The sequence below is a fragment of the Sinohyriopsis cumingii genome, chromosome 17, assembly GCF_028554795.1.
Source record: "Sinohyriopsis cumingii isolate HCF-2022 chromosome 17, ASM2855479v2, whole genome shotgun sequence".
NCBI classification, from domain to species: domain Eukaryota; kingdom Metazoa; phylum Mollusca; class Bivalvia; order Unionida; family Unionidae; genus Sinohyriopsis; species Sinohyriopsis cumingii.
The window spans coordinates 117,210,006-117,282,094 of record NC_142977.1 but is presented as its reverse complement, the minus strand read 5'-3'; the positions used below and the strand labels follow the sequence as shown (position 1 = coordinate 117,282,094).

The 72,089-nt window shown below is 35.5% G+C and overlaps 1 protein-coding gene across 3 annotated transcripts; it reads right to left on the bottom strand.

Annotated features, from left to right (window-relative positions):
- Positions 1-45,102: 45,102 nt before the first annotated feature.
- On the bottom strand, positions 45,103-70,116 carry LOC149779729 (uncharacterized). Of its 3 annotated transcripts, none has more exons than XM_089940589.1 (6): positions 69,521-70,116; positions 64,490-64,677; positions 56,108-56,278; positions 53,790-54,055; positions 52,063-53,039; positions 45,103-48,669 (listed from the first exon to the last, which is right to left on the bottom strand). In XM_089940589.1, the coding sequence occupies exons 3-6, from the start codon at positions 56,259-56,261 to the stop codon at positions 47,736-47,738; spliced, it is 2,331 nt and encodes a 776-aa protein (XP_089796715.1). In that variant the 5' UTR covers positions 56,262-56,278; positions 64,490-64,677; positions 69,521-70,116; the 3' UTR covers positions 45,103-47,735. The 3 variants fall into 3 exon arrangements, with proteins under 3 accessions (XP_089796715.1, XP_089796716.1, XP_089796714.1); XM_089940590.1 differs by having other exon boundaries at positions 64,490-64,654; XM_089940588.1 differs by lacking the exon at positions 64,490-64,677 and having other exon boundaries at positions 69,521-70,115.
- Positions 70,117-72,089: the final 1,973 nt, after the last annotated feature.

Here is a 72,089-nt window from a genome sequence, read left to right as displayed (position 1 = left end):
CAGTGATAAAATGCGGCATTTGTTTGTTATTACATTTATTACTGCTTGCTGTATAGTCACCGGACCTTGAGACCGTTTGAATAGATATACATTTAGTCGTCTTCGTTAACTATCAAATTCAACTTCTTCTGAAGTTGGGCAAAATGTGTCTACCACCATTCGAGTCTATGTCTTTCAATGTACACTAAGAAACGTTTAATTTGTTGGATTTTTCAAAGTAATTAAAATAATGGAGAGATTAATGCTATTCATAACTAAACTAAAATAAGGATAATAGGCAAGAGTTAAAAAACCCATAAATATTCGACAAATCTACATGTTACGCTAATCCATCTGTATTGTAATCTCTGTCAGTCAAGGAAAATAGGTGATGAATACCATTATCTTCTGTCGTGTTCTTAATGTAGTCAGGGAAAATAGGTGATTGACATCATTATCTTCTGTCGTGGTCTTAATGTAGTCAAGGGAAATAGTGATCAATACCATTATCTTATGTCGTATTCTTAATGTAAACAAGGTAAAATTAGTGACGAATATCATTATATTATGCCGTGTTCTTAATGTAGTCAATGAAAATCGGTGATGAATATCATTATCTTCTGTCGTGTTCTTAATGTAGTCAAGGAAAATAGGTGATGAATCTCATTATGATCTGTCGTAGTCTTAATTTAGTCAAGGAAAACAGGTTATGACTATCATTATCGTCTGTCGTAGTTCTTAATGTAGTCAATGAAAATAAGTTATGAATCTCATTAACTTCTGTAGTGCTCTTAATATAGTCAAGGAAGATAGGTGATGAATACCAGCATCTTATGTCGTGTTCTTAATGTAGTCAATAAAAATATGTTATGAATCTCTTTATGGTCTGTCGTATTCTTAATGAGTCAAGGAAAATAGGTGATGAATACCATTATCTTCTGTCGTGTTCTTAATCCAGTCAAGGAAAATAAATGATGTATAACATTGCTTCTGTCATGTTCGTAATATCATGAGGGAGGATTACTCTGTATGCCTCATTTCTAAATTTTTACTAATAACGTTGATGATGAATACAGGTAACACAAACATCATTCAAAATATTCGCAGCTTTTGATTCTATTTCCGAATGTCGCAAACATTTACAGCCCGAGTAAAAAAAAAAAAAGTTTGATCAAGTCTTATCTTGTCTTGTCTTGTATTGTATTATCTTGTCCACTCTTGTCTTGCCATTTGTCTAGTCTTGTCTTGTCTTGTCTTTTATTGACTCTTCCTCAAAAGACTATTAACGTTAAAAGGTTGTTAAAACCTAGAAAAACAATAAATCTCACATTAAAGATTTCACATGAAACGTTCAGAATAATACAAAAATACATGTGTTTGAAAATAATCTTATATATAAACACCACATTTGTCTGTATGTACAGGCAGCATACCATCATTGAAAATTTTTGGTATTATATTTTCAAAGAATATTTTGAACTCGCTCATTACAATTCTTATCGTTAATAACGATTTTAAAAGTCCGTGCTAGGACGGGTATTAGGCATGTTACCGTAATTAAATGCTAATTGAATTTGCTCTGCGTTTTCGGTAAACAAGTCTTTGACAGTGTTATGTATATCAATAATGTTTGCAACTCCTGTTGCATGATTTTATCCAACGTTTCTAAATTGTATTCATAACTGTCAAATGTACACACTATAATTTGTTGGATGCTTACATGCATACGGGCCATTCTAAGATCTTATAGAAAATTTCTGTAGGCTCTATAAATAGATGCTTGCGTTCGTCTCTAGAGTTACTAATTATAGAAATTACTAGCAAACATGTTTACGAGATTAGGTCTTTTTTCCCGCTGGACAGATCAGTCAGGTAATATTCAAGAAGAATTAAATTGATTCTTTTTCGATGAGATAGGTCACATAAATAGGCATTTCAAAATATTTATTAAGCAGTATGATATGTGGTATGTAGTGAAATATAGAAGTGTATATAAGGAGAGAACTGAGCAGTTATATTTCATTCCTATGTTAGAGTAATTCCGATTTTCTGTATTCCCGTTGAAACATCAAGTCTGCAGACGTGTTTTAAGTTGTACATATATATTTTTGAGAATAAAAGCATTTGTTTGGACTGTTCAGTGGAAATAGAAAGTGCTCATTATTTGAACTATAATATTATTTTGGAATTAATGTGAATTCTAGACAACTCCATTCTGACAACATTACGATTGTTTCGGAACAGTACCTTTCCGGTTCTGAAATTTACACTGACTTTTTCATTCGATTTGACTTTAATATAATTCTGTCAGGATTATTTTGGATTCATTTCAAAATACTAAAAGTTCCCATCTCGTTTATAATTATAAGTGTGATACTTAAATTGCTTGTTTAGTTTTACAAAACTTGATGGTTTTACATTAGGTTGCTAAATTTATGACGATAGAGTCGTGACAGCAGGTTAGTCATTTCTAATTTCAGCTTGACGAATGAACGATTGATTTCCTGTATGAGCATTGATGGATACACTTTCAATATTGAACAGGTACATACATATACAATAAGATGATATTAATAAAGCTTCAAGATTAACAATTAAAGAATATGGTGTATACGACATAATGATGTCAAGGCGAATGTCTCTAAAATAAATTAAAAACAGACAAAAACGATTGACACAGATAAGTAAATGATTAAACATGCTATAGAGAAGACAGCAGTACTTCAATTAGTGAGTAGGTCAACTGTACATATTAAAAATATAGAATGTGTGCCGATAGTTGCCTTTCGAACCATCTCGGTTATTTCCAAAACAAGAATTGACCGAGAAATTGTGAATGCATTGAACATAGCTAGTGGGTCAATCCTATGGTCAGTCCATTCAAAAGAAACACGCAACACGCTTGTTTCTTAAGCAGAGAGAGTCCACTACATGGGCACTCTCACAATTGTTTTGCGGGGGTCAGTCAGTCACGGCCGGGAGAGTTAGTTGCGCTGTTTCGTTGCGCACGTTATCCAATCACAGTAAGGTTAGTAGAATCGGTAAGAGGAGGAAGAAATAGTGAGCATCCGTCCTCTACCCGAATCACACTGCATGAACGCAGTATATGCTGTACTAATGAAAGTCTCCTAAAGTAAATAGCACATCCGACTGAAGTCTTGTATATGTGCGAAATGACCCCGTGTGTTCACTCATAAGGCAATTACTCATGAAGAAAAGAAACAAATTCTCGGACTAATCCAGCGAAAGTTATCTGGTCGTACTCGATTAGGCAGTTGTGTCATTGTTTGCGTGTCCGAACAGATCTACATGAGTTCTTTGCTAGGAAATGTCAAGCAAGTATCAAATTTGAAAGTAGAATAGCCCTGTTGACTGACTCCCCGATGTCATAAATTGAAGCTCTGAATATTGATGCGAAACATGTGGAGAACGCTCGAATGTCAAGAGCTGAAATCTTCATAATTCGTACCTGGCCTTGTCGGAAGTCAGATTACACGGATTAAACAACTCCAATTAACCAAGCTACAATACCTTTGGGGATTATAGTTTCAATAAGTGGTAGACAAGGGCTGAAACGTAGTGCAGTGGAGCCATGGGAGAGCCCAGGTTTAACTTTATGAACAGGGCCATAAACTTGTTTTGTTCGAAATAGGATATTAAATCAGAAAGGCATTTTATGTCAACAATATAATGTCTTCCATGTCCGAAGTTATCGGACGTTCTGAACGATATCCCTTAAATTGTTATAGAACCTGACAATCTTTTCTGTGAGATGGGGAGAGACGTTGACCAGTTGGGGAATCGAAACAGACAGATGTATGACGTCATGGAAATGACACCAGTCAGTGAAAATTGGTTGCTCCACTATAATGCTTCTAAGGTGGAATCGACACAATCATTTTCATGATGGTAGCGTGAAAATTCTTTCTGTGCAGTGTCCGCCGGATAAGGTGAAGGTATAGCTTACATTGACATGGATGGAATACTGGTTATCTCGTCGGTTTGAACAGCGTCATGGTCACTACAATCTCTATGGGAACTACTGTCACCAGATCGAGCAGATTGTTCACGCATTTCTTTCCCATCGTAGAGGAGCAATCAGAATCACCTTTCATTCTGCGCCTTTAGTCTTTAATTACTTTCGGAATTATAATTGATGCAGGAAAGGCTTAGGCCCTATGCCCTTCCCCCAGTCGATTGTTAGAGAGTCGACTGCCCAGACTGTCGGGTCCGTAAAATTTGAGACAAAGGTGGGCACGATTGTGTTGCACCTTATCGCGAATAACTCCGCCATCCGCCATCTCCATACTATGCCGACAAAATGTACAATAGAGGAATGGATATATCACTCCATCTGTAACATTTGACCTCTCCCCGATAAATGGAAAAGTCTGCCAGGACAATGATCCTGCCTCGACAGTGTCGGACTTGAATGTTGATCAGCTGACAGGTAGCATCAGGAGGGGTGAGCAGAGAAAATGGCGGACGGAGAGGGTTAAAAATGACCTAACAATACATGGAACCGCTTTAAATAGCAGCGCATGTTAACATAAACTATATGCCATAAATCGTGATGTTTTTATGAGCTATACAATGTGAAAGTATTTGTTACCAAAAAATAAACAACTACTCTGTGTTAAGAAGAAGGGCGTGAACCGACCTAAGGTGCGCCAAACATGGGTGAAAAAAAGACGCAAACAATACGTGGAACCATTGGAATGACCAACAAACAGTAACATAAATTATATTTGACCCATCAAGATGCTTTGTTATGTACTGTAAATTGTGCATGATATTACGATATGAATAGCATGGGGGGGGGGGACAAATGAATAAGGTGGCCAGACCAAAAGAAAAAGCGATTCATTTTATTAGCATTTTTTGCTTTAATGCTTTATTAAGCTTTTTTTTGCATCAATGTTTTTATTAGCATATTTTACATTAATGCGTTTATTAACATGTTTTCTGTCATGCTTTAATTAGTTTAATTGCTTTAATACTTTAACGTTTTATTAGCTTTTTTTTTAAAAAAAGTTCAGGCTCGACAGTTAGGCTCTCTACTGTCAGGAAATTCACACATAATTCATAATTGTTTAATCCTGCCTCCCCCGACGAAATATCCAGGTTACAAAATTATCAATTATCAGTGAGTATCTGGTTAGCCTATGATACACAAAACATTACACCATCTCATCATCACAATGACGTATTATGTCATCGTATCTCTCCGGCCAGGTAAATCACTTTACAAATTTACCGAATCCTCGTAGACCCTAGCTTGTTCAGTGGAAATGTCATGCTGCCACGCTTGAATGGGGTAACTTTGACTGGTTTAGATGACGAGATTAAATAGGCGTTCCATCATACTTGTCACGAGGTCTATGTTTGGGACGCACACATGCGTAATGCGTTGTTTTGTATTTGTTTTCTGGCATATTTCGACTAGTAGCATCGTCGAAACTCTATGTTGGTTGCACTAAACATAGATTATTTATGTAAACAAACATTTGTGAGTAAAATAAAAAATAAAAAATAAGGCAATCGCTAATACTATAAAATAACAATTGACTAGTATTCTAATGGTCCACATCCTGTTGAGTCATGTATGTCAATAAAGTGTAATTTTATCATTTGTAGCATTGGTATTTTTACCGCAAGTTCGTTTACATTTGAGAAATTATCAATCGTAGAAGTGATACAAATTCTTCCTTAAATCAAACTAAGTTATCTGACAGAATTATACCGGCATATGGCTGTCTATAAATTATTAGTTAATTTTCATTGAAATAAATAAAGATAAACACAGAGCAGCCTGGGGCGTATTTTTTGATAATAATTATGGGCAGATATTGAATTTTAACTTTCAATAAATTGACTGTTTGTTTATGTTTAAAACTGCACTGAATGTTACGGGTCAAACAACTCCCAAAATGGATCGAATCTGAATGAGATAGAGAGGGCTCCTAGCTCGTATAGTAATAAGAAATTCATTGTTGGATTCTAAAATTGTAACTTAAGACTCAATTCACAATATAATGGAACCAAAAGGAAGACCAGACAAATTGAAACATAACTTTTAAATGTTATAAAATTTATGCTGGAACTTTTATTGTTAGCCCTTTTGACTGCTTTAATTTAACTGCTCTAACCAAATAGTTGTTAAATATGACGTGAATGAAGACGAATTGGAGTTGGTAAAACCTAAATGGTATTAAAAGGCAAATCTCCATGTGTAGATTATGTCTGTGAAGAATGATGAATAAAATCTTGTAGCGCACAAAATATGTCACAATGCGGCATGATAATAAACATCATACATATATTTATCCACGATGTACGTTCTTAGTTTGTCACTCATTATTTATCAGCGATAATTGACAAAAGCTGAAGAATATTTATTTGAGAACGGGTATGTGTTTAATTCAACAGCATTATTGCAATGCTCGCCTATTTTAAATGCGTTGGTAAAGATTTTTTTAAATATACTTTGAGACCAGAAATGTTGAGAATGTCCAGGTTGTACATTGCTTTTCACTTCAGTTTTAGATCAATTAATGTACTTTATGAGTCTATATAACGGACATAAATGGGATCATGTAGGGACGTTTAATCAGTTACGCTTGGTTGTAGCATATTTACACTTCTGACTGCAGTGTTTACCTACACAAGGAAAGGCTTCCACTTGCAAAAAGTAATACATGAAAATGTCAATAGAGTTCGAACATGATGAATAATATGCAAACGTATTATGGATGCAATGTATAATGCAGAACCATTTTTCAGGATTCCTTGTTTACACCTGAATCTTACAGTTTGCTCTAATCGAGATTTCAATGACGTCAATAGTGTCACAGGATGAAGCCGGGTTGGGACTGGATTAGGGAAGACACCAAAAGCAACTGCGTTTACAAGATGTTTATTTATAAACGCAATTTAAATATTAACAAATCTGACACCATTATAAACAAAAAGATATGGAGAATTATAAAGTTCCTAGCATGGAACTATCAACAACAATTAACTCAACGAGAAAAAACTCACACATGAATTTAACAAATGGAATTTCAAACAAACGTGAATTATCTCCTATCACCGATCAACAAAATAAAAGTATATGATCTACACCCCAATATAAACAAACTTGAATGTATCGTTCATGCAACGATATTGAAATGCATGTAAATTTTAATGTATCGTTCAAATAACGATTTTAAAATGCAGGTAAATTTGAATGTATCGTCCAAATAACGATTTTGAAATGCATGTTATTATGAACCTATCGATCGTAAACCGAAATTGAAATAGGAATAAATGAAATTATGAACCTATCGATCGTTCATAGAACGATATTGCAATAGGAATGAATGAAATTATGAACCTAACGATCGTTCATATAACGATAGGAATGAATGAAATTATGAACCTATCAATCGTTCATATAACGATAGGAATGAATGAAATTATGAACCTATCGCTCGTTCCCATAACGATATTGCAATAGGGATGAATGAAATTATGAACCTCTCGATCGTTCAGATAACGATATTGCAATAGGACTGAATGAAATTATGAACCTATCGATCGTTCACATAACGATATTGCAATAGGAATGAATTTAATTCTGAACCTATCGATCGTTCACATAACGATATTGAAATAGGAATGACTGAAATTATGAACCTATCGATCATTCATATAACGATAGGAATGAATGAAATTATGAACCTATTGATCGTTCACATAACGATATTGCAATATGAATGAATGAAATTATGAACCTATCGATCGTTCACATAACGATATTGCAATAGGAATGAATGAAATTATGAATCTATCGATCGTTCATATAACGATATTGCAATAGGAATGAATGAAATTATGAACCTATCGATCGTTCATATAACGATATTACAATAGGAATGAAAATTTGCTGAGATAGCAATAGTGGAAATAACATGGAACCCTATATATATAACTATCGTGGCGCCCATTTGACGTCCAAGATGTAACTCAGGTTCCACTCGCTCTGGTCAATGGCCAGAGAAGCACCCACGCATGGTCCGCTCCTCTCAGTCTGTTGAAGGATCTCTCGAGAGCCCTCACATCACAGACCCGATGGTCGCGAAGCCCTGGTCCCTCGCATCGAGAAAACCAGTCCACTCTTCCGGTCCAACGTCACCATAACACAGCGTATACGTCACACGAAACCACACAGTTCTGTGACTCCACATCATACGATGTATAACGCATGGCAGGCATGTATAAAGCAGCTCTACAGCTGGTGACTCCACAGCAAACCATATAAAAGGCATGGCATAAGGCAGCTAAAATTATAACAACTAAACCGTGTAGTACATATGACACGGATAAGTACTTCTGCATTGATATATGTTGCGCATGCGCGCACATGAATTCGTTACCCATCACATTAATGGTTCAATGCATGCAGCGTATAATTAAATATCAATTTGTCTGTTCAGTTACAACAAATAGCTAACTCGAACCAGACTAAAGTATTTTTAATATGGCGTTGTATAACCTAGGTATTGACTCTGTAGAATTTAGAACAAATTATAAAGCATCTAAAGTATGAAACAATTCTGTCATAGCGAATAGTAATAAAGAATACTTAAATTTTCATTACCTCTACAACTGGAGATTTGCTCCCGTAAAGGTGTTAACACCTCTTAGTCCCATCCCTACACATATGGTTGGTTAGGACATAGAAGTGGCACCCTGTTTTTTTTCCAAATAGTGTTGTATGCTATGGGTTCTCCTTGTCCACCCACGAATGTATTATAAATGTTTGTGTTATAAAATTAATAAAATAGTATAAATAATTTAGCAGGGTTACTCTGTTTTGTTCGTCAAATGTTATTGGTTTGATTATCCCTTTGAGGTTTGGAGAGAATGTACTATCTTCCCTTTGCCTAGGCTGGCAGTGGACCTGATGTTCATTTACTCACAAGAACTTAGGAGAGTACTAGCTCCCTCTAAAGGTATATAAACTTTGAGGTAGTTTTCTTCCCCTTATTTTGCTTATATGTTTGCTATATTAGTGACTCTGCCAGAGTCAGTAGAGTCCAGTGTGTGTTGTTCTTGGTGTTGATGTTGTATATTGTCCCCATATTTGGGTATGGACGGCATTATCTAAATCAAATTGATCTCAGTTTTTGTTCCTTATTTAAGGCTTAACATTTTTTAAAAGAGGCATTATCTAAATCAAATTTATCTCAGTTTTTGTTCCTTATTTAAGGCTTAACATTTTTGAAAAGATGCTTTGCCTTTAGATCCAAATGATAAAAATAATAAAGTGTCTATGCTGCATTGTTTTACTGTTTGTTAGTGGGTGCTGCTTGTGTCTATTTTATGCCCTAGCATAAGTTACATGTTTATTGTGTGTATTAAAATGTTTGGTATATTTTGTGCCATAACACTTGTTGTTTGGTCTAATCTGGATTTTCCATTAGGGATGAGTATTTTATATTTGCATTTGCTTGTGTATTTAGTATTTGTTTTATTTGTTTCATGTGTTGGTTATACGAGTAGGTACCTTGACACCCTATGTACAAAAAGGGAATGAAAGTCTCCATCACGTCGACGTGATGGAAAACATCCCCTTTTCTATTTAGATTTTCACTTTGAAGCATCTTGACGCTTCATTGGTTGGTTTGTTCGTTGGATTATAGTAGTTTTCGTTCTTTTGAACATGTACCAATTGTTTATTCACGCACTGCGTGATTTTTAATTATCCAGGGGGAAGGAAAAGGAGCCTCATCCCCCAAGCTTTTATGTACTCACAGAGTACTTTTTAATTTAGCCACTCAGGTGTAGGACTAACTAGTCCTTAACAACATGACTAGAAGGCTAATAAACATGAGTGGGAATAGTCACACCACACACTCATGTTTCTTAGTTGGATTGAAATGCCCCAGGTGTCAACCCAAGCAGTATGTGACGCCCGCTACGATTGGTCGGCAGCGATGACGTCACATTAGGACACCTGGTCTTGTGGCAGGTGGAAATCGTTCCACATACTGCCACGTGTACGTTGTCCGAGCGTGGTAAAGGAGGAAAGGTACTCGGAAAGCCAGCCATGGATTTCATGTACTCCCCAAAACGCCAGCCCATACTTATTCCAAATCATGTCCAGTTTTACTAATGGACAAAATATACCAATAATGTGTTAGCCAGCTCTGCAATTAATCAAATCATAAGAGTTATACATTTTGAATAAATTTTCCGAACAAGTTTGAATTTAGTGTACATAGTGTACATACTTATTGAAATTAAAAACCAATCGGTCAAGTCTAAACGACTTATAGCAATTGAGTAACGCATGGTAAAAGAGTAAGTGCGAGAATTTAAACGGCGGTACCAAAACAGATCAATTCAGATGTAAGATTAGTTGGTCTAGGAGGGATGCCAAGCCAAAATGGATCCCTATTAGATATTTACAGGCAATTTTAGTAACTCTGCTTCCCTGCATAGCTGGGCTGTTTGCTTTCTTCGTTAGTTTCCCCTGGAAAGGCATAACCATGAAGTTTAGCGATGTATTTAGCTCGGTCAGCTGGCGTAAGGAGAACTCTGAGTAAGCTTCATAACAGAATTGGCTCAAAATTCTGACTCCATAATGCCATTGTGCCGGTTGTAGTTTCTGTGTACCAAGAGAGCGCCAATTATGTATTGGATTGCATTGACGAAGTGGCCCGCGTTTTTGATATCATCAATTGCCTTTCCCAGTCCCATATTCCGGTAGATAGAGCCTTCCTTTTTCCCACTCTGTTTAGGTGGTGCAGGTTCCTCAGCTTCATCGCCGCTGGATGATGATACTTCCAGGGCCGCTGCCAGCGTGGAAGTTTCAAATTCTTCAGGGTCGTCTGCCAACATTGCCTGGATTTGGCTGAGTATGTTAGTAGAAATAGCTGGGGAAGTTTGATTTAAAATTTCAAACAGTTGTTATTTAGTTACTAACGGATCTTGGTCCGTATTGGTATGGACAGTCTTATTCTCAATCCCGGCCCTTTGTGTTGTAGTTGTGTGAGAGGTAGACCGTTGTAGTTTGTTCTCTTGTTTAGTCGCAATACTGAAGTCACGTGGTAACTGGGTCTGCTTTCGCTCCGTGAGTGAATTCGTAGAGGTGTTAATTTTCATGCCAGATGATGTTTAAGAGACAAGGAGACGGAGATCAGGAAGGGAGTAAAGATAAAAAATAAAAAAAATATTTTTAAAAAATTTTTTTTTTGTTTTTTTTTTTTAAAACTTTTTTTAATATTTATTTTGATTCCTTATCTTATTGGTTTGGAGTGAAAACTTGTTTTATGGTTGTTTGTATGTTATTATGTAGTCCTGTTTTAATTCATTCCTATTTTCCTATTTTAATTTTTTGTGGCCTTAATTGGTTTTTATTATTCGGGCTATGAACGGTTGTGTCAGTCTGTGAACCCACGAGACCTAGCAGGCCGTCATAATTTCCAAACAGTGATTTTGTAATATTCGTCCTTAACTGGTTTTTATTATTCGGGCTATGAACGGCTGTGTCAGTCTGTGAACCCACGAGACCGAGCCGGCCGTCCTAATTCCCGAACAGTGATTTGTAATATTTTTGACTGGTCTTTGATTTACTTTCTTATATGTTTTTATTATATTGGATTCGTGTATAAAACTTATGATATTTTCGAATGTTAGATTAATATTGGTGTTTGTGTTAATCAAGAATTCTGGGTATGTTGCAGGGGATCCAAGATTATGCTGTTTAACTTTAAACTTAGCCCTTTATTTTCAAGTGTGTGGCAGTTGTTAAAAATATGCTCTAGGTCTTCTGGGACCCTGCAGTGGTAGCAGTTAGGGTTATGTGGTTGTGGGCCTATGTACTGTCCGAAGCTGTTAACCAGCTTGGTTTTGCCCGTGAGTATTCTATTTATGAATTTTTGTTCATTGCCTTTTGTTTTGGGTGGTTTCCTATTTCTACAGACTTCTTTAATGATGGTTTTTAGTTTCCTGCCTTGAGTGCTTGTGTTCCATAATTCCTGCCATTTATTATCAATGACGGTTTTAGATATGCTATTGAGTTTGCATATGCTATAATCTAGGTTGATGTGAGTGGTTTCGTTTAGTTTTTATTTAGCTGTTATATCTGCCATATCGTTACCTGGTATGTTAATATAGGATGGTATCCACATAAATTCTACTTGTAAATTATTATTGTTCAGTATTTTTAACAATAAATTGGTTTGCCTAAGATAGTTTTCTCTTGATTTGGTGTTGTTATTAAGTATTTAGTTTATGACGCTTAGCGAGTCACTTATTACCGCTTGGGGTATTTTGTTTTCTTTGATCCATTTGAGTGCTTCAAGTATGGCCCAGAATTCGGCTGTGTATATGGAGCAGAGGTTAGGTAGTCTTTGTCCTACTTTAATGTTAAGTTCGGGGATTACGTAAGCTGCTGCTGTTCTGGGTGGTTCTGTTATTTTGGATCCATCAGTGTAAATCTTAATGTAGTTGAAATATTTTGAGTTGATTTCTTCAGTACAGATTGTGTTTAGTTTGAGTTCCTGTTCGTTTTTATTGCCATATTTTGTAATGAGGGTGTTAACTGAGGGGTTGATATTTATCCATGGTTCTTTGTCATAGTGATTTTCAATTTCTGCTTGGAGGTTGTCTATAGGAAGTTGTTCAACTAATTGATGGACTAATTTCCTTGCTGGCATGTTTTGTGTTAATTTAGTTCTAAAAGGTAAGTTGAATTTATTTATAGCTAGCCGAATGGGGTCTTTGTCATAGTGATTTGCAATTTCTGCTTGGAGGTTGTCTATAGGAAGTTGTTCAACCAATTGATGGACTAATTTCCCTGCTGGTATGTTTTGTGTTAATTTAGTTCTAAAAGGTATGTTGCATTTATTTACAGCTAGCCGGTTGGGGTGTGTGTCGGGGTGTGTTTTTAGCCTGGCTGCATATCTGAGGGCGAGTTCTTGTCTTCTAAGGTGGAGCGGCAGTTCTCCAGTTAAGATCTGAAGCTCCACTAGTGATGTGGATGGTAGTGCTCCAGTGCAAATAATTAGGGCCTTTCTTTGTATGCTATCTAGTTTCTTGAGGTTATTTTGTGGTGCCGAGTTGTAAATTTGGCATCCGTAACCTAGTTTAGATCTAATTAACGATTTATATAATGCTAGTAAGGTTTCTTGATTGGATCCCCAGGTGGTTCCTTTAAGGTTTGTAAAGAGGTTAAGGTCTTTATTGTACCTTTTGACTAGTTCGTTTATGTGGTGTCCCTACTTTAGCTTGGAGTCATAATGCATTCCTAAAATCGTGCTACTTTTACGAATTTAATTTCTTGATTTTGGATGTTGAGTTTTGGAAACTGATTGTGTAATTTACGTTTGGTGGTGAATAATACTGCTATGGTTTTTTCATGGGATAATTCGAAACCCCATTTATCAGCCCATTTCCCTATTTTGTTTAAACTTGTTTGAATATCGCTGATTACTTTGTGGTTGGAGGGGTTTCATGCTCTCCATAATCCACTATCATCAGAAAATTGTGAGAGTTCAATTAGTTTTGATGTTAAGTTGGTGTCCAAGTCATTAATCATGATGTTGAAAAGGGTTGGGCTGAGTACGCTCCCTTGTGGTGTACGGTTTTCAAGTGTGTGTGGTTCAGAGTAGGTGTCGCCGTCTCTGGTTGATATTTTACGGTCAGCGAGGAAGTTTTCAATGAATTCAAATATTCGACCTGTGATGGCGTAGTGGTTTGAGTTTGGCTAATAAGCCTTTGGTCCATACTAGGTCGAATGCCTTTTCGAGGTCAATAAATACTGCAATTAAATTCCTATCAGCTTTGCGTTTGGAGTTGAACGCTAATTTGATTGCGGTTTCCAATCGTATTAGTGATCCGTGGTGGATCTTTTGCTTCTAAATCCGCATTGATTATCGGAGATTAAGTTATTGCTCTCTAGGTGGAGATTGAGTCGGTTGGTGACTATGGTTTCCATGATCTTACAAATGTTGTTTGTTAGGGAAATGGGTCTGTAGGAGCTAATATCGTTAGGGTCTTTTCCTTGCTTGGGTATTGGAATTACTATTGCGTGCTTCCATTTATCGGATAGTTTGCCTGAGGTCCATATTTGGTTTAGTAATTTAATAATTGTTTGTTTAATGTTATTTGGGATATTTTTGTATATTGTGTATCCTATTTAATCTTCCCCTGGGCTAGTTTCGTTTTTGGTTTTCAATGCTAGGTCCCATTTGTAAGTTGTAATGTCTTTGTTTAGGTTTGAGACTTTGGAACCGAGGTCTTTAAAGAGAATACTATGGGTTCTTTCTGGTCTACTCGTTTGTGATCATTTATTTGTTTGTAAGTAATCAAGTTGGCTGTGCCTGATGTTCCCCCTGGGTCATAAATGTTGAAGATTTGTATTTGACCCTTGCCTGTATGAATTATGAGGGACTGAATTTCGAATGCTTCGTTGCTACCTGGGGTTGGTGTTTTGGTTATTGTTGTTACATTCGGGATGTTATCTGCTATATAGATGGCTAAACCCCCACCTCCTTGTCCCGTGGTCCGATTTTTGAAGTGACCTGGGGCGTATCCTGGGAGTTTAGGCATTTGTTTGGTTCTGCTTGTTATTCTTGTTTCTTGAATGCATATAATATCTGGCTTGTGTTCTAAGTTTTGTAATTTGGCGTTGAGTTCACTGATATTACTTATTAGCCCTCTAGCATTCCGTTGCCATATTATAATGTTGCGGTTTGTTGTATAATCCATTATTGGGGTGGTCCTTTATTGATTGTTTTGTGTTGAGGGTTATGATGTTAACTTTAAATTTGATTCGATTTTGCTTATTATCTGTGTTATTTTATCCACGATGGAGTAGTGGTTGTTGATAAGTTCGGCTTTGATCTCTATGAGTAACTCTTCTATCTGATTCTTCGGGGTGGAGTTGTGAGTCTTTGTGGGATTTGATTAAGAATGTATCTTGTTTATTTAATCTTGTTTGATCTTAGTTGACCTTGTTTGACCTTGGTTGGTTGGGTGTTTGGGCTGTGGTTGCTTCAGTTGCTGGTTTGTTTGGGGTCATGATATAGTGGTGATTTTTAATACTGGTGGTTAGCTTTTTCGCCGCATGATACGGGATTTGCTTGTTTTTCATATCAATGGTTTAATATTCATTGATAGTGTTGGGGCATTCGTGGGATTTAGGTAGGTGGGGGCCCCTGCAGTTGGTACATTTGGGTGCGGTTCTACGACATACACCTTTGTGGTTTCCCCCGCATTTGTAGCATAGTTGGGTATATCTACATCTGTTAGAGAAATGTCCTCAGTTGACGCTTCATTTTTGAAAAGGGATTGAAATGCTCAATCACGCGGACGTGATTGAAAACATGTGTGTTAGTTTGGGCGCAAGATTGTTTTAGATTAGATTATTAGTTATGTTGTAACATGATCACGAGAATGCAATTGCTTAATTTTGGACATAGTTTAGTTGCTAGGCTTGGGATTATGTGTACCAAATAATATAGATAAATAATATATGTAGTAATATAAACATACAGTTCGATGGACGGTCTGGGGCTACCGTGAATACTTTTTGTATGTGATATTGTGCCAAAATTGAGAATGAGTTCCAGATTGTCTAAGAAATATACCTTAATTGCTTGTTAGTTTTTTTTTTTTTGTGTACAGTACCTTGGTGCTTGTACATTTTATTAGTGTTTTTGTATGGTAGTGTTTTGTCATATTTTTTGTTATATTTGATACGGGGGGGGGGGATCTGGGATTTCCTCTTTTGAGTGCCTAAAAGGCATAAAATCCAGTCCTTCCTGTATTTTTGTTATTTTTCCATATCTATATTAGTTCATAACCGTGTTTTTTTTTGCGAGAGGGCAGTCAAAGTGTATATTTTGCTGTAAATATAAGACATTTCCCTTGGTTCCCTTCAGGATAGCTAGTTTTATAACTCTTCCAAGGTGTTTGCTTTTTAGCTAGCATGTAAGATGCTATTCAGGAAAGGGATTGAAATCTTCAATCACGCGGACGGGTTTTTTTTAGTTATCATTTATCCATATATTTTGTTTCCTTAGATCAACTGCATCTAAGATCAAGTTTATTTTTTTATTATAAAGATTTTTTCTGCAGTCATATCTGTATATAGTAAGTTTTCTTTTTAAACAGTACTATCTTTTTGGAGATTTCGTTGGTTACTTCTCTTTTTATTTCTAATTTTTCACAGGAAATGATTATGTGTTTTTTATTATCATACATTTTTTTACATAAAGGATATTTAGGTATTTTCCTTATTATTTTTTCTCAAAGGCTTTTTCTTCTGTCCACCAAGCGTCGTGGAGGTAGGTGTAAAGAATTGATGTTTTATTTAAATCCTTGATTTTTGACTATTTGCTCCAAATTTGATCCCAGTTCAAAAGGGATGTTGTAATTCAACTTTGTTTTTTGGCAGTCTCAAATCTCGAATTATTTCATATATTTTTTTTATTGGTGGGGTTCCATAATTCATTGTTGTTTCTGTATGTTTTTAGTATTTCAGTTATATATAAACAGTTGCTGGTGGTTTGATTATTTTGATTAATTTGTTGTTATTGTAAATATCCTTTGTGTATGGAATTCAGAAACCAAACCAGTAAATGTATAGGCCTTGCCAATAGTATTCTGGTTGGGTCATTAGACTGTTTATTCTCTCTATATGGTTGGTTCTTTGTTTACTTATTGAATTAGGGAGATCAAACCTCCCTGTTCTTTTTCTTTTTTTTAAGGTGAAATTTGAAACTTTACTTATACCTTGGTTCCACATGAAGTTTTTCAGTATTAAGGACTCAATTTTTATGTAGTATAATTCAAAATCTCAAATATTAAATTCATGCCATATTGAATTGAATAGATAGGTTTTCGCAATCTGTGCTTTTTCCATTAGTTTTAAATATCTCTCATTTCAGATTTGTATATGTTTTAATAAATTTTTCTTAATTTGTTTGAAGTTAAGCATTTTATTGTTTAAACCTAAGTAAACACCTAATACATTTACATGTTTTTTTAATTTTTTTCTGGTGGTAGAGCTGGATTGTTTGCTGCCAATTTTCCGATAAAGAGTATTTCTGTTTGGTCTTGGTTAATTCTGGAGCCTGAGGCAGTGCCAAAGGCTTTGTATTGATTAATTAGGTGTTGATAGGACTGTTGCGTGGTGATGAAATTAGAGCAGTCATCGGCGTGTTGAAATGTTTTGCACTCGGTTCTAACGTTGGGGATTTTTATTCCTGTTATTTTATTATCATGTTGGATAGCTAGGTTTAGTGTCTCTATGCTTAATACATACAGTAGCATTGAGATCGGACAGCCTTGCCGCACTGATCTTTCAATTGGAAATTGTTCGGTTTTAGCTCCGTTCACTTGTACTTTTGATTTTGATGTCCTTATATAATATTTCTATCAATTTAGAAAATACTGGGCCAAACCCAAATTTGTTAACAATATTTAAAATGAAATTAAGTTCAATTCTATCAAAAGCCTTTTCCTGGTCAAACTGGATTAAGGCGCCAATTATATTATTTGTTTCCATATATTCTATAATGGTTTTTATTGAAGTATATTATTTTGGATGTTTCTTCCTTTCTCTCCACAAGTTTGATTTTTATTGACTATATTTTCTAGGGTTAATTTTAGTCTATTTGCTAGTACAGTACTTAAAATTTTGTAGTCTAAATTTAATAAGGAGATGGGTCTCCAATTTTTTTAGATCCGTTTGATCTCCATTGTTTTTATATAATAATGTTATTAGTCCTATTTTCATACTACTTGTCATTTGTTTTTAATTGAAGCCGTTGTTATAAAGTTCTTTTAAAAGGGGAGTTAATTCTTTAGAGAATTTTTGGTAGAATTCAGCCGTTATTCCATCCAGGCAAGGTGATTTATCCTTAGCTAGATTTTTAATAGCTTCTTCTAATTTTTTCTTTTTCGCATATTTCTCTTTCAGTTTCATTTATTTTGGGGAAATTTGTATTTCTTTAGTGTATTTATCTATTATGTTGTTTATTTTTTTGAGATTTATATAGGTCGGTGTAAAAGTTTTTTATTTGGTCTAAAATTTTCTTTTTATTTTCTGTTTCTCCTTCATTTGTTTTTAATTTTTTGATCATTTTTTCTGTACCTTTTCTAATTCTTCTCTTTTATAAATCTTTCTTCCGCTATTGAAAATGTCCTGGTGTAAACCAGCTCTTATTTTCTGGCCCTTATCTCTGGAGTCATATATTTTATTTAATGTTGTTTGAGCTTTTTCTTTTAAAGTTGGCTCGGAGTTTTGGTTTTAACTTTTTACATTCCTTTTCAATTAATGTTTAATTTTCAGCTTTGATTCTGGCATATTTTTTACTAATTTGTGCAATTTCCAGTTTTATATCATCCCATAAATAGAAAGTATTATAATCTGATAAGGAATATATAAAATCTTTCATTTCTTCTTGGTAATTGACTAGCTCTAGTATTACATTATTCATTTTCCAATTTGTTTTACCCCATTTGTTTTGGGGGGTTTCTTTTGAATTTCTAGTGTTGTTAAATTGTGATCTCCGCTTTTATTCTTGTAGGATCTGACTGTTAATGATGTCTTTAAGCCTGGAGTTTGTGTAAATTTGGTCAATTCTTGTAGCCGAATTGTGTCTGATGCAAGTGTATTCCCTTTGAGTTGGGTGAAGACATCTAAATGTATCAATCAGATTGTTGTTGACAATTAAACCCTTAAGTATTTGTGATGTAAGCATTTCCCATTGTTCGATTCCTCTTAGTTTATCTATATCTTCTGATACTGTGTTGAAGTCACCTGTGATTATCATGTCTTCAACGTTGTATGTGTGTATATAATCTAATAGTCTATAAAGGAAAGGATGTTTTGACTTCTTCTGGCCGTGATGTACGCGTTTATTATATGCATTTTGTTTGTATAAATATGAATTAGTCTTCCTCTGAAAATTTCGGGAGTTTGAATATTTTTCCAGTCAGATAGCAATTGCGAGTTTTTGATAATAACTCCAACTCCTGAACTAGGGTTTGTATAGTCTTTTTGTACTGTATATAATGCTTCTAATTTATCTTCAAATTTATCTTCATATGTAACCAATTGTTTTTTTTATATTGTGAACTTCTTGTAGATATATAACGTCATAGTTCCTTGCCAAGTTTATTAATTTGTTAGTTTTGTTTGGATTTAGACCGTTAACATTGCATGACAGTATTTTTATTCCTTTTTTATCCATTGTATGATATAATTTGTTTGTTTTCTATTGTTTATGTCGGTTTTAGTTTATAGGAGTATGATTAAATGGCACATTCTTATATTACGTTTTTCTGTTGGTGGTGGTGGTGTTTTTTCTGTATTTTGTTTGTTTTGTTTTGGTTGGTCTTTTTTTGGTCCCTCAGGTACTTTTTGTTTCCTGGGGCTTGTTCTGGGATTTTTGTAGTTTGGTGCTGTGTAGTTGTGATTGTTTGGTGGTGACGCTTGTGTTTATGCTTGTGGTGTTGTTTCGGGTGCTGTTTGTTGTTCATAGATTGGGAGGATAAGTGCTGTTGGTTGTGTCATTTCCTTTAACAATGTTATTATTTTCTTTGTTCCTTGTATCATTTGTGTCTCTATTGCTTCTGTTGGTGTAAGTATTGTCTGAGGTGTCGTTTTTCTGCTTCGTTTGTGGATTTCTTTTTGTGTTCTTGTTAAGGTGATTTTGCTCTTCGTTTGTTTGTTCTGCATCTTGAGGTTGATGGTGTTGTTGGTGTAGTTGGTGTTGTGTTATTCTCCATATCACTGTTTTCTGGTGTTTGATTTTGTGGTGTTATAGTTGGTGTTTCGTCATTTTCTGCCTCAACCAACATTTCGTCTTCTTGTTCTGTATCTGATTGTTGTTCTTGTTGTTGTGTTGCTTTTGGTGTGTTCTGTCTGGTTGTTGGTGGGTTTGCACTTGCCACCTGTGCATAAGTTGTGTTCTGTTGTGTTACAGAGTTGTCATCAGATTCATTTTCTAGGTCAATTTCTAGCTCATACTGGTTCTGTTGTTTTTTTGGTTTTTTTTGTAAGTGCATCGCCATTTATAATTACCCTTTTTCCCACAGTTGCCACAAAGGCGTACCATGTGGCAATTGTAGAACCAGGTTTGGACCGGTAGTCCATAGATTTTGAAAAATTCTGGTATGTGTGCAGCATGCTGACAGTTTACTCTTACAATAATTTTCCCGGTGCAGAGCCCTGGGATTGCCTCATATGTATCGTATTTTGTATTGTAGACAAGTATTCCAGTTCTTTTTTCAAATCCTTCGCGGAATACTTCCAGAGGGATTTCTTTTGGAAATCTTGACACATAGATGTCGGCAAACTTTCTTTGTATTAATTTTGTGATTGGTGGTGGTGGTGGGTCACTTTGACCAACCTCTCACACAGGATTATATTGCCTTTGGGCAATTGAAGCTCTTTCTTCTTGGGATATAGACTGAAAATTCCCCTCCCAATGTTAGACAGTGTATCCATGTTTTCAGAGTTAATCCCTCTAGCACATAGGGCTGCTATGACCTCCATTGTGGTAGGTCTTTCAGTGCTGTTTACCTGGGAGAAATCGAACGGTATTATTACGTTGTTTTACTGTGCCAAACATATAATAGATGACAGAGAAATCAAAGCATGGATCGATAACGTTGATGTTGTTACGACAATCATCAGTCTTGATACATACAACGACTACTATTCACCGTCCGCAGGTCCATCAATGATGTTTACGAAAGACAGTACTGACTATCCTGACGATAGGCAACATGTCATGGTACAATTAGAGCTAGTCACAACTAACTGGAATGATACCTCTACCAGACGATGCTTTTGCGACACAACAGAGTGTTAATCCAGAATTCAACTTTTGATTTGCAGCACGGGGATCTCAGGTTAACGCAGATTGTGGATTTTCATGTGCGATACCACTGTCAAATATCTTCGGAATTTGTAGACATGTTACAAATTATCTTCGGAGCGAAACGTACTGTTGCACTTGTTCGAAGACCCAGAGATAACGATGCTATCTGGCGTCCTGTACTGGATGCTTACGATGATTATGTCATTGACTGAGTATCATAGTTTGATGATATTTATTGGACGTGATCAGAATGTCGACTGCGGCCTGCAGATATCTCAGCGGGATTTCTCAACGCTGTATCCAATCTAAATTTTTTCGCTGGAGTATCCGGGACTATTCAGACAGTCATTCGTTGACGTACACGTGTAAGTTACTGTCGGTCCTGCACCAGCGTGTGGTTAGAGAGCAATCTCTGTTAAACTGTCAGACAAAATAATGTCGCGTGAAGTTTTTATGCGGACGACTGTGATTCATTGATGCTTCCGTGAAAAACACGTAATTAGATCATTCATGATGTTATAATATCAGATCATCCCATCAATTTTAATCTGACACCTGTTCAGATTAAAAAACTTCAATCGGCATCGGAAACAATTCCGCGGCAAAAATAACTCCGAAAACAGCTGTGTTGCAGTCCCAAAAAAGTATCGTTGACTGAAAGTCAACACAAACACTACAATGATTCCAAGAAATCAAGAAATGGTGTGAGATTTAATGTTTCGGTGAATGAGATCAGCGATACATCAAAAATCGGAGGCATATTTCCGTTTCTAGCGGCGTTACCAGCGCTAATTATAGCAGCTGCTCCGTCTTTTGAAAAAGCATCCGCACTTAGTGCCGTTGGAACATCTGCCGGAATGGCACGGAGAAAAGCAACAGGACACGGCATAAACACCTCCAAAACAGGACGCGGTCTAAGATTACCAGGAACGTGGTATGGTCAAGGTCCTGACTACAGTGGAATTTTCGCTGATATACCCCATGTCTAATTTTTATTTACTTGATGCTGCTCGGCGATTACACATAGAAAAACTTCAGAGGTGTTTTCATGCGTGATCAATGACTGGAAACATCAAACCGTGTTGAAACCAGTATCATTAATATCGATGGAAGTTTCAGCCGTGTTACTCATTGGGTTGCATACGTTGTTGATCCACATGGAGTTGTTTATTTTGATTTGTATGGAGTGGCGCCACCAAAAGAATATTTACGCTATAGTGGCTTAGTCAGTGACATTCCAATATAGGATTCCACACTACCAACACAGACAATAACAGATCCACCAATAAGCGGTCCAGAAGTGCTTGCTGAACTTAATGCTGTATCAAGGTCATCAGCATCACCTCATAAAGTTGGCATGATTATATCACATGCCATCTTAAACAGGTTAATGGTTTATGATGGCAGATATTTACAAAAATATCTTCTAAGGGCAAGCCCCAGGGTGACATTGATTTATCGAAATACTCAACACGAGATTAACTTGCTGTTATTTTGCCCCTCGCCGATGTTGACCGAAGATCAGCAAGGATCCGTTAATGGCGGGCAACATTCCATTGACAGATATTATTCTGAGAGTTCCAGGCGCATCCGAAAATAACTTAGTGGTATTTACTAAAACAAGTATAAATTAAGAATCGAATGAATCACTCCTAACAATCATGAAAGAGATTGCTGTACGTATTAGGAGAATTTGAGACATAATGTATAGCAGTCTCAACATGACCAGAAATACAATTATTAATGAGAGAGAACCAAAATCAGACAATCACCTGGCAACAAAAAATACGTGAACAACAACAGATCCACGATCAGAACTGAGATCAGTAAATATGTTGCTAAACCCAACGATGTAATGACTGGCAATCTCCATATGAGAGGAAATATCATTGCTTATTTCAGAGAACCAGAATCAAACGATGAAGCGGCAACGAAGAAATACGTGGACAACATCAACATCCCGATGTTGATATTTATTATCTATATCACAGGAACGCCAACACACGGTTGCCAACCCTACATTTAGAATCCACCGTATAGATACTAATGCACGTAATTATGACCACACGACTGGAAAAAATCATCACTAAGACAATACCGCCAAGTACCAAAATGATATCAGTAACATCAAAACAGCCATAATTCGATACTGGTTTTCCAACTCCGATAAGAGCTCTCAGTAGTCGGACACTTGAAATCGCACTGATACATTTACGACTTTATTAAAGTGGGCCAAATATTGAGAAAATCATTTGGTAGAAGAGACGATAACAACTCACTGGTAGTCTCGCATAAAACCCTAGCTGATTCAGCCGATGGACAATCCTGAGTCTGGGAGGTCGTTAGCATCCTAACAGTATCGTATATAATCGAACATATCTTTAACGTAGAATCAAATCAATAACAGAAAAAGAATCAAAGATCGCTATCAATGTTATCGAGCCAACGCTGATGGCCGCCATCGAGACATCAACGCCGGATTACGCCGTTGACTTATACAAATCGTCGATCAGAACTGTGCTGGGATGGCTTTTGGAAGCGCTGAAATATGCTAGATCACAAGGACCATAGCGATGTGACGTTTATTTAACGAAAGACCGTCCTCATATCTGGTTAGTTACTGTGTATGAAGATTTTTTTGATCGTTTTAGGATCACTGCAAAAGACAACATTGATACGTTTAAGCTTGATTCTAATAAAATTAAACAGATTATTAATGATATAGCTGACGAATATCTTCCGAAGACTATTGTGGTATGGAAGAAAATTAAAGACTCTTCAGATAATCTCCGACATAATAACGATCCAACGGGTGGTCGTCTTCATGTGTCGCCGGGTATTGTCAATATCACGTCGACGATTTCTGTAAATCTAGTCTGTGACTCAGTCGACAGTAGCTATACTTCGTCTGAGCAAGTATTACAAGGGCAGACCCAACAAAGATATATTCCTTACAGTTTATCTCCGGATGTCACACTGGGTCATTTGCTTGTGTCAGTGACAGTTAATCCTATTTACTTACAATGTCATATTCCATAGCTGTCAGGAATACGTTTTCGTCTAACCGATCAAGACGGTAATTTATAGGACACGCGTGGTGCAGAATTGACTTTTAGTTTGTATGCCAGTGAAAGACCATGAAGGCACGCTATTATGAAAAAAATAAAATAAAAAATAAAACATAACACTTGTTTGTCGTTAATTGTTTTTGTGGCTAGTTTTGTTTAGTAACTAATATTTTTGTCTTTAAGTTTCGCTGTTGTTTGGGCTATTCTTCTCATTCTTCATGGAATCTTAACAGACTCCAACACAAGTCGCTTTAGTTGTCTCGCACGTGCACTGAAAGTCGCTCGAGTTTCATAATGTTGAGACAAATCTGATGATATTTTCTCAATGGCGCTTGCAAATGGACCATATTTAGCTATGTCATGTTGTTCGTGTAAATCCGCCAATGAAATATCCATTTTGAGCTGAAGTTATTAGATAAATATATACTTTACCGCTTGTGTGTATCAGTCCTCGTCTCAAAATCATCGTTGATTTTGTCAACATCGAGTTGAATCGCGAGACCATCTTGCTGCAATTGTTCGATCGTAGGGATAATCTCGTTGATGTTTTTCTGATTCATTATGCAACAAATGTATTTCTTTAATAACACATATTATCTAGACCAATTCGATAACGCGTCATTGGATCGTGTAAACTTATCGTGATGAATCCGGGTTTTCTGAGCATGTGAGGAGAAATCTTTAAACTTACCTATGTCCATGTTGCTATGACACCATATCGCATGAATATTGCGACGCGTATACGTGTCAACCCGTTGAAAATAACACAAACTACAGTTATGATTAATTACCTTTGGAATCTGAAAATATTTGGGCTGGATTTGCTTGTTTGACAAGTATGACGTCTATGTAAACCTCTAGATTATTGATATCCCCATTAAGATACTCGACGGACGGCGCTTCATCGATGTCTGTGATAAATTCGAGAACATCATCATCGGCTGCAGATGATTCATTAAATTCCTTAAGTACATTATAGCATCGTTGGTCATCTACGGATGACGCTACTAAATAAAGTTTGTCCCATTTGATCCACCTCATTATCAGGCTGAGGAATAACTGGGATTTACCCTACACAGATGGTCCAACTATAATAGCTCGAATGGAATTTGGTAACACTGGATGACGCATGACTGGTACTTATTCACTTGTCGCTGGAACGTCAATCACGTTCATATTGTACAGATATAATGTTAATTATAATCGTGCTTTTATATTGTGTTAGAATCAAAACAGTCACTGGTACAAAATCTCTGAGGGCAACCACGTTGAAAAATAACACGCCGACACTTACATCTAAATGTGTAAAATGAGGCACACTAAAATATAAGTTTGTATTTATTCCCAAGGCAAAAAGGTGACGATACTGCTAATGCACTCGGGAAAAAACCTAAAACTCCACGGGTTAAGTATATTGGGGAAAAATATCTTCCTGGATATAAATAATGTGGTCCTGGAACTCGTCTCAATATTAGACTTTCGAAAAGATCCATCGAAATCTGTCGCATTTCCGGTAAATGCAATTGATCAAGAGTTCCATATTCATGATGTCGCCTATAAAATCCCAGATCTACTCCAGCAACATATCGCAGATGTCAAGTTAATTAACACGCTGAATTCGAAAAATAATTATAAAACAATTCGAGAATCACTCGCGAATTGATTGAAAAGATCGGCGATGAAAGGTAAAATAGTGTTAGTAGCTGGCAATTAAACACCAACAATTACATAATGGAGTTGATTTATTATAGTCCAATCGGATACTGGAGATGTACTGCGGCAATTAAAAAACTCGCCGATGCAACAAGTGTCACAGGAGCTGTAGCCGCAGATTGGTTGTCACTACAGGCCATATGGCAAATTTATCATCCAAGCCTCGAAACAATTCAACATAGACGGTTTGATGGGAGCACGCCCAACGAAGCTCATCAGGCAGATATCTTGCTTCTACCACATGACGTACATAAACGGTGCACATACAAATACGCCATCACTGTCGTAGATGTTGCAGATATAAATAGGTTGAACCGTTATCGACTAAAATAGCAATTGAGGTTGCAACAGCGCTTAAATGAATTTACGCACGAGGACCATTGCGCTAGCCAAAATTGCTACAGTTTGTTCTTGGCAAAGAATTTATCGGTTCAGTAACGAGCCTGATGCAGATCGCGATAAGGAAATCATCGAATGATTTAATCGAACACTTTCACAGCGACTCTTTCGACATCAATATGCTCACAAATTACTGCATGTTCAGGACAGATCTCGTGAATCGGTTGCGAGACTACCTCATGTAGTGGCCGCGTTAAACAGCGAGGTCACGAGTGCATTTAACATGCAACCTGTCGATGCAACAGCGAAAATTCACATACCATGACAAAAATCACCAGATCAGCAACAACTAGTGTTGGGCATTAGAGTATCGGTAAGGTAATTATATAAATCTGGTTAACTTGAGGGTGGAGCAGCAAGAGCAACTGATCCTGTGAGGAGTGTAACAACACATACAATTTCCAGCGTGGTAAAATCTACTACGCAGCCGGCAATATACATACTTGATACAACAGCTCCTCAACAAAGATGTATTTGTACGTGAAGACTTACAAGTTATTCCTGAAAACACCCAATTACCACCAAATTGGATACAGCTTCTCAGACGTTAGAGGGACTGCACACTCGCGTTAATAAATTCACATTCGTTGAAGAGCGAAGCTCCTCTACGTCTGTTACATTCAAGACATGTCATAGAAACATTTCTGCCCATGTGGCAGAGACAACTATGGCTTCTGTCCACTGTAAATTGTTGTACGTCATTAGGAAAATATTGCCACAAGATTATTGTGTTACAGCAGGCGCAGTGATAATGTTGTCGTTGTTGCATCATCATGACACATTCCACATTGAGAGCAAACTTGAGTAATTTATTTCGTCATATCGAGCATAACTTGTCAATTCTTTCTTCAGTACGTTGATAATTCCTGGTGATGTTGTTGTTTGTGACGCTGTTTGCAGCTACAACAGGTAGACAACCCCGTGTAACTGACATTTTTTTGTATTACTCTAGACACAGCCATATACACTAAATATTTCTATTCTATGCGATCACAGACAATGCAGATGTTGGTATCTGATATTGTTAATCACTGAGACGAAAAGATTGTTATTGCATATCACAGAGTCCAGCACGGTAGGCTTGACGATAACGCTTGTTGTAAAGCCTCTACTAGAACATCGACAATATCATTAAGAACGAGCTTTTGTTGGGAATGTCACACAGTATATTTTGTAGGCGTATATCTGTTGGTCGATATCAAAGAGGGACTTGCTGAGTTGAAAATGTTTCCTTGTGAAGTTCAAATGATTTACGGTTAAGTGAATCACGGACGTTTGTCCTAGATACAACCATTAGATCATCAGGGTGCTATAAGTTCCAGAAATATGACATGGGAGACTCTGAAATTACGGTACACAGCATTTCACACTGTATTACACTAGCTTTAATTTGATTAACGATTTCTGATTTCGTAGTTGCTCATCCTCCGATCGACGGTCGTACAAAACTCCCTCATATTGGTTAACATGGTTGATCAACCTTTTGCGTGTTGATTCCACTGTGAAAGGAAGAGGATGTCCATGATCGCCACACATGATAATTGCAGTAGATTTTGTCGATACCCAATCACTAAACGTTTGTAAAACATCTTTGTAAACTGTAAACATCTCATCACTGATAATTATTCTCTGGATATATTTCTCACCCATTCCTTCGTGGGTCCATGCATCAAGTCACCATCTAAAGAAACCACGTTGTCTCATCTCTCTAGCGACAGGGCAGAGTTTTAAAATAATTATATCGCACGTGTCGTTTTAACAGAACCACCTGGACCATTCAGATAGATCGTGCTATATCTCGTGATTTGATCGTTTCCTGACAGTGATGATGATGATTCTGATAAAATATCGTTGCAATAATAAACATCTGGTATTTTAAAGTCAGCCGATTCTAAATACTTACGTATTTGCATACGTTTTATTTGCCATGAACCCCATGTTGACACCGCTGGTATGTTCTTTGATAAATAGTTTCATTTTACAACGACTAAAATAAAACGAATCTGTGGCGACTCTATCAGTGTCAATGGGACATCTATCGATCATGGACAATAGGTTTATTGATGAGTATGCCAACATAGATGATGTCAAATAAGTACATTGAGGGAAGTCGCCCTAGCAGTAGATAACTATTGTACTCACGTATACAAACGTTGGTACAATAGTTACCTACTACGATGGTAATTCCATCTTGCATGATTGCATTTATCCATGACACCAACACACCGAGCGCCGCTGTCTCCTTGAGAACGAAATCTTATTCGGCTGGATCCATGAACAATCTTGTGTAACGGCATGAATTATCAGCTGACGAACCTTGAATAAACGCACGTATAATTGTACTGCTGATATCTTTATCGTCTTTTGGTAACCAGACAGATTGTTTGTGATTTGTATGCAGTAGTCTTAGAGGTTACAGTCAACCATGTGAGAATCTTATCATCGAGCATGTATCGTAATAACACTATTTAGCCCACCCACGCTGATGGTTTGCGCATCAGTAGTTGCGACTGACACTGGTATCCGGTAAATTTAAGTGTCTACTAGACCAAATTGGTATCACATGATGAATACGAGCTAAAACCTCAAATGATTCAATTTCGCCAAATCCAGTAAGATCGATATTTGGTAGTCGTCCCTGTATTGCAACTCGTGTCATTTCGTGTGTTGGGTGCTTGAATCGTTTAAACTAACGATGATACTCGCCGAGTCCAAGAAAAGCCGCTGGATAAGCAGCGATATTATCAACAGAAATCATGTTAGAGGAATTTTATGTTGTGTTCCAAAGACCGCCATAGCCAATCTGAACACAGATTGTGATACATCATCGAGAAATTCTTTTGGAGTTGGACGCCATTTTATGTTGTTGAGCTATATGAGACACAACGGACGACGCTAACACAAGTAACGAGTTAAGCATCGTTGTCAGTCATGTGTTACCGCAATCAGTTTTATCGCACGTTGGAGTGATTCCCTCCGATGTATAAAGAACGCCAGGTAGCAGAAGAAACTGATCAAATGTCGATTCATCCGACTCAAAGTCATCTCCGCGAAACAGCCAGACCGATACAGGTTCAGGCTTACCTATATTGTAGATTTCCTCGTAGATATTGCGTGATAAAATCGTATTATTCTCTCCCTTGGAAATTGTGTTACTGCTTCTGTCCACGCATGATAATTATGGTCTATAATGGTTTTTGGAGCACCTCGTGTTCTATATTTGTTCGAGTTATATAAAACGTCATTTTATATTCTTTTTACAATTATCGGGAACATTAATATTTTGTTATGTCTCAGATATGTCATCTATGCGAGCTCCAATTGTATTGATATATTTTCCCAATTATTTCTTTCTTAACTTTTTCATTCTGTTAATTTGTTGCCGAATTTTGAGTTTACAAAATGCTCAGTGATACGTTGAGCAAAGCAATTTAGGAAGCTTGTTCTCATCGGAGCAAGAGCAGCTATGTCTGGTTCATTCAAACGATAAAGCGCCTAAACAAGTGAGAAAACTGGATATGCGTTTTTGTAGTATGGTTTGTCAATGCCGGTAAGAATACCTGCTTTATAATTTGTATCTATTTTGACGACATTATGTCGCTGTGATTCCATAACAGGGTCTAGTTTATCGTGTATAATCCAAGTCGGATTAAGTTCATTAATATGTTCAGCAAAAAAGTCAAAATAAATGACACTCCGGTGGCCTAGTGGTTACAGCGTCCGCTTCGGATGCGGGAGGTCGTAGGTTTGATCCCCGGCCGAGTAATACCAAAGACTTATAAAAATGGTACTAACAGTTGCTTCGCTTGGCGCTCCGTTTCTAGCGGCTAATGTTAGGACTGGTCGTCCTGGTGTCAGGATAATGTGACTGGGTGGGGCATCATGTCACATGTCAACGGCATTATGCCCCAGTGCTAGACATCACTATAAACTAGAAAATTGCAGACATCGTAGCGATATGGCTGAAAAATTGTTAAAGCTTCGTGAAAACTCCAAATCAAATCAAATCACATGTTCAGAATTATTTTTTGTATTCTAAATATGTTATAGCTGTCATAAACTAGATTATTAACGATAGCAGATGCTCGTGTGTCATCCATCCTTTGTGGAATCAATAACTATTCCATCGCCATCAATCTTCAATATTGGAAAACAACATGAGACGCTCCATCGTTGATAAATACAATATTTCCTCGTTTGATAAAATCGAAGTTGTAACTCAAACGGTATTTTATTTCTGTCTCAATTGCGGTTAACCTTGTAAACTCATCTTGTTTTGCTTTTAGTGATCTAGTTTAGTTTTTGATGAGATTCAAATCTGTTTTTTATTTTGATAATGTGATTTGTTACTGGTGAGATCTTGATATTTTTGCTGCAGTAATCTAGCTTCGTCCCATCAACCTATGTTATACACACACTTTTCTTCAATATATATTATACATTATGTCTAATTGAATTTTCATCTAATTGGAATTTTGCTAATAGTATAAGGTTAAATCAGACATATAATAGTTGTAAGTGGCTGATGATGGTGTCAGCTATCCAACGTGGAAAAAATGTCGCAATGATTATTGTGCGCTTCATTTACAGACTGTTATACGTGGAAGCACCGGCCGAAAACGATATCTAAATTGTGGAGTTGGCGTTAAGAGAAAAACACAAATATGTGTAGTTTGTGGTGGAAGAAAGTTTCGTGGGTTGAAAGATAATACGAAATAACAAATGCGTCTAATGAGGTAACAAAAAAATGCCGAGGATTGCATTGACAGATAAATAACCCCCAGAAATTGATCGAATTAGCGAAAAACTGTTGAACAAGTTAGTGAAGACTCGTCAATGCCCCTTATGTTGATTCCTATCCCCACGTTGCTCATATCGTAAATTATTATATTCACATTTTATAGCACATAAAACGATATCATGATGTGTCACATATAGTTAATGCCACTGTTCTTTGGTTCTTCCAACAGTTCCCTGTATTTTTTTACTTCATTGTTTTCACCCCCATTCGACATTCTCTCTGCTTAAACCCTCGTTCTGCTTGGGTGGTCCATCAAGGGTATCATTTTATCAGAATGCAAAGACACGGTGACGTCGGTACAACAAAACAGTCAAGTTGTCTGATATATTCAAGACAGTCTTTTAACGAATGCGACCTCCTGGAGAATACAATTAATTTCCAGCAGGTTAATGCGAGTAGCCTTCGCCTAATTTTACCACTTGGCACTGACCGTAACGAGTCTTGGAGCAATTGTGCCCCTCAACCTGACAAATCGGTGTCTGAGCAGATTTTGAACTATGAATGTGGACCCCGTATCGGGACTCCTCCTACTAGATATTCTCTGTTTTGCCATTGAGACAGGAATAGTTTAATGTCCTTTGATAATGCATTGAAGTAATTCCACATGAAATATATTGGGCACCACCAAGAGAGGAGTGTAATCTGTAGGTTGCGTAGGTAAAGGTGGCCACATTATACAAGACCTACCACTAATGCAGCTTAAAATTCAGGAACATATTTAGTCTCTGTTAAATTCTGGGACAATTTCGTAACTTTAGTGTCGCTTCTAGTCACATTCATGTTTGGTTTGGTCTTTTTCTCGATTATAGCTATTCATAGGATCATTACAATTATGCAAATTTTTAACATTGCCAACATAAGTTCAGGTCTAGGTAATGCTTTATATGCAAATCTCGGTATTTTGTTTGTATATGTCTGTATTTGTCTCTGTTGTGTTTGGCCCTCTACCATCCTTGTCCCTAGACAGGCTCTATAAAGTGTCCCCATTGTCCCTAGACAGGTCCATCCATATTAAAGGTCCCCTTGTTCCTAGATAGTCCCATCTTCAATTCCCACTGTCCCTAGACAGTCCCACCCATGTTAAGTTACCCATTATTCGTATAGTAGCCCACCCATGTTAAATTTCTACTTGCCCGAATAGTATGTTTGTGTGATAGATTTATGCTGATAAATCTATGTAAGGCTATGTCTCTATTTGTGTCTCTAACCCGGTCTCTATGTCTATGACTCTGTTCCTTCTCCTTAGAGTAGCGCATATTTAAGTCTGCCATTTGCAACACTATTCCTAACTACTCCGCTCGATTGAGGTCAGCCATTTGCAACATTGTTGCCATTGTGTCCCGTTGTCCACTACCATGACGTCACCCCTCACCAGTTCCGCTTGTCCCTATACAGACCCAATACATTGTAATTATACATTCCTTATGTTAAATTCCAATATTGCCTCCAAGTGGCCCACAATGTTAAAATCCATAATGCTTGTCCCTACACAGTCCCAGTACATTCCCTATGTCAAATTCCCACATTACTCCCAACGTTTAAATCCCTAACGCTTGTCCCATTACAGACCCAATATATTCCTTATATTAAATTCCCATATTGCCCTACACAGGCCCACAATCTTAAAATCCCATTTTGCCCTTTAGGGCTTGGGCACTTTGTTCCCTATATAAACTCATATTGCCCTATACTACTTCTGCTGGCGATTCCGAAACATTTGAAGAAATTCAAACGGAATCTGCACGCATCATTACAGATGGACCGATGTGTTGTTCTAAAGAGTCTCTGCATGCATAAATTGCTTGGGAAACTCTTGCACAAAGCAGAAAAAAGAAGTGATTATACATACTGTATTAAACAATAAATAATCAAGTACCTAAAATATTAAAGCGACCTTCTTCCACAAATGAGACATGAGCGATCTAATTATTGTTTACGTAAACATCATTTACTCTCTAACATGTTTCATAATTTTCACACTTTTGTTTACCCATGAACGATTTATCTTTGGAACTCACTTCCTGATGAAACAGAAAAAATCATAACCTTTCCATCCTTAAAAAACGTTTTTCTAACTGAGATAACGTGCCAACACCATATTTGATACTGGCTGACTTCATCCTAATATCCAACAAACCAAACTTACACACACATGCAGTCCCCTCAAACTGGACTTTAACAGAGTGAATGTAGTAAACTCTCAAATCTGTGTATGTGGTTATGATAATGAAGACGCTGACCACTAGCTTGTTTATATTGCCTATTATTTAATATGCAAAGGTCACAGCTCTTGTTCAATATTTCACCACACTCATTATGTAACTTGACATTATTATTGAAAAGTAAATTCGAATTCCTAAAAGTTCCGAAATATATCCACGAAGGTGGATGCTTTTAATATTTACAATTATATTATATTCTTTGAGACATATTTATAAAATGAACGAATCGAAGAGAAGTGACTGTAACTCTTACATTATCTTTTCCTCTCTCTCTCTCTCTCTCTCTCTCTCTCTCTCTCTCTCGGTCTCTCTTTATATATATATATATATATATATATATATATATATATATATATATATATATATATATATATATATATATATATATATATATATATATAACCAATCTTTGGAAGTTAGGGTCAATTGCATTTCGTTTCTATAACTTTTTCCAGTAGCTATTATTAAATGTTAGAATCATATGACGAGCAAATGATCTCACTAGAACTGACACGACTTTGCTTGTGTCAGGTCGAAATGTGAAATAAGAAGAGCAAGAAATGACATTACAGTAGACAAGTGTAATGTTAAAGACAGGTATAGCCTGGTTTAAACAGACTCAACAATTTGTTTAAATCAAATTTACAAAAACGATCATAACAAGCTTCTTATAACTGCCATAACCAGCGCTGATACTCAGCATACATAAAAATCGACCACTCTTGGCTAACAAAGATGTGTTGATGTATTATGTCACAGTGAAGAGGCTAATGAAAGAAACCTAATAATGAATGACTGGACTTTATTTATCTTAGTGAGTAATTAGGTAAAACAAACAAAGGAGAAAGAAACATATAATACGAAACTACTACTAATATCACTTTTTTACTACTACTACATCTAATACTACTCCTACTACTTGTTATGGGGATGTTGGCAATGCAAAATAGTTTAATCAATAATAATAATAATAATAAAAGTTATTATTATTATTATTATTATTATTCTCATTATTATTATCATACTATAAATACTACTACTATTGCTACTACTATTACTACTACTGCTACTATTACTCCTACTACTACCACTAATACTACTACTACTATTAAAATAATAATAATAATGATAATAATACTAGTGATAATAATAATAAAAACTAAACATATTTTTGCACTAATGAATTGTCTAACTTCCGATTATATCGTTGATATACGAATAGATAATTAATTCATACGCAAAACTCTAATTTAATCTGAAACTTTATAATTCATTTTCTTGCAGAATTGTAGATTCCCTTCGTCAATAGTTTTGGGTGATATCAACAAGGGCTATCACACACACATACGAAATAGCTTATGCTTTCCTAGATTATCTACCATGCTTTTTTCGACACCTGGTGATTGTTCGTCTTTTGGCGTCAGACCAACATTAATTATCACGTATGTTATCTTCATGCATTTCTAAAAGTTGAACACAAAACAACATTTCAATCACACGAGGATAACTCAGAGTGATACTAAAATTAGAGCCCATTACACACACCAGGACTTGTCAGTTAATTTCCAGCCTACTTTAGTTATGACTCTATTTCCTGATCACTCAAAACAGTTTTCGAACATATTTATCTGTTTACATGTGTTATTCCTCCACACTGCTTGTAAAACCACAATATTAGGCATCTTAAAATAGTGACTAGATCCTTCCCAGTTATAATATATTAAACATCTGTCCCTGTCGTGAATAGTTCACAATTAAAAGCACAATCAAATAATTCTAAATTAAAAATTATTAGGAACCATATTAAACCCAGAAGCATTTTATCCCTGTCTGACTTCATTTAAGAAATAGTTCGTGGTAACCTTTCCTTCCATTTTAGATAAAGGCTCTCTTCTAATACCACCTAGCACCTCAAAGACGGAAGTAGGATTAAGCAATATGTGACGTTCAACATTTTATTACTGGTGTTATTTTTCTTCTAAATCTATATTTTAACAGAACTGACATAAAACCAGCATTGCATGGACGTAGAACATTGGTCAACTGAACTACGTTATGTTGTGACTATTAACGTTAAAATACTACACAATGAACAAAACATTCAAATTAGCAGAAACCTCTAGAGTATTACAGTACACATTGAAACGCAACTTTCATAAAGTTCATGTGAATCATTAAGATTTACACTATGAGTGAGAATGGGATTATAATGTATTTACCATATAAATAAGCATAGAAGGCTCATTCTTTATGTAGAACTTCACATCAAAACCTTACAAATGTTAGCAATATGGCATGTTTAGAATACATCACACAGTTGCCTGGCCCAACCAAACAAAGCCAGTCATCCGTTATTATTATACAACCTATCTCCTTCAAAGGTAATTTTTCTCCTCGAAACGAGCAAGAAAATGAAGTTTTCAGGGCTGAATATGTCTCGAGCACGTTTCGAACAAGAATGTTCACTAGGGCTTGGGAAAGTAAACATCATGATAGCTATATGGTTCGGGTAGAATATCTGGTTCGAAACTGGCACCTGAATGGTGTTTGCACGGCTGTCATATGCAGCCCTCTTCGGAGGGAAATGATTTTGTATTCGCGTCATGTTTATCACTTAGTGTTGAGTGACTGAGCGAAGAGTGATCGACAATGATGTCTAGGTGGTCATTTAAGGCCACTAGATACAAACCAAAGGCAGTACGAGTATTGCGGATGTGCTTTGGAAAGACTTGAACAAAGGAGACTATAGCTGTTTGTTGTGTACGATTGCGAGGGGCGGGTGTAGGCGTTTCAGACTCCGGAGAAGCAAGAGCATAGAAGAAGTCACCTACATCGCCCTTCAATGTAATTGATTGATACAGTCCAAAACGCATTTTAGCTGGTAACAATGGCGTGTCAAGGAGGAGAGGTTCCTACGGCGCCTTCAAACCAATATCTTAATACTGAGCCAGCTGCAAATACTACAAAATCCCGACCCCGCAGGTCTTACTTCTTTCCAATAGCATAACTGTGAAGGCTCACAAAAGACCACACGCAACATATTCCTCGGCAGCGGCTGGACCTGCTATGTTTGCAAGTGATTTCTTGTTGCATCCATACCAACCAACCGCGCATGTCCAAAGAGCCGCCGAATGGGTGGACGCGTTAGACCGCTTGAACTTCTGCCAGGAAGCGAAGAAAGACTACCGTAACAAGAATGAGGACCTTAGAACCTTAAAAAGAAAATACACATTATGTTTGGCCAGGTCTGGTGTCAGAAGATTTACCGCACACTCTCCGACTCCCGTAGATGCCGCTAAATTGACGAGTGGTAGATTCATACTTATATACTCGCTATCTTTTGCACGAATGTATGGTGGGGTATTGCTCATTAACACTTATTTACGAACAATGCAATACACTTTCATGAAATGTTGGTACTTCTCAGAGGACGACAGCCGGCGCCACAAATGCATGTCTCAAACCAACAGCGCAGGCTTGCGTGAAACAATATTGTCCAGGTAACCACTGGAGCCTCTGAAGTTGCCATGAAATCTCTGACTGGCGCTTTGACATTGCGTATGTGTCCCATGTTCAGTTTATGTCTTAACTAGAGGGTGTCTCTGTGGCACCGGATAAGAAGTCAAAGGTTCAACTTGCACACTCAAATCGATAAATCCGCCAGCTAGTCCAAACAAAGTTTGTGACATAAGCAACTGGGCAAAGCCGGTGGTGACATTGTTACCCTGGCAAAGGTGATGATGGTCGATGGCGTGCTCAATCTCAATCAGCAGCAAAATAATCGCATTGCTGCTTAAATCATCGAAATGTTATAGGTCTACGAGAAAAATCACACAACAATTCAGTGTGGACCCCCTGAACAGTGCCAAAGGGGCACTTGAAGAGGATGTCAGGGTTGATTTTTCTGGAGATCAACCGTGTAAGTGGGGCTGGGCCACAGTGTTATATTGAGTACGATAACTGTGAAACATTCGCATTGCGCACAACAATGGCTGATTACTTCGGTATGTCAAGAATACCTTAGGCAGCGTCACAAATATTTTTCAGCAGAATGCTAAACTTGTATTTCGATAATTCTGATATTAATTGTTCCAATTCTATTGTTGGCACGTAATCCAAGGCATAGCAGATGACCTTCTATCTTTTCCTTTCTTGCGGTGTCCACCACATCATTCATGTTGCTGCAGACCTCAATGTATACTGCATACAGCTTGTCATATGTTTCAAAATATTCTGAAGCATTTAATCTCCGCCTCGTGTACATTGACCGAGAATCTGTTATGTTGGTAAATTTGGGTTACGAGGTACAACCTGCAGCTCTTCAGTTAGTATAGTACCGGCGAGCTGGCCTTAAAAATTCCACCTTTTAGCCTATATAAATATATGGACCATAAAGGGTCTATGCCGCTCTGTCACCTGCCATTCCCCTACAGGGGCATATAGGCTGCATAGCCAGTATGTGATGACAGGCGTTTCCCTTCCTGATCGATAAGCCTTGTCACAGCCGTACGTAGCCTGCATTTTAACGATTGACATCGATAGGCATATCGCCTTTGAGTCTTGTTACATTTCTTTGCAGAGCCCCAGGGTGGCCGAAGTGTCTATAGCGCTAGACTATATTTCACTGACCATTGTCCGTGTGAGTTCGAGTCTCTGGTTCAGCCAACATAAACATGTGAGAAAGCATGCCAATGACTTCCCCTTAGTACGTGGTTCTTCACAAATATACTGGCCGCTACATGTAGTCTAACATGTGTTGAAAATGGCGATAATCCCGTAAAACAACAGCAGCAATATTCACATAGAGTCATCACAACAGCAAGCAACTGTGTGGACACGCTATTCGTTCTTGGTCTGGGAAAATAACATCTCCTGGGCATACTCAGCTTAAATAATGTTAAATCTTAACACAATGTCATGCGCATGGCGGACGCTGATCTTGCCTCTCCGCACATGCACGCATTGCCTGGCAAATATCCGCAGTACGGCAGGCATAAACTCTGACCCACAGCAAGGTTGTCCACTTTCTTGGCTAGGGCTTTAGATACGTGCCAACTGTTGGCGACTTTGAATGCCTTCTATATAACCAAAGGTTTGGACACGTTGGAATGACTGACAATTTCAACCACATTCAGCATATACTTATACATGTATATTCCAACCTTGCCGTGTGTCAGAAATAAGAAATCGGCCTGCTGCGCCTCGTTAATGGTTGGAACATACAACAGGTACCCGGTTGTAGGGAACGTGGTAGGAGAATTTTGCGCAGTAACAGTAAGTGAAACTGCCACATGACCTGCTTCAGGAGAAATTCACAGGCCACATTTTGTAAGACTTTGACGGCTTCTACCTGATTTTTATTGTTTCCACTCTTTTCGAATGACCTAAGGGGCCTAATATATAGCCACGGACTTAGTATTCTTAGGGTTTTTCACCGTCTTTCCGTCAGTAATCGATCAATAACTCAAATTGTCAACGAAATAGATGCCTGTACTTGAAAGCTTTAAAATATTTATAAACTACGAAATATAATACAACGACGACCCTGACAATACACATTAAGTTGTAATATTTCTGCTGAAGATAGAGCTTGTTAAAATCAAAGATATTGTCCTGACGACGCGCGGTGGACAGGCGAAACTTGCATTTGGCTTCGCTGATGTCTTGGTAAGCTTTTTCAGTAAGCTGTTGGCCTACCAGCTGTTTGTTGAGGAAATTGTAGCCCGTGCTGTACTTGCGCTAGTACCCAGCCTGCGCAAATGGGAGCTGTTCTACTGCCTTTTCGTGGCAGAAGTTTTTTTCGTCGGCAACTTTGGATCTTTGCATGGAGAAAAGGTAGTTTGGGTCAATGAAAGTGACTGCATTAAAGCAGACACATCGCTGATAACATCGGCCAACATCGGTCATTAGGCAGCTGGGATGATATAAGCAGGAATGGTGCATTATTTAATTAGTACTTCGCATGTCCAAAGGCTTAGCGCACAGAAACTCATTTCCTTTGAACCATCTTAAAATTCCAAGCGGCCAAAGTGTGTCGGTATCATAAGCATTCGTTGAGTACTGGACTTCACGTCCAATGGGGATGCTGCATGGTAATGGAGTTTTCTATGACCTATCGTGTACGGTGGTGTATAAATCATATTTCAAATAATACTTTTTCATATGTTTCTTTTCGACGAGTCTACTATTTTTTACACTTGCAGCGGGGAGAGTGCAATTAAACTTACATGGGGCCGGCCACAAAAGTTTCCTAACACCTTGTTTAATTTAGGTTTGTCAGCCTCTGGAGTCTTTGCAACGGGTATATGATAGATGTTTTGTAATGTTGATTTTACATTTCCTGTATCAACCTTACAGGCAAACAAGTTAGCATGCCATATATAATCTGGAGTTTTATATTACACATACTAATGCTTAATTGACAACGATTTCAGTTTATTTTTTCATCCGTCATCAAGCATTAAGACCTTTAAATATCTCCAATAAATGAGCAGGCATGAATTGCTATAACGTTTTGGTTTGTTTATGTTCTTCTTTTCCATTCGTAAATTTACGATTCACACTGGAATTGCATTATGCACTGGGTCTACTAAAGCACTGGCTACAAAACGATTACTATCTCCTAACAGCCTTAAGGCGGTTTTATTATTCTTAATTTCAGGTTATAAATGTTATCAATACACTTTCCTGGTACCATTGATTCCTTTCTAAGAGGCATCTGATCTTGATCGTTTAAAACAATAATTCAGAAGTCAGGAGGAAATTGATTCTCATGAGTTGGCACTGTCTCTTTCCTGCCTTTTAAAGTGATGAAACCCTTACTCAACAAACATATAATACCTTTGTGCTTCAAGAAAATATATACCCATTATTCCATCATTGTTTTTATCGTGAAACCAAACATAATGAAAATATGAAATTATCTTAGCGTACTTCTTCACCAGTTGGCACCAGGCAATTAACACAATAAGAAGTATACATGGTACCTTTGGCTAACGTTTCTTTCTACCCAATATATTAATTAGAATTTTTGCGGACCGTCTTGAGTTGATCGAGTCCTCTCATCTGACCGACTTTTGTTTCCCGGTAATTTCTGCTTCTTACATTCATATCTCCCATTTCCCTGTTTGAAGTTTTTCTTCTCTTGTCACCCGATTATTCGTCTTTATTCCAAAATTATTTACTCCATGTTTTACTCATACCGTTCAAATTGATTTTTTTATCTTCATTAAATTCTCTACTATTCTGGTTAAACATATCCTGGCGAGCCTTATTGTAATTAAAACCCCTCTGTGAAGAATAACTTTAATTTATATATTTTCTTGGTGTACAATCAGTTTACTTTTTGTAATTTAATTAGACGATTCAGTTACTATTCTTTAAAGGTCTGTTTAAATTTTGTTTTCTAAGTTAACTGGGTCAGTAACATTACTTTCCACAACTCTAACTGCTCTACCTCTCTGCATATCGGAAATTATGTTTTCTGCCTCACGTACAAATTCACGGCCATTCAAAGCTAACGCAAGATAAGTAGGTAATAGCACCAACTAAATATAATATTGACTTCGTTTCTGAATCGCTGCATGCGCATGGATAAACTTTAAGAGGTGTCGTTTTTATATAGACTGTACTAACTCAATTTAGCTTTCTCTGTTCCATTATACATGGAATATAACAAAAGGATACAAGTCAGCACAATGACGGTGCCATATCTATTGCCCAAAACCTCTACCAAACTATTGGGACAGCACCTCATAATGTCGTTTAATTCCTACAATGTGGCACGCAAATCGGATACAAGTTAAAGTGATGCTGCAACTCATCCATTAATATATGTTGTCATATCAAACTGAAAAAGGTAAGGAACTGTCGATAGGTACATGAGAGAGTTGTCTCCCTTGATTAGCGTTTAAGGCCACACGAGGTACTTGATGCTCCTCTCTAAGGTCATGCAATTATTTGACAAATTTATGTGAAAGTACCACAGGATATGGGTGCTAAAAGTGGGTTTAATTTATTATATGTTTAAGTGTGAAATATAGACACTTTTTAAAAACATTTCATTCATATATCTTCACATATGAAAAAAGATTTTCCATTATGTCATGTGACGCTTGATTTTGTGTGCCTACATAGGTTGTACCTGCAACAATAAAAACGTATCTGTGAGCTAGAACAAATAAACAGAAACTGCCTTGCATTTCGGACATGGAAATTAATGCTTGATAAATTAATCTGACCAGACGCCGATCCGTCCCTCTGAAGTTATTTTCCCTTACTTCTTTGACAAAAATGACAAACCCACTAAGATGAATTGCCGAAATGGCCAGCGACAGATGGTCAACTCAATCCTACAAATTTCTTGAGTCACGTATATATATAAATATTATATATATATATATATATATATATATATATATATATATATATATATATATATATATATACAGGAATTTACGAAAAAACGGGTGGGGCTGAGCTTGCGTGCTGTACAGAAGGATGAGTATAATCTTCTAAACTTCAGTTCTGGAGGATGTTTGGTAAATAATTAAAAGAAAAGATGTTTTCCTTATACTGGATACATTTCATCTTGTAGTACCAAACACTATATGTTTTAAAATGTGGCTATGCCACTCACTAAAATATCATGATTGTGGTACCACACGACAAAACACCGGTATTAACATAGGAAAAGAAAATAAATTCTGTGTTCTAAACTTAGAGCCTGAAATGAAGATTTTTTTATAATAAAAGTTCTTGTTATCTTAAAATCCTTCGCAAATATCGGATATACTTTATCTTGCAGTAACACAAATATAGCAAATATTTTTTAAATATTTACTTTTATTTATTCTATTATTATTATCCATATTTTCAATCGTTTCTTACCCAGTTGTTGATTTATCACTTGTTTTGTATTGTACGATGAAATGTATCATGTGTTAACGTAGGATTCAATATATTCTATGCATCTGAACTGCTTTTCTCAAAACTAAGGTGAATAAAAAGAGTTTGAAGGGAAATCGAATTCGAATTATTTTACAGCAATGTATAATATAGTATTACATGATATATCTACAATGACGTCATGTTGCATGACAGCGGGGTCCCCGCTGGGCCGAGTGGCCTAAAGCGCTAACAGTTACGGATCACTGCCATCTCACTTCTGTCTGCGTGCGTTCGAATCTCATATTCGGCCGATGTGTTTATGTGAGAAAGCTTGCCAGTAGCTTCTCGTTGGTCGATGGTTCTTTCTGAGGTTTTTATGGGTTCTTTTTCCGCCAGCTATACTTACATGTACTTACCAGCACCTCATATATGCTTGAAAAATCTCCATTAGGTAAAACATTCACTGTATCGTCTCATGTAATGCATTTGCACGGTAAGTCACGAACTCAATATGTAATGAATAAAATTGTCATGTTGGCATACTGGCTTAATAAGACCGTGATAAATTGATTTAAAGAACCTCGGGTTCAAGAAAGGAAACTGTTTATGTTTTGTGAATAAGTGTAAAAATACCGTGAAACATCGAAATACTCCCACTCATAAACAAGCAAACATACCAGCGGATACGTTCTGAGTGAAAGTTACAGTGGCGTGCCAATCGTCCAAGCAACCAAACATAATGGGTGTATAGGTGTGTTTGTGTGTGAGGGGTAGTAGGGGAGCCCAATTCTATCTTTCCCAATTAATCTAATGCTGTAATTGCTACGTGTGTGTTGCGTGTGAAATCTGATGACAAAGTGTTACTTATATTTTATTTAACTATATCTGATTTCATATATATTTATTTCAATTTAATTGCTTGTCAGTCTTATTTTTTTTTTAAATTTTACATTACATGATATTATAGTGCACATGTATTCGCTAGAGAAGATACTTTTTTTAGAAAATAGTTTAACCTTGACTTTAGTTTATAAACACCAGGTGTTGATCGAAATCCTGACATTTTTTCAGAATTTGTAGAACTTTAGTAAACAAGTTCTTTTTTATTTTAAAATGATTGGTTGTTTCTAAGGTCACGATGGGAATTTGTCTTTGAGATATAAAGATTTTTTAATTTTATTTTTTATTTGTTAGAGTACAAATGATTGGTTTTCGCCAGGATCACACTGGATAAACGTGATCTGTAACAAGTACTTGCTTCTATAAACTTCCAGAACATGATCACGTGACCCTTGTTTACGTTTTTGAAAGCCCATATGACCCATGTTTTGGAGAATTAATCTCACTAGAAGCTTTGCTGTTAAACTGTTAGTTATATGTTAGGCCCTTGGAGCTATTTCAAATTACTTGGTCTGGAGTTATTTCAAATTACTTGGAATAAAAACGATAATTCTGGGGGTTTTTTTTCTCTCTCTACGTGTGCTCATATAATATTGTGGAACAAAGACAGTTTATAAAAATAATTTTTCAGCTATCAGACACTGGAGTGATAATTCTTTTTTCTACAAGGAACTGTAGACTTCAACACTACAGATTGTAGCATACGCCATCGTCTTCCATCTTGGATTCTTCGTCGCGATTCGAATGTGAAATCAGTAGAACATTTTGTTATTAGGACTACTAAAATATTATTCTTGGATTATTCTTGGATTATGTTTTGGGTCTAATTATACAAATTGATAGGTTTATATATTCTCATTTTTACAAATTTTTTCCAGGGAAATAAATTATTGTATATTTTTCGAAACTTGCTGTTTTCTCTCTTTCTTGTGTTACTGTTTATTCGAGCCTAAACAAGTGACATAAGACAATACGTTAACATGGCGGGGAATATATATATATCCACCATAAATGTGTTTTAATATGCGGCATATATATTACAGTCACATGTTTCCTAGCATGCATTTTGCCGCATTTAAACACGATAATATGGCGTCTTTTTATATTATAAGTTATTCAGCATGATTTTCAATGACTGCTCAGTTGCTTATTAAATTATTGAGTCGTTTGTATAAAATACAAATATAAAAATAAATTATCTATACAAATAACACAAATATCCCTATTATCAATATAACCTTTTTTATGAATGGATGCTCCATACATCTACGTAAGATCATGTCAAGAAAAGAACGAAAAAGCTATTAAAAATAATAAAAAATAACAGAGTTAATAATCATTTCGGAGATTATTTATCGAGCTCTGTTGATTTATTTATTTTTCATGACTATAACTGACTTTAATATTTCATCTTGTGAAATCGAAATCGTATTTGATCTATTATAGTTTGGTATACGTTTTACAAATTTATTTTAGAAAGTTTTTGGGAAAATACATGTACACTAAATTCTTGCTTTCTGATAATTTCATCAAACCAAAAATACTTTTCCGTTTATTACAATGTGATGATGTAGATGCTTCCTTTCCAGACAATGACCGTGAACATTCCAAAATAGAAACCGTCAACAATATCATATAGTTCGTCAAGGTTTTCTGCACTGCCCATACGTGAAGTTCGATCACGCACCAATTCGTATATGTCAGACAAACACGATACAAATGAGTCATATATATCATCAAACTATGAGTTTTCCACTAAATTTATTTTCTGTTAGTCGGAAGTTCCAACACTTTAGCATTACCATCTCTTTTTTTGACCGATATTATTTTGAAATTCAGTTGTGAGTGATCAGAATATACACAGAAGGGAAGTACACACATTGGATGACAAAAAGCAAAGTTTCCTGTTCAAGTAGAATTCACCCGTACGAAATCAGAACGTTAACAATAGCTTAAGAATAATGATGAACTAATAGTTAACGCAAGTTTATTAGACCAAATGGATTTAGCCTTCAAAATCTCACATGTCGTCGGTATACATTGAATGATATAAATGTTTGGCATATGCTTCGTTGGATATTGCTCATTCAAGTACAATGCTAATTCAAACGGTGAGACTATTACTCATAAAAGATTCGGAATACAAGACAAACAAATATGCAAATCAATATTATAGATATATATCATTTTTACCATCGTTTGTTATCGCACCACATAATAATAAATCAATAAAATCCCAATAGAGACGTCAATTTTGATTTAATACAAATATAATGAAACATACATTACATTTAAATGGTATATAATTGTACAAAGGAAATTAATTATTTAAAAATGGGTCTCTATTTAGCTTATCAACGAGGAAAGCATACAATTCTATGATAACCAAACAATGATTTGAAATAATCAAAGATTGCAGATGAACGATTGTTACACACACACACACACACACACACACGCACGCACGCACGCACACACACGCACACACAATCAGAGCCCCTTCCCAATTTCATCCCATATAGGAGGATTATGAATTTCTTGATAAAATGGTAATGCAGTATGATACAAGTCAAGTGTAAATGAAATCTTCATCCTCTAGTCGACTCTCTTCTGATACCGAAATTATTCTTATATTTATGTCCTGAAGGTTTAATCTGACCACGATGACCTAACTTTCCTTCACTTCTCCGAAGCTAACATCATTTTAACGGATGATTCAAACTATTTAAAATCTTGATTTAAGAACTTGAGTCTATCTTGTTGAAAGCAATTTCTAATCTAATAATATCTTCATCATGAAAACCCATCTGAAATCTAATATTGCATTAATGTTCAGTCTAACAAAATTAACTCCGTAACACAATTTTTTATTCTCAGTTTACGTTCTTGCAAAGATCAATCAAAATTTACTCTAACATGAAAAGATGAATGTAAATTATCAGATATGTCTGCATTATTGAATAGAGTATGTGATGCCCCTACCTGAATAAGCATGGCTCGATTTATTAAATAAATGACATGGAATTACATCAAATTATATTAAAAATATATTCAACTATGAAATACTGATTCACAGTGCATGTTACGTTTTAGACCCACAATATAAACTGTTGACCAGTTTGAACAGAGTTTGAAACGACCTTTCTGTTAAACTGCATTAATTTGCATTGAGCAAGATAACGTAAATCCGATGATAAGGAAATGTATGCTGTTACAAACGAGTGGTTACTTTTCTGTGCAATGCATACTCAGCAGATGGCGACCATATATGCCATCAATACCTGATTGTTTATATTGATCTTAGTACATACATACATACATACATACATACATACATAGTACAGTTAAGGTTAAATATTGTTAGCAATATCCCCATTCTATACATCCAGAAGATTACCTTTGATATGCAAATTTCCAAGCAGTCTACTCGCCATTAGAAATTGTCATACAAAATATGAATGAAGTCTCTTAAAGACTTCAATGAAGTTAGGTAACAAAAAGGTCCACTACCCACCTCCAAAAATATAATTCACGAACACCCCATATACAGTCGGATGTACTGCACGCCAGCAAGACTGTAATAGGCTGACATATTCTAACGATAGTGAAGTCTTCAAGACACATACCACACATATGGGAACTACATGTTATGAAAAGGAATTAAAACTTAAAAAAGTTACTTTAAACAGAGCAAAGCAAATACATCACTTTACATTTTAAAAAACTACCATAAACTAGAAAAGTGATGGATTGATATCGAACAGGATTATGCAAGTTTTCTTTTGTTGTTCCTATGCAATATGTCAAGGTAATCATAACAGCAGCAATAACTGTATCTTCGAGAAAGGTTTAAAACTAACAAAACCATCTTCCTTTTCATTAAAGGTTAATGTGGTTTCTGCTATTGCAAGTGAACATGTTTAAAACTGATCGTACGGTAGATATTGTTCATTATTATAAACAAGATGTTCTTAAAAGAACTTGTCCTGTTCAAGAAATGTATGATGTTATTTCTGGAACAAAACTAAAAGGCGATTGTATGCAAGTTGTATGCAATCAATGTCATGTTCGATGTTAGAACGTATTTATGTTTCATTTTTTATAAATTTATATCGAGCATTTAATGTTGTAAAAGATAGTTCTATTTATTCGCAACTTGGTATTTGTTATTTTCCACACAGTCTTGCAAATATTATGGTGGTTCGAAACAAACAATAATATGTCCAAACAAGACAACAAATAAACAAAAGATAACTCCGACTCCTTTGCCTTTCGGTGAACAGAAATAACAAAGTTGTATAAATCTTCCACATATAATGCTTCTCTCTGCAATAAGAAAAAATTGTTACTGAATTCAAAAACTTATATTACTGGTCCCTTATATCATTTTTTGCTTATTTAATTGTTGAGTTTTTACCAACGATCAAACAAAACACTGAAGCCCGTTGTTTTTGACTAATCCTATGATTACCCCCATTAGTAATAAGTTTAGCAAAATAAAAACAAATAGACGTAACGGCAGTTATGCGTAAAAACATAAACACTTGAGACTGATTTCAGGTCTGTTAGTCAACCTTATTGATTAGAAAATATACTGTTCTGAGTTCTACGTAACTGCTTTCCTTTGTCAATGTTTGTTTAGATTTGTCTTACTCATAAAAGAATTGTTCTGACGCAGATGCTTTATCGAACATTTTCTTAAAGTAAGTGCTATGCTGTAATTGGTTATCTTCTTTGTTTTCTTGACGGGATGACAATATCAATTTAGTCTTAAAACAAGATATGGAGGCACTCTGGATTTCCGGACAAGATCTCATTGTGATTACTCATATAAGGCCAGATGTTTAAGCAATATCATTTAGGATGACATTTACTATTGGTTTGCTTCTGGGTCTGGTAAATTTAATTTACAGCCAAACATTTCATCAATTCTATTCAATCCTTCCCGGAGACAGCTAGTCAAAATTAAAGGACCAAATTTGTTCTTCAAGTCAGCAAAGGTTTTTTTGAAATTATCAAATGTAGCATTGTTTTCAGTTTCTTTTAAGTTTATTTCTCCCATGAGTATGGCTATATACTGGATTTCATCATTTACTGTTTGAGTGTACACTACAGCTCCGCTATCGCCCGGTACAGCAAACGTGTCTTCATCGGATCCAACTGGCACACCTATAACAAAATTGTGTTTTTCGAGTTCAAGGTATTCAAAATCCGAACAAATGATGCATCCTCTAGTGAGACCACTTTCTGAACCTCGTTTATACACGTGTTCGCCTTCGCCAATCTGGATGATGCTATCCATATCCATTATATGGCATTTCCGAGTTATATTGTTATCTTGGAAAATGGGATTGCATTGGCTACTCATATCTCGATGGATCTTAATGGCACTGATATCTAACAATTTGTTTTCGGGCGTTAGAGAGTGTGCGCACTTACCAAGTGCGATTCGAGTGGGGCCAGAGGTCGTAACATCACCAGACATTAAAACAATGTGACTGCTTGTAACAAAATGAAGATCCGTATTTCCATTCTCACTTTTATTAAGAAATAGACCTATGGTGCCACGACGACCATCTCCACTAAAAAATGCATCACCCATAGTTATTTTTCTGGAACTTCCAATTCCGTTTCCTCCTGCATAAAGAGAATCCGAGAAAACTTCTACAAGAATTTCACCCGGATAATCTACTAAACATTTTCTGACGTTGGACTGAACTTCGACTGCACGTTCACCTGTTTCTGCCTCTTTCACGAATACACAGAGCTTCCCAAACATGTGTCCGACTGCTTTGACCTCTTTTATTCTGGAAATAAAGAACGAATTTTGTTTATCTGAACCGTATAACTACCATATATTGTGACATCATTAGAAAATTATTTCTTTATAATCTCCCAAAAATTATACCATTCTTTACCCTTTCACTTGTAATTTACTGAAGAAGAAGAAGAAGAAGATGATGATGATGATGAAGACAAAGACAAAGACGAATAAGTAGAAGAAGGAGAAGACGAATGATGATGATAATGAATGGACATCTCAGGCGTCATTCCATATCTGCCAGAAGGCAGAATAATGAACATGGTTTACATGTGGCGCAAACCAAGACCAAGACATATTTAAAGAAGATAACCGCAGAAATACCTATAATCATCAAAGATATAGACTCGTTTAGCCAGTCAGTACAGCGCTAGAAAGCGAGGCATAGAAGCAAAAACAAAACACTCCCTCAAAAGATTAATATGACGCAAACAGTTCTCGGATAGAAAAAAAAAGATTCGAATAGAAAGTATATGAGAGAATAGAAACATAAGTAAGCTAAAGATACCGGAAACTAATGAGAAACAATCGTTACAACAACCGCAAGCCTGAGCAAAAGTACAATCTGCATTGTTAGAGACTGATGGAAGATCTTATTGAATTCAAATAATAAACTGGTAAAGCGTCTATAGCGCTAATGCTTTTATTCAATGGGGAATAAGTTATTCTAACTTCATGACGCCATATATGGTGCAGTTTAAATATGCAAAGCGATCCAAGCCGAAACGGTTGGGCTGACAATGTAAAAAAGACATATAGACTACATTATAAAACATAAAATTCGCAAAAACATTACTTAGGAAGATACTTACAAGGAAGCATCAGAGTTAAATTAATAGTTTCCTTGCTGCGTACTATATTACAGCTCCTTTTTTTCTTCATAAATTTGGTCAAATAGTTCTCACGACATTTCAATGACACAAACAAATCCATGTACAAATAGACGCCCGTCCAACATAGCTTTCGGATTAATAAATGTTATATTAACAGAAAACAAGAAGTATAAAAATAGGGAACACGGTACAACAATGAAACTAATTTAATATTAAAAATGTCAAATATATGGAAATCTCAACAGGGGGACATGTAAGATTACAACGCTATGCCCGATAAGCAGTAAAAAACGATATGTAAGGCACGCCAACGATGCGCACAGATCATATGGAATGGCTGACATGGCGGTGTCAGACATTTTGACCGAGAAAATATACTATAATAAAAGATTTTTTTTTTGTTATGAGGAAATAACAAATTAGTGTATCCTAAACTCAATTACTCTGATTGGCGTTACTAGACAGATATGAAGAATCATGGCTAAGGTTTGGATATCACTGAACCATTCAGTAAAATATTGTTGCGTCTTTATGGTATGAAAATACGTACCAGAAAAAAGCGAAGACGCACAATTTTGTAAAATTCAGCAAATAATTTATTCCTAGAATCCAAGGTGTAAATTTAAAAATAGCTTACCGTAGAATGATTTTAATCCCAGAAAGTCATAGAAGTTCTTTAACAAGCCAAGAAGAATAGTGTATTCAGAACGAATTCCAATCTTGTCCCGAATTAATTCCGATATTAAATGTTCTGATATGCCAGAAGTCTAGGATATTGTTGATGTGCTAACATTTTTGAAATATCACGAATACCTATATATTTAGCTATCTCTCTCTCTCTCTCTCTCTCTCTCTCTCTCTCTCTCTCTCTCTATATATATATATATATATATATATATATATATATATATATATATATATATATATATATATATACAGATCTATATATATATATATATATATATATATATATATATATATATATATATATATATATATATATATATATATATATATATATATATACAGATCTTGAATGAATTCATATTAATTTTCAAAGTAATAATTTAGTCATAGAATCAAAGAACACTTTGTAATTCCTAGGAATAATTTAAATAAATAAATTAAAACTTCTCAACCCAGCACACTCTTATTCCGCCAATACTAATTTAAAAAAACGAAGACACAATAACAGAACAAGGATAAGGTCGAAAGTCCACTTAACCATCAAATTCATAAACAAGATTATTTCTAGATCCTTAGATTCTAAGACAAAATAGTCAATGAACCAAACATCTGTAAACAGGTAATAATAATCTTAAAATATAATCTAAAACCATAGACAAGTGTTAGCTATGTAATGTGTCGTTTAAAAAGATGTGAGTATTCATGTAGCCTATACCCTCAATGACCGACTAAGGTCAACCACTGATTATGCAAATATAAATGTGTTCATCAAACGGTCTTACTTTAGAGCACTACTGTTTGTGAGTACACTCTTTTGACACACGAGTTTTGGTACAGGACAACAATCCAGTAAGAATTCCACACAAACCAGAAACCTGACAGCCTAATGTTATATAGACGAAACGACTCTTAACCATTTTTTTTTCTTCCAGGGACTGTTACAGCTGCTTTGGAAAATGAAATTTAATTAATTGGTAGGTTATAAACATGACTTTTGTCGAGCCCCAAAAAATAGAAGTCATACAACTCCAATAGAAATACAATATGGAAGGAAGGAAAATGGTTCATGTCTAGACTTTTTTTCTGCAGACAGAATAACTGAGATGAAGTGAAAAGTCAGAAGGAATTCGTTCGTACGCCAAATAAATGACCAAGTTCAAAGTTCGAGAGAGAGGAAACGTAACTGCATCCATGGCTACATGATTAGTCAAGTATGTGAATGACACAAAGAGATCCATATGAAAAAAGAAAAAGGCTGGAAAATTAAAATACACCATGGAGGATATCAGAATACACTGCACATTTTAATAACCTAAATGAAGAGGCTCATAAGCATTAAAAACATCTGAAGATGAACAAAGCATAGAAATGTGTGTACATAAAAGAGAGAATAAACATTTTAATACATTACCCGCAATGAAAGTGCAAAGAGAAAAAATACAGAGGTTGTTAAAGCCAATTTATGGTATTGCAAAGGAAAAAATACAACTGCAAAATCACATACAGATTAATCGCGAGTAGAGAACAAATAAAAAAAGGTTTTTAATGGCGATTCAGGACTTGGCACGGCAAGTCAGCAAGATGAAAACGAGCGTTCAGAATCAAATCGCCTGATCATTTAGAATAACGGGCAAAACGAGGAGAAAGTCAATCATCTGATTAATAATCTTTTCAGTGTGAGTATAAGTATCGACACAGCAAACTACCGGAAGTTGTAGACTTTGAACCAATAGCTATAGGTTTAAGTGATTAAGAACGGATGCATTGGAAAGATTGTTTTCATTGATATTATGAAACTTTTAGTTATGAGTAATGAAGTCGCATCCTTAAATTTACATAATTAAATACGATGTACTAACCTTCGTAAGAGATCTTTCCAGTTTTGTAGTTCTGGCATAACTTCAACAGATTTCTTTTCATCGATTGTCTTTTCCATAATTCTCAAAAGTTCCTGCCTCAGATATGCCAAAAGGTCTATCTTAACCCGAATTTTCTTTATTTCGCTACAAATATCGAGGAGGTAGCTTAGTAAGACCTTCGAAACGTCCTCCGCAATGGTTTTTGAAAATGCTTCGAATTGTTTTTGCGATCTATTTTTGGCTGCTCTTTCTTTTCGCTTTCCATAACTGGTGTGTAATCTTTCCACCACTCGACTCGCAGAAAGTAATTGCGCGACGGTGTTACTTTTACTGTGCTTTTCAGCAAAATTCTGTAAATATGTGATTAGATGAAATTTAGTCAGCTGAGATTCAGGTAGAGATTTTTCGACAAGATTGCTTTCCTCCAAAAGTTTAATGCATTCTTCATCGTACTTTATTTCGTCTAAGTACTCGGTGACCACAAAACCTTTCAGTTCGTATATGCTCACTATCTCTCTGATAAGCACAGTCTTTGTGACACTAACAATTGCAATTTCGATCGCCTTTGCCATTCCAATCACCTTTTCAACAGATTTGGGCTGCATGGTTATAAGTAAGTCTAATATTGTTAATGGAGTCCTGAAAAATGCCATTATTTCCGTTGCGAGCCGCTTCTGTGCGTCTTCGTATCCAAAGATACATCCACATGAATGTCTTGTTTTCCATGTGGCCTCTAGTAAATAATGGTTTAACAAGTGAAATGCGTTAATAAACTTATATTCTATATGGTTGCTGATGGCAGTTGACAGCTCGTTTTTACTTTGATACACAACATTCATTTTCTGTTCCAGAAGATCACGTAAGATTTCCAAATTATTGATTACTGTGTCCTGTTTCGATCCAGACGTGGCATCTGCAAAGAACAACATGCTTTCCACACCGATGTTTTTTTTCAGTCTAAGCAACGTCTCCTTTCCCTAGAAACAAAATTTGTAGTTTTGTAGTCAGCAATGAAACTTGAGATATCTTGTGTTAGCTAATCAGGTCATGAGCTCGGGATAGATATTTCACAATAAACCACAGACCAAAACAAATTTGTAGTCAAATGTCAAGATTGAAGACATACTTCACTTTTAAATCAACGACGTCTTAAAGTTTTATATTAGTTTCAAAACATAATGCTTTGTGAGATTTAATGAATGAATGATTTTAGTTTTGCGAAACTTTACAATAAGCATGTTTGTGCATGTTGTTGGAGTTACTTATGTAACCGTAGGAAAGTCTACTAAAGATGAAAACTAGCAAATCATGCCTAAAAGATTAATAATACTTTGGAGCCTGATGAATAATCTAAACAGGTTCAGTCTGTGACTACTGTCATAGACCAAGGTACTGTAACATTTAACGGAAGACATTTAGCGATCAATTCTGTGTTTCATCATGTTTATGCGACCTATTAAAATATGGCTAGAACATGAAAGTATGTTTACCGTAGCTTGTTCATTTTAATTCAGAATGCGGAGGACCTTGCAAATACACATGATAGTTCAATTACAGATGTGACTGTTTTTATCAAAATGACTTCGGTCGAACATGTACCAGCCCAACCGTCTGGTTTAAAACATTTGTCTTTCAGCTCTATCAATAATGCTCGTGAACATTTATAATTTGATATTACAACATCACATAGTAAATTAATGACATCGCTTCCAAAACATAAACAATACCTTTGGCGTCTCTATCATCCTGATAGTACAAATAGCCACAAACAGTTTGTGTTTCTTTTCTTTGTCATCCAGCGAAGGTATTTCGTCCAGTAGGTGAGTCTCGACCTTTGTAGGTCTGAGTTCCTTGACCAAATCCGCCTTCGGGATTTTGGAATGAGTCGTGCCGAACAGGTACATCATAGCGCTGGAATTGATCAATTGATTCACGGCATCGCTGAGATATCCCGATGTACTAGGTGGCGGTTTTAGACTCTCCGGAATTGGGTCTTTAGGAAAAAAGGATTAAACAGACTGCATATAGCGGAGAAGCAATATTCTTTCACCCTTATTGAAAATTAAATCGATTGGGGATGCTCAATGCACTTAAAAATAGTTAGAAATAGGCATGTATATAATTGACAGACAGATATGGATACTCATTCAGTCAGATATATATATATATATATATATATATATATATATATATATATATATATATATATATATATATATATAGGAAGTGGTTATTAGTGTAATAATGTTTTTCTTTCTGTCTTTTGGGCACTTTAAGGCAAGATATCGGTTAAAATAAATTGAGGTAAACGACATTTTTTTACAAGTTAATACCTTACAAACATATCATAATATGTACTTTTTCCTTGAATTCTCTACAATGTATGCGTATAAAGTCTTTGAATTGAAATAAGTCTGATTTCAGTGTATGTGTCAATATAATGTACAGGTGTTCCAGTGAGAACATGCATGTGCAATGTTTTTCAACAGCAACTAATTATCAAATCAAACGACATAACATGTTGGCATTACTGATGCAGCATGATTGATTGTTTTGAAAATTCCTTCAAATTAAAAGATATCAACATTATTAAATTTATACATTTTCAAAAAGCAGACACGTCTTATTCTCTTCTATAATAGCCGTGCATTTTTATCGCTTAGTTTTTATTTTATGACCTCCATAAGACACTAAAAAACAACTTGTCAATTTGAGTATGTAACCAAACCAAAATAGTATACCTCCATCTAATTTACAGCTGTATGGTCAAATATGATTATTGAAACATCTATTCACTATAGTGGCTATGGCAAAGCATCTGTTCAGTGCATTTATTTTGAAAGAACATCTCTAGAATGGATACATTTGATGAGAAAACATGGTAAGTGCATCAATTCTAATAGGACATCTGTTTAATGCATTAACTCTGATAGACCACTTAATAAGTTTATCAAAGCATATGATCAGTGCATTAGTACAAATAACACATTTATTCTATCCATTCTTGATAATCCACATCACAAAGTATGAAATTATAAAACTTGGGCTGAGTATGTGCTGAATGGTAATAAGCTTTTTGCATTTGGACCAATAACACCTACTTTATATTAAGTTAGTAACTCTAGGAGCTTAATGTTTGAGTACTTTGAACAGTACGTATTAAATGGCCAATTTAGCTGTGCACATTTCAAGTTCGAGTTTCTACGGTCGGATCTGTCAAATGATTTTTGAGAATACTTTCTAATACGTACTCTATTTAAAATGGTCACCTCGAGCCTTGACGGGGTGTTGATATTAACGTCAATGTATATAGCGTATCATTTGTCATCATTATTACTGATGATTGATTATTTCATTAATTGTATACCTCCATTTTGCAAATACAATCACCGCTATCCAATCCTAACAGCCCATCACTAAAGAACAAATTGTATAAGTGTTTGAAAATTATAGATAAATGAAAATGGAAAAATGGAGCAACGGATGTTTTCCACCTAGAGTTATGTTCCTCATCTCATCCACTGACATACAAAAAGCAAGCGTATGCAGACCGCAGCCAATATAATATAAATATTTTGGCACTAAACCAATCGGCCATATGCTAACATATAAGAAGTATTTCAATATATTCAGAAATCATAGTAGTAAATACTTCATCTCGACAGTCATATAGTAAAACTTTAACAAGTTTTTTTTAAAACAAGATCAAATTTCATGCATCTATAGGGGATAGGAGAATAGGAGTAGGACAAAATGTGGTATACTAGACAACTTGATGAATCCATCATGTCATGAATAGAATTATTTAGTTACAACATCTTAAACTGATTCTGTCTGTCTGTCTGTCTGTCTGTCTGTCTCTCTCTCTCTCTCTCTCTCTCTCTCTTTATATATATATATATATATATATATATATATATATATATATATATATATATATATATATATATATATATATATATATATATAATTATCTTGTGTTAATAAATGTATAATCTATACATATCACAACACAACCGGCTAATGTGATAATGTATACTCTTACTGTAGATTTTTTGTAATCTATAGAATATGTCCTTCAATTTAGATTGGAAGAATTTGATTCGAGGAAAGGATTCAAGTGGAGCTTCAACCGTAGTGTAAAATATGTCATCCTGAAGTCCCATTTCTGTGGATGAAGCTCCTTCTTGTACGTCCATGAGATTTGGCCAGTGTTCTGAAAAAACATAATTAAAACTTTTACTTTAATTTAAACCATGATCCATATAAACTCCTTAAATATAAAAATAACTTATTTTATGACCTAGATAGTGTCTATCCTCACATAATCCTCTCAACCATGCACACATCACTAAAATAATGATGCTTTAGAGTTTTTGTTACAAGAATTCGTGCAGAAACAGCAGATATCCAAGCATAATTCATTCTCATCTACGTACACTATCTTACCAGATTCCTGCAACATAAATGAAGGTAGATAGAGGTTGTTGTTGCGAATACTCTCTCTCTCTCTCTCTCTCTCTCTCTCTATATATATATATATATATATATATATATATATATATATATATATATATATATATATATATATATATATATATATTGTTTAGATAAATGTAACATATAGATTTACATCAATTCCATTTGTGCAGAGAACACTGCATAGTTTTATTTGCTTGTTACATGTTCATTTGATTTCCTAATGTCGGTCAGTGCATCAAGATATGTCAGTAATTTCCCATAGTTTTGTTTAATTTGTGGCGGAAAATTATTGCTTGCTATCACTATCAATCGTTTCAAAATTAAACTAGATGCGGGCTGCTTGCATTGTAGGTTCGAGTGCCGTTCGTGTTTTTCATGCATATTGTTTTTTTAAATATATTTTATAATGAGATACTGAAATCTATCAATACAATAAAAATTAAACCGCCTTAGAGGTAGTACCACATTAATCACCACTGTGGCGATGTCAATTTCAACTACTTCCGTTTTCTATTTTAGGAGGCATATATATCATTATGTGTATGATTCAGACCCATATTTCCATATTTAGCCCCATTTCACTTTTTCTTCTTCTTTCATTCTCTCTCCTTCCCTCTCTTCCTCTCCTCCTTTCTTCCTCTATGTGTACATAGAATGAAAAGCAGTTAAAATGTGTCAAAACTGTTTTACGTTCAGTATACACGTATGCAGTCTATCATAAGACACCTGTAAGAATGCATTGAAGTGAACCCCAAACAGCAATATAAATGCTACATTGTTAAATTTGTACTATTAGCTATCCACGTGAATCATGCAAATTTTCAGTGACTGACCTTGCGTGACCTGTTGCTATTTGACATTTTGTGTCACCCATACTGAATCGTGTACGTGTTGCACCCAATGACAAACGTTACATTATTTTAAGAAGAACAAAAAACGTCGCTTTATAATAAATATGGTAATACAATTTTTAGCAATGTTTACTCTCATCACATCTATACTCATATCCAAAAGCGATGAAGTCGGGTATTGATGAATGTTGACTGCAACTTAATAGCCACTATCAGTTAAATTAAGAGATATTTAAGCGAAACGAATATAGTTTATTTTAATGTACTATATATAATAACTGTCAGATAAAATATTGGTTGGTCAACATATCCTTCATTTTATTTACGTATTTAAAGGTTACTGCATTTGTATGCGGAAATATCAACGAGTATGTGTTGAGCAATACAAGACTTCGTTAGGAATGCATTATTACTCAGAAAGAAGTTCGTATTTTAAAATAATAATATAAATGTGTAATTTATAAATTTTAATCATTCTCTCATCTCTGTTGGTTTAATAGTCGTTGTCGCAGTTTCTAGCTCTAATGTAAAGCACGTGATATTCTATAAATGGGGCTAGTATATTTGGTGGAGCAATAACCCTGGAAAACTCCAAAAATGAACCACATAAGCACGGGAAGCCACTGGCAAGATTTCTCACATACACAAATTGGCAGAGTCTGAGTCACAGACCCATGTATCTAGAGGTGAGATGACAGTGATCGGTAAAGTCTGGCGATATTGACAACTCAGCCACCCGAGGACCTGGTTTAATAGTATAAAATACTTAAATGCACAGAGGATATCTACGTTGTTTGAGTGTATATATATATATATATATATATATATATATATATATATATATATATATATATATATATATATATATAGTTAACGAGTGAATTGGTAGTACTGTATTGTCCTGAGTGGCAAAGCCATATGACGATGCAAACTGCTTCCACCTCAACAGTGACATGCTTCCTTGTATGTACTCGAAAAACGTCGATTTTCTCTTCGTTATATATTTTAAAAGCACATTTGTTAGGATTCGTTTATTTATAATGTGTCAATGTGATCAAGAGCTGCATTACTATATCGATACAAAGAAGTTCCCAAATAATACAAGAAATTTAGGACAGCGACTTTTACATATTTAGATTGTACATATGTTGCTATAAAATGTGTATTCCGTCACAGTAATGACCGATTTCTTTCATCATGTTCGTTTACTTATTTCTTTCTTCCAGTTAACACTGCTTAGGGGATAGATACTATAATAGCAACATGTGAAGCGAAACAATAAAACAGGCCTAAATAAGAGGAAAAACAGGTCTAAAGAAAAGATCCATGACGGAAGATATACCTCCTAAAAGGAAACAGAAAGTGTGGTGATATCACTTGTCTCCCACTTATTTATTTCAATGCTCATTATGAAATATATAACAAATACAATCCACAATTCGTAAAACTAGTCCAAATGATTCAACCTTATATAATTTCTGCATTTTAAGGAATCAACCATCTGTATCGGACAAAATAAAATTTAAATCTTATTAAACAATTTCACGTAATAATTATTTTCTACATAATCCCACTCGTTTAAAAACAACAACGCTAAACTATTTTTTCACCGAACACAAAATAATACAATGATATTTTACACACACAATTAAGAGTGGTAAAAAGCTACGTCGTACAGAGAAATCAGTAAATGAAAATTAACGAAGTAGCGTCTGTGATTATGATTAATTCCTTGCCAATGTTTTCACACCATTTTTCCATAGGTGTATCAGAAGGCACAGTCTGGTTTACATTGTGCAAGTAACAGTTATGTCAGCGCAATTGACGATTCTTTTTGGTATGATCTACCTGATGAAATATTTGTACAGCCATGGCATCTAACAGATTATAGAACACGTCTTATAGGTGCAGTCAATTGTTAGTTGTTTTAAAGGTTTTAAAGGGATTGCACAGCGACATTTGTGAATACAGCACCATGGAAGGTCATCAGATGTCTGTCATTTACATGCCGTTCTATTTTCTGATTATTGTGGATATTTTTCACAAACGGGCAGATAACCCACAGTGTATCTTTATTAATAACCTTTATTTGCTTATTTTAACAATGCCATTCATGATTAACTAGTAGCATAGTCGATTTGCCTCTATGCTCGTTAGTATAAATAGACATATATAGGTATTTCAGTATTTTACCGTTAATGAAAGAAAAGTTGGTAATTTCTATGAGTATTTCATAAATAGCTGCTATTAAATATTATACACTATAGTCTGAATATACCTTCCGGTTCGTTTGTATCCCCTACCGATTTAAAAGACGAAAAATACAAATAAGATAAAACATGCTCAGAACTTAGCAAATTCATTCACTGATTTATAATTTAAAAATTTTAAACCTGATTATTACATGGGGGGGGGGGGGGGTTAACACCGTTATCGGTTGCGCGTTTCATACCAAACGAAAGTCTTCAGTGTAAAAGACAATTCCAGTTTCTGGACAAGTTAATTTTCTGCAACTATACATGTACGTTCATAGCAGCAAAATACTACGTCGTCTGCTTCCGACATTGACAATGTCGAATCAAGCAAAGGCAAAAGATGAGAACCACAAATTTACCTTTCACATGGATTTAACAAGTGGTGTCATTTCTATTCGCATGTGTGCAAAGGGATATAACTCTTAACTAGGTACATTGATGAATTATCCGGCAGTTGTATAATCGGGTGATTTTTTTATATTGTTTTTGTAGGGTTCAACGCCATTTTTCAGCATGGCGGCCAGTATAAATCGTGGAGGAAGAACCCGGAATAACCCCCCCCAAAAAAATAAACCACCGACCCACAAGAAGCTAATGACAAGCTTTCTCACATATCCACATTGGCCGAACCGGAGACTCGAACCCACGCAGACAGAGGTGAGATGGCAGTGATCTGTAACGATGAACACCTTAGACCACTCGGCCACTCGGGACCACCTGAATCGGACAAATACGTCACTTTGTTATCTGAGGAAAAAAGACTCGCCAATTTTGTACGCAATTAGGCACCGTGCTAGTATGGACACTCCGTTAGGTCTGCCAATGTTAGGGCCACTCTGGTCACAGTCAGGTTAGAAATTATAAAACAATGTATCAAATGACTACGTTATGTGCATTTTATCACATTAAGGTTTTTCTTTAATGAAATCGGGGTGGGGGTGGGTGCTTATACAAACCAACGGGGGATTTAAGCGAAAAGTATAAATATGACTGTATATCCTAACCAGAAAGGATATTCCTTCATTGACGGAACCTAACAGCAAAGGAAAAATTAAAATTCACCTTATTATATGTTTGCAGCAGATAGCCAGCCCCCTATTTTATATGACAAATACTGCTGGAAAATTAGATAGTGCGATTCTTACAAAAAGTCTAAGATTATATACTATCTTAACGAAACTTCCTAAGAGATTTATCGCTTTAACAACGAAAGAGTAATGTGAAATTATCACGATGTTTTCAAGAGTAGTTATTCTCTTAAACCTCAATATTTTAACGGACACTTTACCTGAAAGAACACCTGCTTGTAATGGACGCTTTTTGTGAACACACAAACACATAAACACGTCTGTTTATTGTGAACACCTGCCCATAAGACCCGTCTGCTCGGAGAAAGAAATATGCCTATATGGGACACGTGGATTATAAATATGAATAACAAATTACTTTGTACAGTTTGCTTGTATTGCTACATTCTACTGGTCACGACATTCCATCACACATGCAAACTATTTAAATGGTACTGAAATATGCCTTCTCAAATAAATTAAATTAATGCTATAATAAACGATTTATTAATACCAAAATCAAGCAACAGTACACACACACACACACACACACACACACACACACATGCATCTCCAAACTAAGAAATAATTAATGCGTGTCATTATAATACTTTAATGAGAATATTCATTGAATCGCTTACCTATTCATTAAATATAACTGTAAGTAGGCATATATTTTATGGTGGCTACAATCCAGATTGCATCTTCCGAACACTGAGCCTTATTTTATGACGCTTACTGGTTAGGTTCTGATAGAGATAATTTCGACCTAACGATTAGATTTATGAGAAACCTCTCTAGAAGCGAGATATAGTTGAATATAAATTTTTATCACGTAGCAAAGCCAATAAATATAACAATTATATTGGAAAGTGACAATGCATTTGAACCGTTATTCAAAATCTTACAAACCAAGTTGGACAGAAAATAAGTGAAATCCAAAGCGGATGTTTTCTGCGTGTTTAGCTAAAATAAAATGTTAAAGTCCTTTGAACAAACAATTTTACCTTTTAAACCTCTGAATAAAATGCACGCAAAACCTATACACCAACATGTCCAGTAATGGATCGTTACGCAGTAGCCGACGCTTCATAATCTTTCTTTAATACGTCCAGTTTTGGCTTACAAAAACTCCTGTTAAAGTTTTCCATGTGGGCTTCTCCGATTGAATTGGATTTTGAAATGTCATCTCCTTTACGCTCTTTCTATATTCTCATCTTCTTGACATTTTGACTTTGTTATCTTTCGTTATATTTTCAATGACTTATCAAAGGTAGGTCAATATACAACTAATTTACAAGCCATGATTCAATGCAAAATATGCAGAAAGACTCTAAAAACAAATTGTGAATGGAAAACATTGAGCGAAAATGGAGATAAATACAAATAATCTATAAATGATCCTCGAAAAAAATACATACATATCTTATCGATCTATTTTTTGTTTGTCTTTTCTTGTTCTTTTTATGTTAAATATTTGCCGGTTATCCCTTTGTATGTTTAATTTGTAATATCTATGTTCATTTCCTTTTTTGTACCCTTCATCATTTAGAAACAGAGTTATTGTTAGTGTCGGGCTCAATAAATCCTAATTGTTTATTATGCTGTGCCTTGTTCGATGTTTCGCATTTTAAATAACAGTAGTCGAGGAAGTTGTTTTTTATTTTGACTATATATTCGGAACTCCTTTGCATGAAAATGATGATGACACAGATTCCCACGAATACAAATTGTTGATTCTGTAAGTCTTGCTATATGACGTTCAGACAAATTGTTTGTTGACGTTTCTCCAAGCTAAGGTGCCTGAATTTCACGAAAAGTTCTCGACTTGAACAAAAAGGTTACAAAGAAAAATGTTATAATGGCTGATTTACAATACGCATTGGAAATCAGATAACTTCATAAATAAAAACAAAACACTATGTTATGAAAAGATGATTGTAAATCAGTTAATATATCGAGGAAGGGCGATATCAGCCCAGTGCTAGGACACGTCACATCAACATTCAAGTCTTAATGGGAGAAACTGTACACATGAGAATGACCAAACATGTCGCTAAATGAGAGGTGCCTATTCAGGAGACAAGACGTATTTTATTTTGTAGAATGTAATGCTTTTCAAAGGTTACTGCAATGAATATGAGAGGAAATACATATGTGCTCAATAGACCGCCATGAAGCCTTTGATCAGCAGGTCAATGAAGTTAAAATTACAGCAGACGAATACCGTGTCATACTGTAATTCTACGAACAGAGCTGATACATGAAGATGAACATTATTCTCTGTACAAATAGAAAAGAATTTGATAGTTATTTAAATGAAGAAAAAAAAAACAGATTGAAGAGTTCCGAAAACAAATTCAGCAAGACAGAAGACCCCCAAAAGTAGTTACATAGGAAGAACAGTTCGATAAGCATACTAGGTAGATTTGAAGAAAGCATTAGTAAAACCAAATTAAAAATTAAAGAATAATTGCTACTATGTACTGATCTGAAAGAAACAAAGTGTGTAACAATTGCTGTTGTATTAGATTTAATAATCAAGGCTATATCAACTGTTCCTATACCTGTTTAACAAATGGTGGATGAAGAACAAGTGACCGCAGAGTTCCATCAGGAAATAAAGATCATTCGTTCGTGAATAAATAAAAATCAGATATTACTATGTGTTCATATCAAGTACTGACCTTGATTTTTTTTATTTCTCAAAGTTCGTTGTTTTGTTGTTAACAAAGTGATGATCATCCTCTGGGACAACACAAATATTTGATGCATTACGATTTCATTAATTACATCATACTATACTTTAACTTGCAAATACTATAACCAGAAACAACCTCCTTTTGGTTTACCAGTAAAATGGTTTTTTATTGTTTCTTTTTTAGAATATGTCATCACAATTGACATTTGCATGCTCTCCCTTTGCTTCTTAACTTTCCTGATGTAAGTCACCTTTCCAGCACTGAGTGTACATTTTCAACTTTACTCACTTATGAAACAAAAGTGTCCTTTGAAAAAAGTGTATAGAAATGCCCTTTCTGCTTTAATATGTTCAGCACAAGAAGATTTTGCGAATTCATCTGTCTGTATGCACCTGCCTTCCACTGTTCCTCCATGTACCCAGCATAATATCTTTAGAAGGGACATTTTCGTCTCCCTTGTTTGCACATTGTGTAAGCAGTTTGTTTAGCTAATCATTCAATGCGTAAGCATTTTGTTTAGCCAATCATTCTTTCATTTCAGCCTCATTTTATTGTTATCTCGTCTAGTTTAGTTTGACCCCACAATTAATTAATATATGTGTGATCAAAGTGATTTTGACCCCACAATTAATTAATATATGTGTGATCAAAGTGATTTTGACCCCACAATTAATTAATATATGTGTGATCAAAATGATTTTGACAATTTTAGTAAAGAAATCTTAAATCATGTAATCTATTTGTGGTCTCCGATAGACATGCGTATAGTTGGTACATCATTTGAAATATATACAGAATCCTTAACTTTTGTATATTGATTTTAGGTGTAATCAAGATGATATCATTTATATGTCTACAACGTGTATTTTTCTGGCACCTGCCACGGTTTTTAAGTCATTCAAACGGATGGCTGGTTTTAGATTTGTGTCAAATTCTTCCATTCATATGATAAACTATGATACTGCTATTTCGTATATCTAGCCACGATATAATATCTAGCCACGATATATGGATTAACTATATTATAACTACCGGTATATTCTCCTATTCGAACACCAGCCGAGTCATACCTAAGACTTTAAAAAATGGTACTTGCAGCTGCCTCGCTTGGCGTTCAGCATTAAGAGGTTAGTGTCAGGTCGTCTTGGTGTCAGGATGATGTGCCTGGGTGGGACATGATGCTGCGTGTCTGCGGCATGATACCCCAGTGCTAGATATCACTATTAACTGTCACACTGCAAACAACACAGCAATCTGACTGAAAAATTGTTAAAGCTACGTTAAAATCCAAATCACACACACACACACACACTATGCATGCATGTAATGTATGTATGTATGTATGTATATTTGTGTGTGCGTGTGCGTATTATTTGTCAGAAACATTTGGCTATTAGGAGTATTTTTGATATAGTAACAGTGACATAATTTCGAAAATCCCTTTCGAAAATGCGGGTGTCTGCCCATATTTTACATGCTGAATCAGGGCGATGGAACGTACCACATAGCACCCCACTAGATCAAATAATTTGTAATTATTGCAACGTGCTAGAAGATGGTTATCACTTTGTGTTAGAATGCCAATGTTTATTTGCAGCTAATAAAGAAGTATATAAACTCTTATATTTGGCTAGGTTATTTTGAAATTTATCAAATTCCACTATAACTAATGAGGTTAGAAATCTGGAAAATTACATTCATAAAGCACTAATTGAATGCAATAATATGATGAATATAACCTAAAGTTACATTATGTTTTCACTTTTAAATACGTGCATTACTGTGTCATAATTCAAGACGAAAGTGCTTATCGTACTATTTAGTAAAGCAAGTTGATTACTGTTTGATGACACGTTTTGTGTCTTCTCCCGTAGGGACTTGTATTGAATCTCACGTATGTGAATCAACATGCATATTCTGGAATTATTTTGTGGTCACATATTGACGTGTTGTAATCTTACTTCGTCTCATACACTATGTATGCCTGAATGAATACCAGTATGGTTTGAGGTCACATATTGACGTGTTGTAATCTTACTTCGTATCATACACCATGATTGCATGAATGAATACCAGTATGGTTTGATGTCACATATTAACGTGTGGTATTCTTACTTCGTATCATACAGCATGTATGCATGAATGAATACCAGTATGGTTTGATGTCACATATTAACGTGTGGTAGTCTTACTTCGTATCATACAGCATGTATGCATGAATGAATACCAGTATGGTTTGATGTCACATATTAACGTGTGGTATCATACACCGTGTATGCCTGAATGAATACCAGTATGGTCTGAGGTCACTTTTTGACGTGTGGTATTCTTACTTCGTATCATACACCATGTATGCCTGAATGAATACAAGTATGTTTTGATGTCACATATTAACGTGTGGTATTCTTACTTCGTATCATACACCATGTATGCATGAATGAATACCAGTATGGTTTGATGTCACATATTAACGTGTGGTATCATACACCATGTATGCCTGAATGAATACCAGTATGGTTTGACGTCACATATTAACGTGTGGTATCATACACCATGTATGCATGAATGAATACCAGTATGGTTTGATGTCACATATTCACGTGTGGTATCATACACCATGTATGCCTGAATGAATACCAGTATGGTTTGATGTCACATATTAACGTGTGGTATTATACACCATGTATGCATGAATGAATACCAGTATGGTTTGATGTCACATATTAACGTGTGTTATTCTGACTTCGTATCATACACCATGTATGCATGAATGAATACCAGTATGGTTTGATGTCACATATTAACGTGTGGTAGTCTTACTTCGTATCATACAGCATGTATGCATGAATGAATACAAGTATGGTTTGAAATCACATATTAACGTGTGGTAGTCTTACTTCGTATCATACAGCATGTATGCATGAATGAATACAAGTATGGTTTGAAGTCACATATTAACGTGTGTTATTCTGACTTCGTATCATACACCATGTATGCATGAATGAATACCAGTATGGTTTGAAGTCACATATTAACGTGTGGTAGTCTTACTTCGTATCATACACCATGTATGCATGAATGAATACAAGTATGGTTTGATGTCACATATTAACGTGTGGTAGTCTTACTTCGTATCATACAGCATGTATGCATGAATGAATACAAGTATGGTTTGAAGTCACATATTAACGTGTGGTAGTCTTACTTCGTATCATACAGCATGTATGCATGAATGAATACCAGTATGGTTTGATGTCACATATTAACGTGTGTTATTCTTACTTCGTATCATACAGCATGTATGCATGAATGAATACAAGTATGGTTTGAAGTCACATATTAACGTGTGGTGGTCTTACTTCGTATCATACACGATGTATGCATGAATGAATACAAGTATGGTTTGATGTCACATATTAACGTGTGGTATCATACACCATGTATGCATGAATGAATACAAGTATGGTTTGATGTCACATATTAACGTGTGGTATTCTTACTTCGTATCATACACCATGTATGCCTGAATGAATACCAGTATGGTTTGATGTCACATATTAACGTGTGTTATTCTTACTTCGTATCATACAGCATGTATGCATGAATGAATACAAGTATGGTTTGAAGTCACATATTAACGTGTGTTATTCTTACTTCGTATCATACAGCATGTATGCATGAATGAATACAAGTATGGTTTGAAGTCACATATTAACGTGTGGTAGTCTTACTTCGTATCATACACCATGTATGCATGAATGAATACAAGTATGGTTTGATGTCACATATTAACGTGTGTTATTCTGACTTCGTATCATACAGCATGTATGCATGAATGAATACAAGTATGGTTTGAAGTCACATATTAACGTGTGTTATTCTTACTTCGTATCATACAGCATGTATGCATGAATGAATACAAGTATGGTTTGAAGTCACATATTAACGTGTGGTAGTCTTACTTCGTATCATACACCATGTATGTATGAATGAATACAAGTATGGTTTGATGTCACATATTAACGTGTGGTATCATACACCATGTATGCCTGAATGAATACCAGTATGGTTTAATGTCACATATTAACGTGTGGTATCATACACCATGTATGCATGAATGAATACCAGTATGGTTTGATGTCACATATTAACGTGTGGTATTCTTACTTCGTATCATACAGCATGTATGCATGAATGAATACAAGTATGGTTTGATGTCACATATTAACGTGTGGTATCATACACCATGTATGCATGAATGAATACAAGTATGGTTTGATGTCACATATTAACGTGTGGTATTCTTACTTCGTATCATACACCATGTATGCCTGAATGAATACCAGTATGGTTTGATGTCACATATTAACGTGTGTTATTCTTACTTCGTATCATACAGCATGTATGCATGAATGAATACAAGTATGGTTTGAAGTCACATATTAACGTGTGTTATTCTTACTTCGTATCATACAGCATGTATGCATGAATGAATACAAGTATGGTTTGAAGTCACATATTAACGTGTGGTAGTCTTACTTCGTATCATACACCATGTATGCATGAATGAATACAAGTATGGTTTGATGTCACATATTAACGTGTGTTATTCTGACTTCGTATCATACAGCATGTATGCATGAATGAATACAAGTATGGTTTGAAGTCACATATTAACGTGTGTTATTCTTACTTCGTATCATACAGCATGTATGCATGAATGAATACAAGTATGGTTTGAAGTCACATATTAACGTGTGGTAGTCTTACTTCGTATCATACACCATGTATGCATGAATGAATACAAGTATGGTTTGATGTCACATATTAACGTGTGGTATCATACACCATGTATGCCTGAATGAATACCAGTATGGTTTAATGTCACATATTAACGTGTGGTATCATACACCATGTATGCATGAATGAATACCAGTATGGCTTGATGTCACATATTAACGTGTGGTATCATACAGCATGTATGCATGAATGAATACAAGTATGGTTTGAAGTCACATATTAACGTGTGGTAGTCTTACTTCGTATCATACAGCATGTATGCATGAATGAATACCACTATGGGTGTTTATGTGCGTGTGTGCCTCTCACACTATCTCAGTGTATATGTAAGTATGTATGTATATGTAATTGGACTATGCAAGCATGTGTATGGTGATATGCTTATATAATGTACACGTTGTATATATGCATATAGGAATGTGCTTGGGAACGTGGGTATGTATACGTAAGAATGTATCTTTTGTATTTACTGAATGTTTTTAATTTCGGTAGGTTTGTTTTTCATTATGTATTCTTCATGTCACCATCAATGTTTGTACATATGTATGTATATATATATATATATATATATATATATATATATATATATATATACTTTTATTGATGACCTCTTTTACCAATCCAAATAAAAAGAATATTTCTTACCATATGAACATATGTCATAGTTCTATTGGAGTTTTAACTTACTGTGGAAATTTCTAACTTTCAAAATGAATGAGGACAACAAACTATGCCAACAGCAATTCAAAGTGAATGAAGACAACAAACTATGCCAACAGCAAATAAAATGAATGAAGACAACACACTATTGCCAACAACAAATCAATGTGAATGAAGACAACAATTGCCTTATTAGCATCTCTCTCTCTCTCTCTTAAATCGATCTACAGTTGCATAGATGTACACAGATTTATAGGTTGATGGGTTAATTGAAAAATGAATAATCCAGAGAAAAAGCTCAGGTGACCATTTAAACGTTTGGAGGGAAATTTTCACTTAACCCCGGCACGCTTCCCAATCCTGGGGTTTGGTAAGAATGATTTCTCTGATGTGGCTTTCACGGTTTAGGTACGTTTAGTTAGATCGAGTATTAAAATGAAAATAATAAATAAATGCAACATATCATAACCCTCAAAAATTACAGAAGGCTTTTATCGGGATAGTATCTGACACTATTGAAACGCATTGTTCATGTACGTAAAAATGGCGTTCGTGGGTGATGTCGGTTGGGTCAGACTTAACTTCGTTACATATGACTACTTATAGTGCGACAGGAGTAAGCTATGTAAAATTAAACTTACCTTTGTATCACTCGCTATCCTTTGAAATCTGCATTTTCACCTAAAAGTCCACATCTGCGTTACTTTAAATTATTTGTCTGCTTAGGTTCCTTGTGTATGTGTTTGGAGCGTTACAAGTGACAACATGTAGGATATTCCGCAGAAGTTTGGAATGTATGTCTGTTTAAGAATGTCAACATGAGAATATATTTTACTGTCTCTGTTTTCACACACTAAATAATCAGTTCGATTAAAGATTACAAGCTGTTCAGTGAAAGACATTGATAAAATACCTGAATCAAACATGACTATAATCATCGTTGTGGCTCAATGTTCTAGTAACCTTTGGAATTTCCGATCCTCCTATTTTTAGTAACTATTCATATCGTGTAGCGTTTCATGCGAGGAAGTTATCGTTGGTGACACTATGTTGTAGATAACGTTTTTCGTAACCTGACAGGTGAAACACACACAACACACATGTATAAATTCAGGTTTGCACCAGAAGTTTCCTAAATATGGCATAATCCCCAAGTTGAACTATGATGCTTGAAGCACATTCCGTCCCAGATAAAAGGTTTTATATACATTTTACGCCTGAATACAGATCCTTTGTCATACTGTTTTTATGTCATTTACAAGCATGACTTTTTACAACACACGAAAACAAAAACCAGTCGCATATATTTTATTACTCCAACTGTAATAGCCTGTGTTTCGGAGGTGATCTATTGTATATACTTCCATTATTACTTTAGTTTTCTGTGACCCTTTTTAGAAGAATTTTTGAGTTCATTTCTCCAAAGTTAGAGACCAGTGACCCTAATAGACTACTATGGTAATACATGCAATGTGTTATACGTATTAGTCGTTTAGTGGTAGGTGTTCAATTTTATATTGTTCCGGTGAACAAGCTACATTGTTAAAATTGTATCCCATTATCAAAGTCAGATGTTAAAGTTTATCGTTTGAAATTTATATTTTTAAAAATAAAATATGCCTACTGCTCAGAACATTGTTAAGCCTATTCCATCACACATAGTAAACAATTAGGATATACGTAGAAAAGATGGGTGCGGTGTTATCCAGAATGACCCTTACATAAATATAGAACAGGCAAATGCATACAAATAAATATTTATTTAATTTTAATCGCTGTTATCATCATTATAGTCATTTTGATTAAATTAAGTAAATAATAAAACATTAACGTAATACAATTTTAATCAGCAACCACACGTTTCTCTGTTTTCATTTTGTCCTGATTGATTAATTGATTAGTTGCTCATTTAGTGGATGGATCGATTGATGACTAAACTAATGGATAGGTGAAAATTTTAATTTGCCACCATTGAGAACTATATTTGAAACGACGTTTTCTACATGATTCAATTCGGCGGCGGAAAGTGGTAGAATCACAATCGTAACATTATTGCCCTATTTTGTATATGTATTGCACTCCACTCAAGGGCTATTCCTACAACTACAGCCGAGGTTATTTCTCGATTTGACTGAAATATCTGAACATTGTTCTGATTGCTATATTTGTATTATTTTGAAATCATTTGAGAACACACGTCTTATGTTATGAATTTAAATGTCATATTGGCGATGTGTCGGACAAGTCATTTACAAGGCATAAATAATGCTGTCTACACGGGAATATACTTGTCTGTCTCGGGTTTGTTTTCCACAAAGAAAATAGTAGTTTCCTTAAAAGGTTGTTCAGGGTTTAACGGCTGTCAAGCGCTTGAATATGACGAGAGTACAATATTAACAGGGTCTTTATATCTCAATAACAGAGCAATAATAGTTGTACTGCAAGAACTGCTACATGTGTAATTGAACACGAGCCCCCTTTTTAGCACTGATGAATTAAAATTATATAATAAGGTTTTCCACATCCTCAGACAAACACATTTGCGAATCATAAAAAAATAAAAAAATATTTGGTGTCAAGGAGAGGGAAGAAATGCTCAGGATAAATCATACTAAAGCCTTTTCATATGGCTCTCTGCAGACAGGGAAACAGAAACGCCCTGAAGCTGATGGACCCCGAGTAAGACCCTTGAAACCTGAATTAGACCTTGAGTGAGATTCCAAAAACCTGCATGAGACCCTGTAAACCTTGATGAGACGCTTAAAAAATGGATGAGACCCTGTAAACCTTGATGAGACCTTGATGAGACCCTGTAAACCTTGATGAGACCCTGTAAACCTTGATGAGACCTTGATGAGACCCTGTAAACCTTGATGAGACCTTGATGAGATCCTGCAAACCTTGATGAGACTCTGAAAACCTGAATGAGACCCTTGAAACCTAAATAAGATCTATGACATTAAACCTGAAAGTACCTGGTTTTGTCGTGGTTCCTGGTAACATGGGATTTAAAACTGGGATCAGTAAATTGGTTGTGTGCTGTGACGTCACATATTCGAGTAAGGATGCAAAGGTGAGGTAAGTAGGCATTGCTCATACGGTTATAAGCTTCTTTTAGAATGTAATAAGTACGTTGTCTAGTTGGAATGTAATTAAAAATGAATCTAATTTTTACAATTAATGCAGGGTAAGAATAAAACAAGCATGAAA

Excerpts from the sequence above, each read along its gene's own strand:
- LOC149779729 (XM_089940589.1), bottom strand. The coding sequence starts at position 56,261 with ATGGACGTACAAGAAGGAGCTTCATCCACAGAAATGGGACTTCAGGAT. Across the intron at positions 54,056-56,107 it reads TAGATTACAAAAAATCTACA|ACCCAATTCCGGAGAGTCTA; the intron begins GTAAGAGTATAC and ends TTTTTCCTAAAG. Across the intron at positions 48,670-52,062 it reads TGGAAAGATCTCTTACGAAG|AATAAAAGAGGTCAAAGCAG; the intron begins GTTAGTACATCG and ends CTTTATTTCCAG.